We start from the raw sequence: 72,089 nt of genomic DNA on the forward strand, positions 1-72,089 counted from the left end.
GAGGGGGAAAAAAGTCCTATGAAAGAGTTTTCCACACCAGGGATGAAGATTAGCCTACAATTGCCCTGCCATAAAAATTGAGTTTTGGTGAAACATTTAAAAGATTCATTATGTTTGTGCTGATGAATCTCTAGAATTACTAGAGGATTATAATCCCATCTGTGTTTTTGTTCTAATGAAGTTGATCCCCCATTGTGAGTGGCAAGACTAGGGGTTATTCCATATGAAAGGCAATCCAAAAGGACTGGGTTCTAGTTGGCTTTGCTATCAGTTTACTGTGTGGCCCAAGATAACTCTTTTTGCTGGACCTCAGTTTTCTTTTCTATAAAATAATGGGCCAGATGTTCTCTAAGTGCCCTACCAGTTCTGACATTCTTTGAATCTGCCTCTAGTCTGGGAGCAGTCCAAAGCCAGAGCTCCCAAAAGGAAACAAAATGCTGTGAATTAAGATCTCTACTTCCAGTCCCACTCACCACACTGAAGTTGATCACTTTAGCAGACAACATCATTTAGTAATTCAAGTGGGATGAAGGCTTGAATTACCTGGAGTTTTTACTCCATTCCTCCATTTGAGCTGACTCAGCCATACCCTCTGTAAACCAATTTTTCCCTTAACTTACTAATTTCACATAAGCAGCTAGCATATAATTCGATCAACTACAGTGTCTCCCTATTGCCTGCAGGATCAAATATAAAACCCTCTGTTTAGTTTTTAAAGTCTTTCATAATCTGACCCGTTCCCACCCCTTCAGTCTTTCTCATACCTTTTACCACCCTCACCCATCCAAGTAAGCTATGATCCATTCCTTGTGCAAGAAAATCCATCTCCCAACTCAATGCATTTTCAGTGTTATCTCTATGCCTGAAACTCTCTCCCTCTTCATCTCTTCTTTCTAACTTCTCTGGCTTCCTTTAAGTGCCAGCTAAAATCCTACATTCTGCCTTGTCCCCCTTAATGTTGGTGCCTTCCCCTGCCTGATAGCTGTACAAAGTTCTTTGCATGTTGACCCCTTCGTTAGATTGTGAACTCCTTGAAGGCAGGAACTGTTTTGGGGTTTTTTTTTGCCTTTCTTTGTATCCCTAATGCTTAGCACAGTGCCTGGCACATAGTAGGCAATTAATATTTATTGACGTGACTAAGGTTATGATGATAGCTAAAATTTACATAATTCTTTGAAATGGTTCAAAGTGATGATGTACAATGCGTTAAACTCAGCAGAACATCACAACAGTTCTGCGAGATAGATACTCCATTTTACAGATGAAGAAACTGAGGCCCAGAAAAGTGACATGACTTGCTCACAGATACATAACTCTTAATATTCAGAGGCAAGATTTAAACTATAGTCTCTCCTGTTTCAAAGTCCAGAGCTTTCCAATGGCAATCCTCTGCCTGACTATCCTCGATACTCTGAAATAGCACTGAAGAAACAATGCTATAAACTCAAAGAATGCCTCTTGTGGGCAAGAATCGTTGTTTTCTCTACTATTTGTAACATAAGTTCTTATCTGGAGTGAGTATCCAAAAGATTAACGTTCAACATTCAGTAAATGAACATTTACTAAATGAATTACTGTGTTGCAAAGTACTAGGTTAGATGCTGAGAGAAAACATAAAGTTTCTATGAGACATTATATTCATGCCTTTACGGAGCATAGCACCTAGTGAGATAAACTCTTTGACACACCCAAAACAACGGGTTACTAGAGTTTTTGAATAAATAAACAACCAACATTGAATAAGACTGTAGGGAGTGGGGAGGGAGAAATAGAAAGTCCAGATAAGACATCCTTTTCTAAACTTCGAAGACTGAATCAACTAAAAACCATTTAACTGCTATGTGCCACATCCTGTACTAGGAGCTGGGGATGTAGATACAAAAGTGAAACTTCTCCTGCCCTAGGTAAGCTTCTATTCTACTAGAATGAGTAAGACGGGAGGAATGATACGTGCGTCTGTGGGTGTCTATATGTATAGACTAAGAGGCTAACTTGGTCTCCTTTCCTCAAACCTTGATAAACAGGGGCAATTTCTCCTAGCAGATTCAATCCGGTGGGTCGGAGGAGGGCAGACGGGTCGGAGTTCTGCGTCCTCTTCCCAATTCTGCCTGAGTGGTTTTCCAGTTCAGCACTGCGCTCCTCCGCTTCCCTCGAGATGTGCCCGCCCGCTTCGGTTTCCACAAGGACCTGAGCACGAGACCCAGAGTGACGCCAGAACTACATCTCGGGAGGCCCGGCCCTGCCCCGCTCAGCGTAGAACAGAGCGGCGGAGCCCGACGCCGTAGGCCTGGAGCAGGACAGAACCAGCACAGGAAAGGCCCAGGCCCTGGGCCCTCGGGTCCAAAGGCTCCTCCACAGAGCCCCGAGGTGCCCAGGACAGCGGGAGGGGGTGGAGCCCTAGAACGTGGTCCGCTGGCGGGGTGGGTGGGCCTCAAGGCTTTAAATGGAGAGGGGCGGGGCTTAGGGCCGCCCTTGGGGCGGGGTTTACTCACCACGTGGGTAAACAAGGCGCACGTGGAGAAGGCTGCCCCTGAGACTTCTTGGCCAGTTGGGAAAGGTCAGAGCCAAGGTCTTTGGACCTGGGCCGCTTGGAACAAAGCCCCCAAGGAGCAAGTGAGTGGGAAGGAATGGGTGGCAAGCGGAACTCATTCAACCTCCCATGTGACTCTTGTCCTTCTATTAGATTTCTGGTCTTCCTGGTGTTACCACAAAAAAAAAAGTCAACTAGGAAGAGAAACTGGATTCTGGTCCTGGATGAACCACGTGAATTGCCTAGGACACCTTGATCCAACCATTTTCCCTCCCCAGACCTCAGTTTTTCCATCCTTACTTGTATGAAATGATTTATCCTTTATGTATCAAATAATAGAGTTGAACTACGTGACAGGATGAACTCCTTGGTTCCCCAGATACTGTACTATCTCCCTGACTGTTCCTAATCTGTCTCTACTAGTCTCACCTCCTCACCCTTCATATAATTATTTCCCAAGGTTCTGTCCTTGCCTCTCTTTTCTCTATAAAACTTTCCTTGGTGAACTCATCTTCTAACAAAGCTTCAACTGTCATTTTTTTTTCTGCAAATGACTCCCAAATATGTATCTTCAGCCCTTACTGTTCAGACTTGTATTTCCAGCTGTCTACTGGGTGTCTGTAGTTGGCTATTCCCACCACACCTCAAACTTAAACACATCTAAAATCAAATTCATATTCTTTCTCTCAAATCAGTTTCTCCTCTTTTTTCAGTTTCTGTGGCACACCATTTCCTTAAGTGCCTGAGACTAAAAAAAACTCAGTCATTGTTGACTTTCTTCCCCTCCGTCAACACCCAGCTCTAGCCCTCAGTCATCACCAATTTCTGTGAATGATTTTGGCCTTGTCCTCCACCCTGCCCCTAGTAGACTGTGAACTCCTTAAAGGGCAGGGATCATTTTGTCTTCATCTTTGTATCTCCAGCATCTAGACCTGTGCTTTATGCATAGTTATCAATTAATAAATGTTTGTTGAAGTCTATTGTTGGTTGACTTATCATTTTACTCCTTTACCAAAAATTCTTCAAAAACTCTCTGGGTTCTCCACAATCGAGTGTCAACTTACATTTCCAGCCTCAACTCAGTCTATTTCCCTTCAGACTAACAGCTTTCTTCACAACTCCGACAAATTCTCTTGTTCTGCCTTGGTGCTTTTGCTCACAACATAGCTAATGCATAGATTGTTGTACCTCACCTCTCTGACAGCTGAAATCTTGCTCATTCTTCCAAAATTGGTTTGAATGCGATCTCCTTTCTGAAATACACACAGAAGGCCAAAAAATGATCTTGTCCTTATATTAGCTCTTAGCACTTCCCTCACCCCTCTCCTATTAATTGTCATGCTTTACCTCATCTTGCTGTTGGGTGCTTCATTCATTGTTTTATACTCCTTCAGGACATTGTTGCTTTTTGTATTTTCTTCAGTACCTAGCCCAGCATATCTCATATAGTTGGCACTCAACAGATGCCTATTGAATGAGGGAATGAATAAATGAGAGAATTGTCCTAGATGATTTCTAGAGTTCATTCCAACTCTAACTTTCTATTGTCATTTTAAATTCTACATAATAGAATCATAGAATTTTAGAGCTGGAAGGGAACTAGAGATTGCATCTCCATGTAGTATTCTTATTATACCAAATGCTTATATTATACGTAGTAGTGTCAATTGGAAAGACTCTCCTATTGTAACAATAGTACATATAATCAATGATGTACTAAGCCCATTATTACATTATGTGAGTCTTTAACACTTTTTTTTTTCAGACGAATTGTCACCACTTTCTCAGAGCTAACTTAGTACCCAAGTCTCATTTTTTCTAAACCCTGTCTGGCCCAGCCATCCTCTTCTTCATCCTCAAATTCAAATAGTTCTTTCATTAGAACCCACATGGCCCAGGGATCTGTTCGCCAGAGCAAATGTAACAGATGCAGTCTCTGCCCTCCAGATGTTACTGTCAGTTTATGCAAGATTTTCAGCCAAGCCAAGTTGTTTGGGTTTGATCCGGGGGCCTCCTGTTGGTATTTTGGTCACATGTGGGGAAAACAAAGAAACCCAAAGATTCATATTCCCACTGGTAATGCTGATGGCAACAGGTGGGTGCTTTTAGTGACATGGGAGAAATGACCGAACAGAAGCGTATTATGCAGATTCCAAGGATTATACCAACATCCAATGCTCAATTAGGACAGGAAACTACACGTTCCAAAGTGAGCACGTTTGGGGGCCTTTTCTCAGTCTGTGTTTCCAGTCCTCAATTTTGAAGGTTCTGCTTCTTGATAAAATGCCAAATTCATGCCAACCCAATCTGTCTCCATAATGCATATGCTTATGGGTAAGAACATTGTTCAGACACATATAGACCCTCCTCTCAGAAAATCCAGTCAACAAAAATTGAAATCTATAAAGCAAGTAGCCTGATCACTCAGACCTGTAAAGGACTTTTGAAATCATCTATTTCACAACCCTCCTATTTGACCAAGGAAGAAGCCCAGAGATGCTAAGTGATTGATGTAACTCACCACACAGTGAGTTAGGGGCAGGGCCAGGACCAAACTACAAATCTTGACTTCCAGTGTGGCACTTTTTTCCCTATACCTACAGTTATAGATTTCAAGCTGGATGCGATTTTAGAGATTATCTCACTCTCACTTCATTTTACAGAAGAGGAAACTGAAGCCCAGAGAGGCTGTAAGCAGTTCAGACCCAGATGGCTGCTGTTGTTGCTTCTCTGTACTTTAAGAGGACCAATGATATCACAATATTGGGGTCAAGGGACAATGTATTCAACTGTGACTGATCAGTCCAACTTGAACTCAGAAGGCTTTACCAAAAGTCAGGAATAAATAGTATGTATGGACGTCTGGGATGGAGATCTCTCTAGATTTGCACATCTTACCTTTCCTTTGTGCTGACATGATTCTGCTTTGCTCACAGAGTACAGAGCCTTCTTTGATTCAGGCACACCATGCTGGGTGGCCTCATACTCAATGTGCCATGTCTCACAATGGACACTAAAATTCTTCAGAAAGACCTGGAGAGTATCCTTGTACCACTTCTTTTGACCTCAGTGTGAACACCTGCCTTGTGTGAGTTCTCTGTAAAATAGTCTTTTAGGTAAATGTGTATTTGGCCTTTGGCCTACATGACTAGCCTACTGGAGTTGTACTCTCTGAAGTAGAGTTTGAATGCTTGGCAGTTCAGCTCGAGAGAGGACCTCAGTGTGTGGTACCTTATCTTGCCCAGGCAATCTTCAGAATCTTCCTGAGACAGTTCAAATGGAAGCGATTCAGTTTCCTGGCATGGCGCTGGTAGACTGTCCAAGTTCCACAAACATACAACAATGAAGTCAGCACAACGGCTCTGTAGACCTTCAGTTTGGTATGCAGCCTAATACCTCTTTTCTCCCACACTTTCTTTCAAAACCTCCCAAATGCTGAGCTACTTCTGGCAATACTCTAATTACAAATATAGCAATCTTTCCCCTATCCCATGGGGTGTTCTTTTTTTCTTTTCTTTCTTTTTTCTTCTTATTTTCTTGAGATTGGACCTCCTCCCTATCTTGCCTAGGCTAGAAATACAGCAGCCACTCCCAGGCGGATCCCAATATTTATCATCACTGAAGCTTTAACCTGCTCTGTTTTTCCAACCTAGACTGGTTTGCCCCTCCTTAGGCAGCTTGGTGGCCCTCCACTCCCAGAGGGTGATCATACTGCCCTCTTGCATTTCAGAATGCCCAAACTCAAGTGATCCACCAACCTCAGCCTTCCCAGGAGCAGGGACTACTACCACACCCCGCAAACCTTTGCTTTCCAAAGGATTTTTGAGTAAGGTCCCATGAGTTAACAAACAACTCTAGTGCATTTAAAATAAAATAAAATTTACAAAAATTGGAACACACTAACTCAGGAATGGAGTTAGTATGAGTATGCCAGTATCACTATTTAAGAACTAAACTTTCATAGGCTTGGCGGTAATTAACCATTTACATATCTGGCCTAGAGACTCTAGCTCAGAATTTCACTTTCCTACCTGGAGCCTCATCCCATCCTCCTCTGGGCAATGGGATGATATTCTCACTAAGTCTTTCTCTGATCATACTTCTTTCTTGCACAATAAGAACACCCACACCTGTTCTTACTAACCTAATGGAACCTTCTATGTCTTGTAATACAATTTAATTTCTTGTCAATGTCAGCATATTTATTCTATTAAGAAAAATTAATGTTTCCTACTAAGTTGATGGAGATGACAGACATGGGGTTGTCTCTGATTCCTAAAGAAAAAGCAGATTGAGGTTTGTGTGGGCCTGTTGAAGAATTATCTAGCTCAACACTTTTCTTTTCCTTTATTTGTTCAATCTAGGGGTGGGGTGGCTGAGGGGCATGTGTGGTAGAGGTAAAGGAGGAGAATTTATTTCTAGCACTATGGTAACCTTGCTTAGCTTCTGAGCCTCTGATCTGACTGTAAGGAAAGGGCCCACTGGGGACATAACAGGCAAAGATTTATTTCTGAAAGCAAAGCCTTGGCACCCAGTCAGGAAGGAAATGTGGGAGGACATGGGAGAACTCAAGTCCACCAGACAACTGGCCCCACCAGCAGGTCTTGGAGTGAGAACAGTATCTCCACTCTGGTTCATAGCAGCCCCACTTTCCAGTACCACTGGCTCCTTGAGAAGTCTCAGTCTGTTGGCTGAGTGTGAGTTGAACATTTCCAAGATGAGGCTAAGCAGGGGCGTAAGCTTGGATTCCAGGCCTCTGAGCTAAAATTTGGCAAAGCTGCCCTTTACCCCCACCCCCATCGCTTGACCTTTCTTTCTTCCCACTTTCCACCCCAGAAATGCTGGCTCCTTCACCACCCCCTGCCTGGACCAGACCTCCTGTAGGTCTCTGGTAGGCTACTCCACCCCTCCACCTGGTACAACAAGGGCACATGTGTTCTTTGGCAGCTATTTCTGCTTTCCCTCCTTGGGACCTTTCTAGCTTGTAGGGACTTCTCAGGAGAGGTTAGTTCCTCTGAACTGGGGTAAACTAGACTTGGTTTTGCTATTTTCTGGCTTTGATATCCTTCTCCGTGGGCCTCCCCCAACCTGGGGCTAGTTTCTGGTATCAGAATTGGGTCCATGGAGACAGAGTTGAAGCCTCAACTTGGGGACTCTACTGGGTTGGCACCTGTCTACTTATGCTTCTGCCTGTCTCATGTTTTATTTTTCCCTGTTTCTTCATCTCTTGTTTGCTAGAGAAGCAAGAGGACCTTTTTCCTAGCCCCAGAAGCTAGTCTCCCTTCTCTTCAACTTGATGAAAGAGCTCCTCTCTCAGCTACTGTCTTAACTGAGTTTTCATCCCTGAGTTCTTAATAGACAGGCTGATCCCAAATAAGAGAATTGTCCCAGTTAAGGTCCTGTCAATAGGAATCCTGATCTAAAGTGACCAATGACCAAAGTGGAACCCGCTCTGAAGTGTCACTATTGATCAGACCTCAGTTGAAGAGGTCCAGGGTCCATGTTTCTAGTACTGCTGGGGAACCTTTCACATTCCCCTTGTTTGGAAAGCTCAATCAATCAACAAATATTTATTAAGCACTCATGAGGGCAAGGCTCTGGGCTGCTTCTGTTGGAAAGATTAGAAAACATCTCTGCCCCTTATCTTTCCCTCTATCTCAAGGGGTCTTGCCCAGCCATTTCAAAGTGGGCTACAGAGATCCACTTCCCCTTTTGCCTAGTTTTTAAAGTTTATAAGTAACACTTTAACCCAACTTTGTAAATCAGTACAAACAACTTACTAGCCCCATACTTCAATCCCCCACACCCCCAGGCTTGTATTGCTGAGGTGAGATGCTATGGGGACAGTGGGGCAGTGTCAGAAGTTTTAATACTACTTTATCCCCAATATTCAGTAGCTGGGGGTCAGAAGGGAAAGTATTCAGCAGAAGTATCCCTCCTTATGTCCTCAGTCCCTTGAACCCAGAAAGCCTGACACCAAGCAATAACATATGGGCCAATGAGTATGACTTTGGGAAGGTCCCTTCTCCTAGTTTCATCATCTGTGAAGTGAGGGCCTTAAAAGAGCCTTCCAGTGATTCTTAACCCTTTTTGTGTCATGTCTCTCTTTGGCAGTTTGGTGAAACCTTTCTTAGAATATTTTTAAATGCATAAAATAACATACAGAGGAAACCAGTTCTCTTGCAATGTAGTTCTGGACCCCAGGTTAAGAACCTTAGGAGATGTTTTAAAGTTTCTTTTAGTTCTAGGAATCCATGATTCTGACCTAGACGTATTCTCAGAACTAGACAGGGTAGGCCCTTACTGTTGTTATTTAAGTGTTAAGGCTGCAAAAGCAGGGAGTTTTCTGTTGCTCCTTTAGCCAAGGAAGAAAAGAACTTCCTGACACAGTTTATGAGCTGCAGGTCATCCATTCTCTTGGACTTTTAGTGGTGTGGAGGAAAGAACCTTGGATGTAGAGTTGAGGAACTTCTGCCTTGAGTGCTGTATCACCAATTCCTTAGTTGTATAGTTTAGGGCTGTTTATTTCACCTCCCTGATGCTGTTTCCTCCTTGGTAAATTATGAATGATAATATTTGAACTACTTACTGGTCCGAATTGTTGTAACAAAAGTTCTTTGTAAATGTGAATTTTTATTATTGCTAATCATAGAATACGGGAACTTTTGAACCAGAAGGGAACCTTTTTGCTCATTGAGTAAACCCCTTCTGAGAAACATTATCCTTTGTGGTTTGGAGTGGTTATTTGCCCAAGAGGTAGAATAAGAGAAGAGGGAAGGAATTGTTAACTAAAACTATCTCTTCTACTGTCTTGTGGTGGTACTTGAAATTCCACCATTAGAAAGTAGTCTTGGGGTCAGTGCAGTAAATTAGTCTCCCTCAAATGCAAAGCCCTGGGAAGGAGCCCTATGCTAATCACCCACTAGGCTCTGAGTGCTAATGAACTCATCATATTCTTCTCCATTTGACAGCTATCAAGAGCATATTTTGTTTAGGAAGAGGGTAGGAGAGAGGTTAAGAGTAAAGGGGAGAGAAGACCAGGGTGCAGAGCCTGGGACTGCCATTAGGGAGGAGAGAATCTCCAAAGACAAACTTCACCAAGAACCAATATCCCACACTTCACACTCGGATCTATCCCCACACTAACTCTTATAGCATTGTCAAGTAATGATTCCCTATTTGGAAACCAAAACTGTTTAGTGGAAGATCACTAACAAACTTCCCTCCTGTGTCTGAATAGGAGTCTAATGCTCTATTTTCCCCTTTATAAAGAAAATCACCTCAGGGTGCTCTTTCCCCAGTAACTGCTATAGACAACCGGCCTTTCTTGGACTTACAGTGACATCTAAGCTTGAACTTCATCTTTTGTTTCTGCTAAACTGCTGATGTGAAAAGAGTGAAAGAACAAAGCTTGGGGACTCATGCACGTAGTACAGCCTGAATGGGAGAATATGATTCTAAAAAGGGAGATGTTTCTGCTAGGGTGAAGGCAATGTGCTTCTTTAAAATGTACAGCGAACACATCTGCACAGAGAAAAAAGAAGGGGAAAAATGCAAGCTTTGTTATTTTTACTCTTTGGTGGTTGGGGCCATCTGTGCAGGTTTAAGCTTGTCTGGAGAAAATTGGGATTTGTAGAAGAAATTCAAATTTATGATTACTTTCCATGCTGTCATTATGAAAAGAATTTTTACAGGATTTGGGGAGGCAATTCTGGTATTTTTACAGCACTTGTGCCAAATTCCAACAGCTGTTCTGGGTATGCATGGATGTGACGCCTTCTACCAGGGTAGCACCATGCACTGAATCGATATTCTTTCTCTCAGCACTTTGACTTCTGGGGTCTATTCACACCCGTTTTTTTGGGGAGGAGGTCTACATTGCCTGTACTTTCCATGAGTTACCCCTGCCTGTTAGGATCCTTAGGAACAAGGTAACCCTACCAGCTATTACAAATGATATGAGACAATATTATATACCTTTGCCCCATCTATGGAAGGGCGGGGGGCCATCTCCATTCTGGACCAAGAAGGTTCCAGAGAAGATAGTGAGGCTGGTGACTTTGCACATCTTCCTCACTTAAATCCAATTTACTTGCAAGCCACGGCATCACCTTCCTGATGTCATTGGTCTTCCTTGAGAGCAAGGAACAAACAGCAGCAATATGTGTAAGAAGTGTATTTGAGATGTTGAAATGCTGAGAGATTTGGACTCACAGAATTTTAGAGCTAAAAGTGACCTCAGGGGTCATTTAGTCCTGTAGATTAGGAAAGTGTGGATCATAACAGAAAAGTGATTTGCCCAAGGTCACGCACCAAGCAAAACCCATAAATAACTAGAACACAAACTCAGGTCTTTTCACTCTTCTTCCGCTATTCCTTCCACTGTAGTACATTGCCACATTGCTGAGACAGTGGGTGTGGGCTTCTATCAGTGTTATACTCAGGTAAAAAGGGTAAGAGAGCAAGAGAACTGGACTGTAGCACTGAGATTCTTTTATTCAGCAAACCTTAATTAAATACCCACTACAGTGCTCCAAGGAGATACAAGGATAAGTAAGGCAGAATCCACTTACAGTCCTTTATTAAGCACTAACTATGAATTGAACACTCTTCTAGGTGTATGGGATGCCAATACAAAGAATGAAACAGTCCATACTCAAAAATATCTTATATTCTAATGAGAGAGAAGAAATACATATGTGAATATATGCAGAATGGATACAAAGAGAATAAATACAAAATAAAGATGAACAGAGAGAGGGTGTCTTCACAATTGGGAGAGATCAGGAAAAGTTTCCCATAAAATGTAGTGCTTGAGCTTCATCATGAAGGAAGGAATTCTAGAAGGCAGAGAATTCTATGACAAGAAAATGCATTCCAGGTATGGAAACAGCCTGTGCAGAGAGGCAGATAGAGAGAAAGCATCCTGTATGAGTAATGGATGGAAGGCCAGGGTAACTAGATTACAGAGTGTAGGGGAGGTAATGATATACAACAAGAAGGAAGGGTGGGCCATGGTTTGGAAAGACTTTAAAGGACTTTGTATCTTATCCTAGAAGCAACAGGGAGCCACTGGAGTTGATTTGTATAGGGGAGAGACATGGTCAGAAAAGCTCTTAAGGAAAATTACTTTGGCAACTATGTGTAAGAGGGACTGCAGTGGTGAGAGACTTGAGGAAGAAACCAATAACCTGTTGCAGGCAATGGCTGATTTCAGTCCTACCTTATGAGTCATTATATTCAAAGGGGGCAGATCGGCCTTTTGTCTAAAAACAGCAACCCTTCTGCCTGTCATTTTGCTATTATAGCTTTGTTGTAGGATTGGGGTAGGGGAGAGGGTTTGAAGACTTTTTATTTCTCAGAGACCTCTGTGAAAATACAGATAGTCTTAGGAAAAAGTTCTACCTTAGGGCTGGAGTCCTTAACCTTTTTTTGTATCATGGATTCCTTTGGCATAGGGTGAGGTCTATGGACCCCTTCTTAGATAATGTTTTTAAATGCATAAAATTAAAATACAAAAAATTACAAAGAGAACCAATTATATTGAAATACAATTATCAAAATATTTTTTAAAAGAAAAAAACAAGTTCATGGACTATAGGTTAAGAACTCCTGCCTTAAGCTGATATTTTTATTATTAACTAAAGGCTTTAGCAGGATTCACAGCCGATTAAAAGGAAAAGTAGAACAAGAAGAGTAGAGCTAGACCAGAGGACTGGTGTCAATAATTCCTGGGGGAGAGAAAAGAAGGAGAGAAAGAAGGGATGGGAGAGAGGGAAGGAAGGCCCTGCAATAGACTTTGCTGACTTCACCATTTTGCTGAAGTTTGGCCCTTTCTCTGTCCCAACTGTATGTGAACCACTGAACATGATTTAATCACTATCTGCTGAGTATTCCCAGAGTAGATGAGTAAATCTTGGTCCCTTCCCATCCCTGAGCTCAACACTATATAGGTCATTCATTCCTTTTGGAGTCCAATGTTCCTTATTTCTACTTGCAAAAGCAGTGGGAAAACAAAGGACATCTTGCACTTTATCAAAATAAATTTCCCCCAACCTAGCTGAGTTTGGAATGGTTGGGTCCCAGCAGAATTTCTAGTGTTTGGCCTCCAGGGTACTATGAGGTTGGGAGAGGAAGCATCCCCATATTTTAATGTGGACTTAGTTTGGCTGTTGGGTTATGAAAGGGTGAAAGTTCATGGTGACCGCAGCATGGCCTTCCACCTGCAAGCTGGAGGCCCACTCGGCTGTTCAGGAAGAAGCCCAGGAATGATAGTCACTTGGGAGCTGAGGGCTGAGAGCCTGGGAAGGAGCTGACTTAGGACTAACCCTTGGCTAACATGTGGTCCAAGTAGAGGAGCAATCCAGATGGGAAGTTAAGCCAACAGAATAGGATGTGTTGGGTTTGGTTTTTCTCTTTCCTTCTTCCTTTGAGGAAACTTCTAACCGTCTGGCCTGTATTTGGTGTCACTGGAAAATATTTTCTCAAATTCTGTCAGATTGACGGAAAAAATTGAGAAATGAGAAGACAAATTGCAGCTGAATGAGATGTGTTTACAGATTTCAGAAAGCGATTTTCAGTACTTTTCATTTTAATGATGTCCAGAACAGCTGAAAAGAACGTGAAGACTGTAAGAGAAGATAGACATGGTCATCAATAAGGGAACACAAAAGGCAGGCTGGGTGGGTTTTATTAATTATTTTTCTTTTATTCATATAACAATGGCATGTCAGTAATTGACACAAAATATACTTAATTGATGCTAATAATTTTATCTTTTTGTTTCCTTTTTTTTTTTTTTTTTAAGAAACTGGTTTAGCTTCCTCAGGCCAATTTTGTCCAAGAAATTTAAACTAGACATGGTTGTGAAGCCACTAGTGCTTCGTGAATTTCTCCCAGTTCTTCCTCCCTCTCTCCCTCTTGCTAACAAAGCACAGTAAACAACCTTGCCTTCCAAATCCATTAGCATCCCTTCAATGTTGACATGCACCATTCCTGGGGGGAAGGGAATCACCAGTCTCCCCTGCTCCCCCCTCCCCATTTCCCACTCTCTCCCCAACCCCAGCTGCAATTTGCTGTCTTGTAGAATTGAGCTACCTAAAGCAAACCACCCCCTCACCAAGGAAGCTTGCTTTCTCAGCCTCAGGGGAAACATGATCCTTCTGTGACAGAACATGTTTCTTAAGGGAAAATTCCTGCCTCTCCCTTCTGTTCAGCATCATTGTCACTTATTGGCTGAGTATTTGGAGAACATTTTTCCCTTTGCCAACTCCCTCACCTCAAGTTCTTTGTTAGAACTCTATTTCTTTGGTGACAAGTAACAAAGTCCTTAGTTTACTACTTTAAAAAAATCCAAGGTACAAATGTCTGTAAGTGTCCACTATATGGACTCCATGAGACCATTCAATAAACGTAATTAAGTACCGTGTGTAGAACGTGCTAGGTAAAGGGGGAGGTATAAAGTTTAGATGAGACATGGGTTCCTCCCCTTGGGAGAACCTAGTGTTTGGTAGGAAGATAGGACAGAAACAAATAATGGAACCTGAAGGGACTTCAGAGGTCATTGAGTCCAACAATTATATTATACAGAATAATGTAACAAGTATATAAGAGAGTCCAAAACAAGGTGCTCTATGGACTTTGTGAGAAGAGGATAGAGCAACCAGAGCTCTGGTCAGTGGTGACTACATCTTAGGGTGTGGGCATTTACTTTTCAACCTGTCTTATAGCCTGCTTTTCTATCATCTTGCAACTGTCCTAGTACCTTAGCCTACTACCCATATCACCATGGTGTCCCTTTCCTAGTTTCTAACTCCCCTTTCTACCTCCTCCCTGGAATTTTGAAGTAAGTAGCCACAGGTCATGAAACATGAACTGAGGCTGGACTCTGTACTGAAGCAAACTTACCTACACTGCACCCCCAGCCCCATCCCAGCTGAATCTGCAAAGAAATTCCTAGTTTTATCTTTTGAGTACAATGCTGGGCACATAATGAGAACCCAACAAAAATACTGAATTGGAATCATAGAATTTGGGGTCAAATACAAGCTTCGCTGTTTTACTATTCATGTAACCATGAGTAAGTCACTTAACCTCAATGGATCTCAGTTTCCTCATCTTCAAAATAAGAATATTAGGTTAGAAGACTTCTAAGGTTCCCTCTAGTTCTAAATCTATGAATGAATAAAATGTTCCTTGGCCTATTCCATCATCCCTGATGACTTATGATATAGGCTTCAAAGTTTGATCATCTAAAGTTTCCCTGAATAATATACTATTCGAGACCAATATCACATGATCATTTTGAGCAACCTTCAAACGGTCCACTCTGGCTTTCCCTGTAGAAGTCCAATACAATGATGTTCAGAAGTTCAGAGTAAGACCTTTGGAAGACAGAGTTTGTTTTACTTCACTTACTGGTTGCTAAGGGCATTGTCTACAGAGGGTAACCGAAGAGCAAGTTCTGATGGTGAGTGGCCTGGAGACCCTTAGGGACTAAGTCCAGGTGTTCTAGCAAGCACTAAAAGTCAAGTGGAAGGAGTCAGGATCCCAAACCTTGGCAAATTATGAAGTCCTTAGAGCTTGTCATCAGCAAAGGAAGGCTTCCCTATGTTCCTTGCCCTGGATTTAGTTCCTTTCTCCCTTGGTTAATACTCTTATCACCTTACCTGAGGCAAGGTGAAAACTTAGGTTGGAACCAAACACAGTATGAAACTAATGAAAAACTGGAAAAATTCTGTCTTTTGTTTTTCAAGTTGACCCTCACTCCCATCACTGTTTCTGCCCCTTTCTTGTTCAGATTTCCTCCCCTATGGTTGTTTCTATAGCCCAGAAGCCTTCTCTCACCCCCCAAGAACAGCAGAGCAGTACTGGTTCTGGAGAAAATGAAAGAGGGGGAATTCACCTTTCTGGGTACCTAAATGCCATTATTTCAAACCACCAAGTATCTCTAATCTCTTCCTTGTCACTTGGGCTATTACGTGTCTAAGAAATCTTGCCATTGGAGTTTGAAGAGGAGGAGAAAGAACTCAACATGAATAGAAGTGCCTGTGCTAGGCTCCAACCTTTGCCTCCTTGTAGGAATTAGATTTTTTTTTCTAGAGCCTTTTCATATCCATTAGCTAACAAAACATGGAAGGCAGATTTTATCATCCCCACTGTCAAATAAGGAAATTGAGGATCACAGAATAAAATTGACTTGTCCATGGTCACATGACTAGTTTGTGATAGCTCTGGGACTCAACCCCTGGTATTCTGATACCAAGTCTAAGGTTTATCCCACCATACTACTACTAGGGAAAATTTTCCAGAATGACACTAGAATCCATTAGATTGGAGCTCCTTGAGGGCAGGTACTGTTTTTACGTATTTTTTTGTGTGTGTCCTTGGTGCTTAGCACAATGCCTAGCACATAATAGGATCTGAATAAATATTTGTTGACTAGCTAATTTGGTATTGGTAGTGAGATATAGACTCATTACCTGGGAGATACCTGGTGATTCCTCTGAGGTTTTGTTTTTTTTTTTAAGGAAGGATTATGGTTAGCTTTTTTTTTTTCTGGGCTTGTTCAGTGTAGCCCTAATTTCAGACAGGGGGGTGAATAAGATGACCAGGGTCAGACAGTTATTTCCAATGAGTGCCCATCTTGTTTTGGACTGTCTATGTAATGATGGATTTATGATAGAACCTTAGATTCATTTGCTCAGAGGCCAGTCCCACTCCTAGAGCATCCCTGGATAATGGAATTTAATGGCATGGGGACCCAGACTTATTTCCTTTGGAAGAGAACTAATACAGTGATAGGTACTTGTCCCATTCTTGCTAATAGATCAGTTTCCATCTCATGGTTTTAATCTCAGGTTTGCTTTTTCCCCCTCTCCTCTTGTTTCTAGGCTGAACCAACCCACAACCTCTCGTTGACTATGAGAAAGCCAGTAAGTTAATAAAGGTAGTTAGTTTTGCAAAAATCAATTGGCAGAGAAATAGTCTCTGACATAAAAAAAAATGTATTGTGTGTACAGGAGTTTTAAGTCACCAACAGCTGAAGGAATCAGCGTTCTGTGAGGTGTGCACCAGAATTGATGAAAGTGTGTGCAAAGGATGTTTGTTAAGTTGGCAGCTGCAGCAGCAGCAGATCTGTAGCCTGGTGTTTAGCCATGGCAGGGGGGCGTCCAGCTGGCCTGTTTCAGCTTTGGAATAAAGGAAATCATTGTCTTCTTTCTCAGCTAGTCTCCTTCACAAGTTAGTTAAAGAATTCACCATTAAGCAAAATTTACCAAAGGCACCCACGTGTTGAAATGTCAGTTCTCAGAGGGCTTTTCTCATTCCCCCCAAACTGTTACCTCTTATCAAAATCTTTTTCCATTTCCAGAGAATCAAAAGATTCTCTTCTGTTTTAGCACTGTCTGGGGATGGCAGGCTAACCCTAATTTATAATGATTCAGACCTTGCCTTGGGTTTGCCCAGCCCGGCAAATGCTACACAGTCTACCATACCCATTCCCTTGCAAAGCTAAGACAAGAAAGATTAGGGTCAAGAACTGAAAGCTACTTTAAGGAGTGATATAGATCAATATTACAGCACCAAGATGGCACAGTAGGTAGGGTGCCAGGCCTGGAGTCAAGAAAACTCATCTTCCTGAGTTCAAATCTGGCCTCAGACACTTATTAGCTGTGTGACTCTGAGCAAGTCACCTAAGCCTGTTTGCCTCAGTTTCCTCATCTGTAAAATGAGCTAGAGAATAAAATGACAAATCACTCCAGTATCGTTGCCAAGAAAACCCCAATGGAACCATAAAGAAACAACTGAACAACAATTGCAACAAAGATCAATATTAGTTCAATCCAAAAAGAACACGCACAGCTCTACTGTTCACCCTAGTCTTGGCCTACATCTTACAAGAGATATGACCCCAAATTGCAAGATGGGTCCCATAGACAAGACAGGTTCAAGGTACTTTATGGAATTCTATTCATTCAGAACCACAGTTCACAATACTAGTCAACCAGAGTACACAATTAAATAAATCAAAGGCACTTAATGATATACTGCAGTAAAAAGATTTGCAACAAAACACACATTCCCATAAATATGTATACCATTAATAGGTAGAATGGGCACTTATAGGGGCCCCACTCTAGGGGAACAAGTGTGTGTGGTCCTCTGAACACCAATGTTTTCCAGGGATGTTCTCACTGGACTCCCTTCTTGCTGATTGTGGCATCTCTGCTGGGCACGTTGCTCTCCTGACCCCCATAGTTCCTTCCTGCTGTGGAGGTGTGTGTGTGTATGTTTTTTCTACTAGCATGTTGCTATCTTGGTTCTACAGTCTCAGCTGAGTGTTCTCCCAAGAGCTGTATGGCATGTAGTCCTGCTTCTGTCTTTTGTGTTCATCTGCAGAGTCACCCAAACCATTTCAGCTTTACTCTGCTAGGGCATAGTAGTTAGATTCTCTCCCTTAGAAGAGGATACTGATGTTCTTTTGCCATTGCCATAATGCTGTGCTAAGAAGAACCAAGGAAAGTGACCCCCAGGCTAAAGTGAGACTTTTCCTTTTCAACCCCTTATTTCTAAATGGAGAGCAAAGCCCTCTCTTACAAATAACTTCCTAGTTCAGGGTTAGATACTCAGAATTTCCTCTCTGGTTGAGCATTCAAATGAATTTTAGCCAGAATTAAAAGGTCAAATAAGGAGGCATACCTCTCTACCCCGTTGCCCACATTCAAGACACATTCCTGTCTTTATTGTGTATATCTGTCAGCAGCAGAGCCTGATTGTTTTGATGCTATGTTGACCAGAGAGAACTGGAACCTCTCTGTGTAAGACATGTAGCAATAAAACATTTTCCCCATACAATTCACACATTTCCCATCAATTGCACATACTATCATTGAGAGAAATGGACAAAGGTTGAACACATTTGGGAAAAAAACATGTAATGCTGGGCTATGAAAATAGAGGATCAATCTATATCCTTGAAGCTGCAGAGCCACAGTTATATTCTGATGAAGTCATTGCCCTGCTCCTTCTGTACCTTCTCCCTGGTAGTCTCCTGTGTGTCATCTTTGCTGGAGATGTGGACTCTGATGCCCAGTAGTCTCCACTGGGCATTGCTTTGTTAGTCCCATGGTCAGTACTACGAAATGTTGCCAAGTCACTAAGCAACTAAAGTGGTAGAGTTTTTCCTCTGTTTCCACCTTCTGGCTTCAGTTCAGAGGTCTTGTCTGGCATGCTGTCTCTTCTTCACAGCAGAATAAGTGAGCTCTGCATTGCCTTTTTAGCTTAAAATTTATATGATTTTTCAAGGTATAGCTCCTTTGGGAAAGAGCAGAAATCTTAACATACCCAGTTATTGGACTAGAAGGGGGATTGAAAAAAAAATCAACAACACCTTTTTTGGTGAAAAAACCATCCTGCTGTTTTTTCTCCTCAAGAAAAATGGTTTGTTTCCTCAGAGATTTGGCTAGAAGGGAATTTTGCCTCTAAGAAACTCCTCACCTCATGGGACATACTGTAAGGAATACAGAGCATGGCTACTAACATCTAGCCAGTGTCCTCAGGCTTAATTCAATTTTTGGAACTCTTATTTCTTGGTGACTGAGCAATGAATCTCTCTTAAAGATGCCATTCCAGTTTAGGGCTAGAAAGTCTATGTGGCTTCCTATTTAGTTCTCCACTGGGGTACTGTGCCCTTAACTAATTTCAATAGATCATAGGATCATAGCTTTAGAGTGGGTTGGGGCTTCAGGGAATTTCTGCCACAGAAATCCCATAGTCTTGTGGGTCTAATTCTTTTGCAGTGTCTTTGGGGACCTACAATGTTTTGTGTCTGCTACCCTAATGGTTCTAAGCATGCTCCAAAGTTAAGTCCAGATGGCAAGGTCATTGTCCGCCTCTCGCCTAACTACTGTTTCTGGTCTTTCATGTATAGATGAGCTAGCAAAGCCTCTTCAGACTTTGAACCCACAGTACACAAGTAAGTCTCCCCATTTCTGGATCCCCGTTTTGCAATCTTGTAAGGATAATAAGGGTAATAACACTGCAATTCATAAGGAATAGAATAAAAGTGAGCATATATGGAAACATGAAAAAATTGTATGTGTTGGGGAGGTGGGGAAGTCAGGAAGATGAGAGATCATTTGGGGCTGGAGTCATAGCTTGGTGGGGTGCAGAGAGAGGAAGAATGAGGTACCAGTTGAATGTAAACTCCTTGAGGACAGGGACTGTTTTAATTTTGCCTTTTTAATCTCCAAGGTTTAGCATAACTACACATAAGAAGTATTGAATCAATGTTTGTGTGGTTGAATTGGATTATAGGTTGAACTGAAGGTATTCCAGGTAGGGTAAACAGGGGATAGCATCAGTAATGGAATCACAGGATGTTAGACCTGAAACGGATCTCAGAGGTCATCTAGCCCTTTTTCATTTTACAGAGGAAGACACTGAGACCAGATAAGGGAAGTGAGTTACCTAAGCTCATATAGCTAGTTAGGAACAAGTTGGTTGTTGTGTTCGTCCTTCGTTTTTGAAGAAGACCATGACATCAGAGAAATGGTGACATGACTTGCACTTGACTTTGTTTTGAGTGAAGGAGGGCTGTGCAGGTCATCAGCTTCATGTTCTGCTCCTGAGCCATCTGGATCCAGTGACTAGATATTCATAAGGATGACTGGAGATGGCCCAGGATGCAATGGGAGACCTTGGCCTTTTCAGGTACTCACTTAGAGGAAGGTAATGCCCATTGAGTGAATAAGCCTCTTTAAGAAGTAGTTAGGGAATGGCACTTTTAATGAGCAAAAGGAAAAAAAGCTCAATCACGCTGGAAGGGAAAGAGAAACTGTCACTATTGATAATCACTCTAAGCCAGCCATTAAGAGGAGCCTTGGGCAGGGATCTATTGTTGGCCTTCAGAGTGCACTGGATTTAAGGTTTTAGAATGAGAAGGAAGGAAGGAAGGAAGGAAGGAAGGAAGGAAGGAAGGAAGGAAGGAAGGAAGGAAGGAAGGAAGGAAGGAAGGAAGGAAGGAAGGGAGGGAGGGAGGGAAGGAGGGAGGGAGGGAGGGAGGAAAGAAAGAAGGAAGGACAAGTTAAGCACAGAGCTGTCACTTAAACTAGGTCTGATGTTCATTTTGGTATACTAAGGGTCAAAGGGAGGGGGAATAAATTGGGGAGTAGAGTAGACTGGGGGAGGTGAAGACACCAAATTACCTGGAATAGAGAACATTTTCAACATCAAACTCCAATACATTATAATTGTTTAGCTATTGGTACAGATTTTTTTTTAGCCCACAAAGACAATATGCCTTCTAAAATTGTGCACTGCAAAATAATATTTTTTCTGGTTTGCAGATTTTAAAATGGCAAAGAGCTGCAGACTGCTTTGGTCTTTGAATGCATATCTGTTTCTCCAAGTGTAAAAAAGCTTTCAGCTCCAAGACAGTGCCTATTCTGATCTCTTGAGAAAGAGGATGGAAACTGTGGGAGGCCAAAGGCCCCAGCAAACAAATTGGAAAGGAATGTCTGCTAACTGGGAAGGTGAGACAATGAAATAAAAATAAAATTAGTCCTGGTGAATCGAGCAATGACAATACATCAGACACCACAGTCTGCAGGGAAATACTGGTCAGCTCAGCCTGGATTAAGTTGAGGCCATAACTGCATTCTAAAGTTAAATTTGGAAATGGGATGAGGTGGGAAAAGCTGTACTTATTCAATGTGAAATGCAATTGTCTGTCAATTCAGAAACTGAAATACGTGTAGCAAATTGTATTTAAGGTTCTATTGTTGTAGGGAGATTATCTAATGCTGGATTTTTAAGCATAGGCTTCTAATGCCATTACTGCTGGTCAGCTTTCCCTGGCAGGTAACCTTGTAGAGCAAAGGACTGCAGAGCTTGAACAGCATATGTGATCAAACAGGACAATTCTTTTAAAAAATTGAGTTCTCTGTGGCAATTTGAGACCTGTAATCAGCAAATTAGATGATTACGGCAGGGATAAAAATAGTCCTCTCACAATGTCCAAGGTAGAAATGTGATTTGAATTTCAAAATGTTAAACGGCGCAGTAGGGAAATGTGAGGTTGGGTAAATATGATGAGACATGATCAGATTTGATTTCTTGCTCTCTCTCTGCCATAAGGTAGAGCCTAATTGTCTGTCTGCATAAACGCAAATAGCTTTGTTTAGAATCAGAGGTTGGAAGGGTATCATATACTGTCCTCCAAAGCCCCAAAACAAGGGGCTTCCAGTCCTTTGCTGCTTGCCTTTTCCCAAAATTCTCTATGAATGATTTATCTACTTTATGTAAAACCTGTCCCATTCTGTCTCCAGAAAAATGATGTGTGGAGATGGCAGATTCAAAGGGATTGTTCATAGAATCATTGAATCTGAGTTGGGGGACTTCAGAGCCCTGAACATGGATAGGAATCCCCTCTCCAGTATCCCTGACAAGGGGCCTTTGCTTGAAGACTTCCAGGGAAGGGGAACCCACAGTCCCTCAAGATGGCTTATCCCACTCCTGGACAGTTCTAATTGTTAAAGCATTCCTCTTTATGTTGAGACTAAATTTGTCTCTTCGCTGCTTCTACCCTCTGCTCCTCATTTTGACCTTCAAGACCAGGCAGAACAAGTGGAATCCCTCTTTGAGGTGACAACTCTTCAAATACTTGAAAACAACTATCATTGCCCTTTTTACATCTTTTCTTTTCCAGACTAAACATATCAAGCTTCTTCAGCCTACCTTCAAAAGATATTAAGAATCTGAAGATCCTTTACTAGTCAATAACTTTTCTAGAATGCAGTACCCAGAACTGATATGGTCTGAACAGGGCAGAATATAAGGGGCCCACCACCTTCATATACCTAGACACAACACCCACCTCTCTTAATGGCACCTAAAATCGCATTAGCATTTTTGATTGTTGTATCACACTATTGACTCACATTGAGCTTGTAAGATACTAAAACCTCTAGATTTTTTTTGGATAAATTTCCATCTGTCTAGCCATTCCTCCCACACCTTGTACTTGTGAAAATGAATTTTTGAGCCCAAGTTCAACACTTGAAATGTAATGGGATAAATGTATAATTTATAGATCTTTTTGAATCCTGTCATCCAAAGTGTTAGCTATCCCTCTTAGCATTTTGTCATTGATAAGCATATCACATATTGTTTTAACTAAGTGGTTGCTAGAGATGTTAAACAGCACACTGCCACCTCACATCCTTGGGTCACTCTCCTAGGGTCTTCCTTTGAAGTTGGCATTATACCATTAATGACAACTCTTTGAGTCCTACCATCCATCTAGTTCTGGTCTCACCTAACTCTCCCATCACCTAGTCCTCATCTCTCCAACTTGTCCCCAAGGATAGCATGAGAGACTTTGTCTCAACAGCTTTACTCAAATCCAAGCAAACTCTATCTATATCCTTGCCCTAGTGTACCAAGTCTCTATGTCACCACTTCCTTTTCTAGAGGTTCATTGGTCATCCTTTTAATGATATAGTCTAGAACTTTGCCAGTTATGAAAGTCAAATTCATGTATGTAGCTGAGGTAGAACAGAGTTCATGTAGTACATTCAATAGAATACAAGTTCATGTAGCTTGCTGATTATCTTCTCTTTCTTTTTTTTGAACATCAAGCCATTTTAATTTCTCCAGTCCTGTGGTAGGTCTCCTGTTCCTCCTGATCTTTTGAAGATTACTGACAGGCTTGGCAATCCCATTCACTAGTTCTTACAGAACTCTGGGAAATAATTCATTGACTGTTCTCCTTTGAAGTTCACTCTGTCTGAATTTATCACTGTATCCAGATCTTGCAGCTGTCAGATAATAATCTTTAGGATATGCTCTCCTTTTTCCAGGAGTTAAGTACCTGACCAGCAGTGTTCCTCTAGAGCAGGGCTCCTGCACAACTAAGGGAATTCAACATAAATATGATGCTTCCTCAAACATCTTAACTTCTTAGTTCTTCAGCCTACTCAATTCTCATGACCTACCTCAAGCACATGCAAGAAGGGTCATACCCTTGGTACTGCTATTACTCACAAGTGTTCAACTTCCACAGTCAAGAACTCTGATAATGCTTTAAATGATCATCATCTCCTATCACCTCATTTCTCCTTATGCCTTACTCCTCCTGGATGTGCCCTTCACTAACCTTGTGACTCCAATCTCTCCATCTTCTCAGTACTTTCCCAGGCCATCACACCTGGTCTAGCTGTACTTTCTTTCCAGTCCCAATCTCTTTATTAACTCGTTCAATTCTACATTATCCTTTACTCTTGAATCCCTTGCTCCCCTGTCCTAGTGCTATTCATGTCTTGCCAAACTCCAAGCCTCGATTACTGCTCTCATTTATCTCCTCTGCTCCTGCTCATGTGGAACAGAATTGGAAGAAGTCATGCCACTATTTTGACTGGATCAACCACATATGTAGACTATCTAATTTCAACTGGGCCCTCACTGAAGAAGACAACCCTTTTACTTCTCTTAAATTGATTCTCCCACTCGCCACAGATGACCTTCCAAACACTTTCATCTTTCTTTAAGCTTCCCAAATCACCTGCCCTACCTTCATCCTCTTAGCCACTGACCTCACTTCATACTATCCAGAGAAAATTAAAGTCATTTGTCACAAGTTCCCTCTTCTCTTTTCTATATCCCAAAATCCCTTAGTATTTTATATTTTTCCATTCTCTCCTCCTTTACTGCAATTGAGCAGGTGGCTCTTCTCCCCAAGGATCACCCTTCTCTATGGACCATTGATCTCTTCTCTTTCCATCTTCTCTAGCAGCTTACCCCCCATATCTATCAACTCGATATCTCTCATCTTCGACATCTGCCTTTATACTTGTTCCTTTCCTGAAACCTACAGAAATGCCCTTATCCTCATACTTAAAAAAAATCACCTCACTAGATTCTGTTATCCCTACAAACCATTGCCTTATACTTCTTCTTTCTTTTTTCAGCAAAATGCCTTGAAAAATCTGTCTGTACTCATTTGTCTTTACTTCTTCTGCCTTCATTTACTTCTCAATCCTTTACAATCTTGTCAACTTTATACTAAACAGAAAATTTCAAACTGAATGTACCATAGGCATCTCAAACCCAACATATCCAAAACAAAATCCACTATCTTTCCCCTTCCACTCCTAAATGCATCCCTTTTCTGAACTTTTCTACTTCAGTCCAGGGTTTAGCACAGTGCCTGGTACATAACAAGCACTTACAGAATGCTTGCCTTGACCTGATGAAGGCACTCCCATTCTTCCATTCGCCAGAGTAAACTTGTCCTTGACTTGTCATTTCCCTCACCCTTCTTTACAATCAGTTGTCATGTCTTGTATCTAGGAAGGCGAAGGGAATAACCATTTATATAGTGCCTACTATGTGTCAGATGCTGATCTAAGTGCTTTTTACAGTGTTGTCTCATTTAATCCTCACACCAATCCTGTGAAGTAGTTGCTGTTAAATCTATTTTACAGTTGAGGAAACTGAATGACTTGCATAGGGTTGCATAACCGAAACCAGATTTGAACTCAGATTTTCCTGACTCCAGGCCCACTGTGAAAGCAGCTGCCTCTGTCTAAATCTATAACATTCCTCATATTTATTCCCTTCTCTGCTCTAATGAAGCCAACACCCTAGTTTGGTCCCTCATCACCTCTCCCTTGGACTATTGCAATAGCCTCTTAATTGGTCTTCTTACCTAAAGTCTTTTCCTTCTCTAATTCATCCTCCACATGGCAAGCACAATGATTTTCCTAAAACCCAGGTCTGACCATGTCACTTCCCTACTCAATAAACTCCAATGGATCCCTATGACCTCTAAGAGCACCTATCAACATTTCTGGCTTTTAAAGCTCTTCGTAACAACCTGGCCCCAGACTAGCTCTTGAGACTTCTTATATATATATTATGCCCCTCTTCAGACTCCACTTGCTTTTCCTCACACACATAAAACTCAATCTCAAGTTTCTGTGTCTTGTCCCCCTTCCCTTGACTAAATATGTAGCTCCTCTCTCCTAAGAGGGCTGAACAGTCAATAAGCATTTATTAAGTGCCTTCTATCTACCAGGCACTGTGCTAAATACTGACAAAAAGGCAAAAGACAGTCCCTGCTCCCAAGGAACTCACAATCTAATGAGGGAGATAACATGAAAAAAGAAGTTACGTGCAAACAATATAATAAATAATGTGATTATATATAATAAATATAATATATATAATAAATTCTATGATTCTGCTTATATGAAGGTGGATGCAGTTTCTGATTAGCTAAGAAACCTCTGAGTCTATGACATGGCATATATGGTGTATAGAGGAAGATACAACTTCAGTTTTAGAGAGAAAGAAAGAAAGAAAAATGTGGAGCAGATTTTGACAGAGAAAGTGCAAACTTTTGAATGGTGGAAAGGAATCCCCAGGCGTGTGAGAAAAGCTGAACCCTCAACGTGTTCCTTCACTCCCTTTGCCTGCTTCTCCAGAGGCTACATGCAGATTTCCCCAATGAGATCATTCTCTTCTTGGTTGAGTTGAAATTTTACCTCACTTTGAGATGAAGAGCTTAATTACTCTTGTGTATTCTATCCTTCAGCATAACTTCCTTGATTTCTGTTTTATTGTTTACTTTGAGAAGCATTTTTTTTTTTGAGTGCTAATTGTGACTGCGTTTTGTGTACCAGGTGTTTGGTGAGAGAGAGCTAAATTGACCAAGATTAAGCTGGTATCCTCCCTTTTAAAGGAGAAATGTAGCATTGATCCTGAAATTCCAAAACAAAACTGTACCCTTACACTTCAAATATCTGATATGAACTAAAGAGAGAACTTCAAAACCCCTTTTGGAAATAGGAGAGTGAAGGAATGAACATTCAGTTACATCCCTCTTTCTACCCAAAGATAAAAATTGCAGTGGAGTAGGACATTTCAGATCTTATTAAGCAAGTATAACCCTGCAACTGGGGCTACCCCAGGTTCCTGTGGCCAGGGTTTAAACTTATTACATGAGCTGATAAATTAATTGCAAATGAATGATTGAAAAAGCAACTTATAAAGAGCTTACATTAAGTACATACCACGTACTGTGCTAAACTCTGGGGATATAAATACAAAAAGTAAGATGTTTGCTGCCCTCAAGGAGCTTAGATTCTAACAGGCAATAGCTATAGCTATATAGTACATATATGCATATATATGTATATATGTGTATATAACTCTATAACTCTGTGTGTGTATGCACACATATAAATAGAATGATAGCTAGGAATGGTAAATAGAGTAGCTGGACAATTGACTGCTGTGTCCTTCCCTTTTTAGCAATAGTAGTATGGATTTGATTACTGTTCCTGAGGAAGAAGTAGAAAGAAAGAGAGTGGGGAAAGAGGGAACATATGAGACTTCCTGCCTGACAGAAAGATGGCAGCCTTGTCACTAGTCAGAAGCAACAGGGGGTGAGAGTGACAGCTGGAGTACTGAATTTAAGCCTGATGAGGGTAAGGGGATGGCAGGAAGATGGCTGTAGTGCATCAGAATGTACCCCCTTTATATTTCAGTCCTGTAGAATCCCTGATCTCCTTCAAGACTCAGTTCAAGCCCCACTTTCTACAGGAGGCCTCCCTTAGTCAGGGCTATTATGTGCCTTCCTATTTAGCCTCTCCTACCTCAACCCTTTCTCTACTTCAATCCCATCTTTCACACAGCTGCCAAAATTATTTTCCTAAAGAACAGGTCTGATCATGTCAAATCTTTTCAGCAAACTCCAGTGGCTCCCTATTGCCTCAAGGATCAAATATAAATTCCTCTGTTTGACGTTTAAAGCTCTTCACAACCTGGCCCCTTCCTACCTTTCCAGTTTTCTTTTTCTTGACTGCCTTACTCCCTTTTCCCCTTAAACTCTTTGATCTAGCCATCCTGGCTTACTTTCTGTTCCACACTCGATGTCTGTTCCTTGCATGGGCTGCCCCTCATGCCTGGAATGCACCTCCTACCCCTCTATCCTCTACCCCCCAATACTTGCACTTTACCTCTGCCTCTCAGAAACCCTGGTTACCTTCAAGACTCAGCTGATGTGCTACCTTCTTCATGTGGCCTTTCCTGGTCCCTGTCCCCACCAACTGCTAGTACACCCCCTCCCAAAATTGCCTTGTATTTCTTTTGTATATATTTATTATGTGTACCAATTGTCAATCTTATTAAAATATAAATACCCGGAGGATAAGGACAGCTTCACTTCTTTCTCTATGTCCTCAGCTCTTAGTCCAATACCCACCCAACACACAGTAAATGCTTAATAAATGCTTCTTTGGTTGATGGAGTTGAACTCATCAATGAAAGCCAGTTACATGTTCTCTTACTATCTCAAGTCCATTGTACTATCCCAGGAACAAGTCAAGAATGTATTGGTTCCCAAGTGAAACAACTGAAAATATTTGTCAGTATCAGTTTGAGTGCATCTTCACGAAAAACAGTGAAACTGGCATCTAGATGATTCAGTGGCACAAGATGCCCTCCTAGAAGACAGCTTATAGTCAGTTACTGTTCTAAAAAGTTCTAAGATTGAAAAGATAGAGGCATTGGCCATCACCATCTCAACTCTTAGACTTCATTTAAAACTTCATTTAAACTTCATTTAAAAGGTGTTTTTCTTCCTGGGAAAAATATTCATTGGGGCTTGTTCCTATTCTGGTTTGAGTTCTTTTTTCATGCATAGGATTTTAAGGAAAGGCTACTGCTCCCAAAAAACCAATTTCTGGAGAAATGACTTTCTCCATAGCTAATTCTTTTCTTTCCTTCATTAGTTCTCCCTCTCTCCAAAAGTGTATCATTTGAAACAGACTTCACTGGTCTGCATTGTATTAGTACAGACTACTTTGTTCTAGGCCTCTGAATATGTTGTTCCTATGGCCAATGCTTCTAGAATTGCTTTTTTTAAAAACTTTTAAAATTTGGGATTCTGTTGTATCTGCTCCTCTTATGCTGTGGATGTAGTCTTTTAAAAAACATTTTACCAATACTATTTTTTACCCTATCACTGGCACTTCCCAATGCCTTGGTATGGTAGATGGAGAGTTTGTTTTAGATTCAAAAAGATCTGGGCTCAAATCCTGCTTCAGAAACTTACATTGTAACTCTGGGCTTAACCTTTCTATTCCTCAGTTTACTCATTTGTAAAATGAGGGAGCTGGGATCCATAACTTTTAGGCTCCCTTTCGGCTCTAAATGTATGAGCCTATTATCCTTCCCCTACTCCAACAAACCACTACCTCATAACAAAGAAATTTAGAAAAAGAAAATGAATCAATGCGTTGACCATATCTAGCAGGATATTCCTTACTGTGCAGCCAAAGCTTACCACCTGTATGGTGAGAGTCAGGTGGCACACTTTAACCTAAATTCTCAGAAGACATGGCTGGTCATTGCATTAATCAGAGTACTAAAGATGTTCAATCTTCTTTTACTTTATAGTATTGTGGTCACTGTGTAAACTGTCCTGGTTCTCTTTTGTTTACTTTACTTTATGCCATTTTGTACAAATCTTTTCAAGGTTCTCTAAAATTTTTGCATTCACTATTTCCTAGGTTTAAATGAAGTTAAATTATTTTACAGTAATATACCACAATTTTTTTAACCATTCCCCAGTCAATGGGCACCCACCCTTTTCCCCCCACTTCATTGTTGTTGTTATTCAGCCATTTAATTCATGTCCAACTCTTCGTGACCCATTTGGGGTTTTCTTGCAAAAATACTGGAGTGGTTCACCACTTCTTTCTCCACCTCTTTTTACAAATGAGGAAACTAAGGCAAACTTGACCCAGATTACCCAGCTAGTATTTGAGGCCAGATTTGATCTGGGAGAGATGAGTCTTTTTGATTCCAGGCTAAGCACTCTATCTGCTGTGACACCTTGCTTACCCTTCCAGCTCATTGGTTGTCACAAAAGGTGCTGTTATAAATATTTTTGTATATATGGGACATTTCCCTCTGTTTTTGACCTTGTTGGGGTATGTCTAGTGGTGGTCTTTCCAACTCATATCTATTTAGTGTTTTATTGGACATTTCCATCATTTTGTGATGACTTTATTTTGAATTTTTTTCTTGCTTTCTTAGGTCCTTCATTTCCTATCTTGTTAACACCCTGAAGACAATATAAGATCCCTAATATGCGCCATTTCTTAGGAACACATTTTTCACCCAAGATGATGCAGAAGTAGTTAGAAGACTGCTGATTATGCAGCCCTTTCTTCTTCCTTCAGTCTGTCACCCAAGGATTTTTGGCTTTGGATGACATAATGACACGATAATGAAGAACATCCAGTCCCCATGAAATCATAAACAAGTTGTCTCCCATATGGCTCTTAAGTTCCTCTTCTATAAAACCTAAAAGCAATCATCCAACCAGCATCTAAGTGACCTCTATTATGCCTTCCTGCTTGGATTCAGTGTACCCTATGAGAGAGCTGCAGGTGTAATTCCAACAGAATGATCGTTAAATATTTTCTTTTAGTAAACTAAATGAACAAAAACAAAACACACTCTTGTTTGTTGTTAGTGCTTTCTCTCTCTCCCCAAACTACATAGTAATAATTTTGTATATATTTTTCTATCCTTCCGTATGTACATGTTGTATCCCCCATTGGGACATGATGAGCTACCTCTGTGAGGGGAGAGACTGTTTCACGTATCTTTGTATATCCAGCACTTGCTATTGTGCCTGGCCCATGTGTGACCTAGCGTTTAATAAATGTTGGTTGATTGACTGATTCCTCATGTTCTTGCTTCTTCTAGTTTTTCTAACCTGTCTTTGGGCAGGATGTTGCTCTTTTCACCCTTTAAGGTGTTGGACAGAGTTCCAAAGGCACTAAATGAGTTCTTCCCAGACTCCATCAACTCTAGTTACCTTGAAATGAACTTTGGTAGTTATAGCAGTGTAGATGTCATTACAATTTAGTAACAGATTATATTTATATAATGTCTTACAGTTTGCAAAGCACTTTATATACATTACTGAAGTAGTGAGACTCTGTACTTATCCTCCCAACTGACATGTGCATTAGCAGGTTGGGTCCTCAGGGAACAGCTGGTTGTATCTCATCTAGAGGTGTATGAGATGTTCAGGGAGGACTAAAGTACCTCTGATGTGAGGGCTCCCACTTTTAGTGTCCTCTAACATTCAACTCTCATCTATGGCTCCAAGAAGCTGTAGCAACACCCCAGTAAAAGCGTCTCAGCTGGTAGGCTAAACCAGGTTGAGGGTAATTGATGGGGCCAAGGCCGTTGGTGAGTTATGGGGATGTCTATCATAAGTGTGTGAAGACTTACTCAGGAAGAATGGGTGGATGAGAACAATTTGTTTCAATAGCCATGAAGGCAGCTGAAGCTGAAACACTCTGGCTAGAAATTGAAGGCTTCAAGGTCATCCACTGCATCCTGGGCCATCACCAACTGCCCTGACTTTTGTCTTGTCACTGGACTTTGATGACTCTGGAAGATGTCATTGGTCCTCTTGAAAACAAAGGACCTCCCCCTCAGTATTCTAGGGTACCCCCAAGTGATAATGAGGTTCTTCAAATGCTATCTATCATCTTGAACTTCTATCAGAGGCTCCTACCAAGAATGTTCTCCAAATATTAATCTCCAGTGACTACTGCCCTATAATCAGTTGCCAGAACCTGTTAGTATCTCCCCAGTATCATTTAGCCGGTTGATATCTCCTTGATACCATCAATAAGTAATCAACAATTAATAAGCTTTTAAAAAGGAATGTTTACTGAGAAGTTAAAGCAGGAACAGGAGTCCAAACATACCACCCTTTAACCAGGAGCATACTCTCCCCTTTTCCACCTTGATTCCTGGGGAGAGAATTTTAGATTTAGAGTAGTTGTGACAGTCCTCTTCCCAAGGAGGTTACATTCAGGTGTGGTAGTTAAAGAATGAGTTACTCCCTTGCAAGTAGGACATAATGTCTTGGCAGCCAGGTGGATCCACTGCTAGATGAGGGTCTATCATCTTGCTCCTCTGGACTATTTCCTTCCCTGGCTTGGGATCTTAAGTGTTGGAGGACAGATTTAGAACTATAGATAACTGATTACTCTCCTTTCCCCTCAACCCCAAACATGTTTTCTTTCTTTCTTTCTTTCTTTCTTTCTTTCTTTCTTTCTTTCTTTCTTTCTTTCTTTCTTTCAGGAGAGGGGGTAATATTTCCTGTCCAATGAAACTTGTAACATTAACTTTGACCAATTTTCTTACACAAATGTTTTTTAAACAGTCAAAATCTCATTGATAATGCCTTACTTAACTTACTTAACTTAACTACTTTAAGATAACATAACCTTACTTAACTACATTAAGAACTCCAAGACCAGCAAGACCCCTACTCAAGTTATTTTTAGGCTTTGAAAAATCAGCCTCTTTTCTAGAATAATCTGAAGCAATGCTACTTTTTTTCATCTTTTAAATGAGTGATTTCAACTAGATGATTAAAAAACACTTCCAGCTCTATAAGTCTACATTTTTATTATTTCTATTTTTTTTTAAGACTAGGTCTCCACCTCTCAACTAGGTTGGAAGTACAAGCACTACGTCTAATAGCTAACATTTATACAGAACTCACATCTGCTAGGTACTGTGCCAGATACTGTACAATTATTATCTCATTTGATCCTCACAATAACCCTAGGAGGTAGCTGCTATTATTATTCTCATTTTACAAACAATAACAACAATAATAACTAACATTTATGGTTATATAGTTTAAATACATAGTAAGTGTTAACTTACTATGTGCCAGGAACTGTTCTAAATAATTTAGAATTATTATCTCATTTGTTCCCCACAACAACCTTCCGACACACATGCTATTTTAACCCCATTTTACAGATAACAATAATAAATAACATCTGTCTAATACTTTCTATGTACCAGGGACCAAGAGCTTTAAAATTATTGTCTCATTTAATTCTCTCAGCCACACTGGGAAGTAGGAGCTATTATCATTCCCATATTACAGATGAGGAAACTGAGGCAAAATAGGTTAAGTGACTAGCTCAGGCGCACATAACTACTAAGTGTCTGAGGCTGGATTTGAACTCAAGTCTTCCAGGATCCAAGCCTAGCACTATTGCTGTAGTGCCTATTACTCTTCCCAAGAGCTGTAAGCTGTTCGGTTTATGAGCTGGCTCATTTCTCTCATCTTTAGGCAACTAATTCCAGCTGGTTACCAAGGGGAAGGGCAGTTCATAAGCAATAGTACTATAACCCTTAGGGGAAAATTAGCTCCTCTCTGGGGATCTGACAGAACAATGTGAGTGGGACTTGAGGAAGTAACTCTCTGGAGGGAGAACAGAAAAGTCAAAAAAATAAGAACACAAGATACCCTTGATTCAGCACCAACTAAACCCTCAGGGGTCTCACTATATTGATGCCACATATAGTGTAAAGGTCCACACATATTATGGACCCTCTATTGGCAGAGTCCACTATGTCACTGAACTCCTCCCACCTCCCATCCCCATATCTAGGGATGATGGAAATGCACCTCCACACCTGGCTTTTGTGATTTATTTTGAAGCAAAAACACTCAATGAATTCGTCTCTTCAAGCCAGTGTCTCCCTCTGAGCTGCCTTTCTTATACTAGTCATCTGTGGAAGTGTCTTGCCTCAGTAGATTTCAGTTAAAGTCTGCAAGTTGAATAGAGTGAATGCCTTTTCAGGTTAGCTTTTTAAAAGACCAGTAGTATTGATACAGAAAAAAAACAAACCTGATCGTTTAGTGATTATAAGTAAATATATTTCCTCACTGTCAACTTTGCTCAAAGGAAGTGAAATATTGCTTTTGCTATTTGCTAGAAGCTTTTATAAAGTGGAGATTGAGATCCACAGAATCCCCAAACTTCCCTTTAATTACTTAGTTTTATCTATTCATGCATTGCATGTTCTTTACTATCTAAAAGGATGATTAAGATTTGGTCATAGTAAATTTCTGCCTTTTAAAAATCAGGATTCCTTGAGATAGAGAGATTTAGGAGAAGTAAAGTGGATACTATTGATTATATGACATTAAAAAGATTTTTAAAAAACAAAATCAATGCAGCTAAAATTAAAATAAAAGCAAGAAACAAAGGGGTGATGGAATCACTGCAGCAAGTTTCTCCAATAAAAGTCTCATTTCTAAAATATATAGGGATGTGAATCAAATTTTCAAGAATAAGAATCATTCCCCAATTATTAAAAATATGAATAGGCAGTTTTCAGAAGAAATTAAAACTATCAATAGTTATATTTAAAAAATGCTCCAAATCAGTAATAAGTTGAGAAATGCAAAAATTGAAACAACTCTGAAAGTACTTCCTTACACCATCACATTAGCTAATATGACAAAAAGAAAAAGGAAAATGACAAATGCTAGAAAGGATTTGGGGAAACAAGTGTACTATGTATTAAAAGTGGAACTATGAACTAGTTCAACCATTCTGAAAAGCAATTTTGAACTATGCCTAGACATAGAATGGACATTCCATTACATCAAAGAACTCCCAAACTCAAGAGATCCTTCTGACTCTTCCTTGATATTTTCTAATATAAAGCTTTGAAGTTTAAAAGTCCATTACACAGTACATAGCCTTTTACCCAGCAATAGGGATAGGACCCATATGCACAAAAACATTTATAGCTGCTTTTTGGTGGTGGTGGTGGTGGTGGTGATAAAGAATTAGAAAGTGAGGGATTGTCAATCAATTGGGGAATGAATGAATAAATTATGGTGTATGAATGTGATGGAATACTATTGTACTATAAAAAATGATAAAGGAGATGGTTTCATAAAAAGACTTATATGAACTAATGCAAAGTGATGTGAGAAGAACCAAGAAAACAATCTATACAGTAACATTGTAAAGGTGATCAGCTTTGAATAACTTAGTAACTGATCAACACAACCACCTTCCACAACTCAAAGGATTCACAATGAAACATGCTTGCAAACCTCCATAGAGAGAACTGAGGGACTCAGAGTACAAATTGAAACACAATTTTTTCCTTCCTTTTTCCTCTTATGCCCTTCCCCGACATGATTAATTTGGAAATTTTTTTTGCATGAATATACATATTTGTAATAGATTTTGTTTTTCCTGCCTGCTCATTGAGTGGAGGAGGAGAGAAGCAGAAGGGAAAGACTGTGGACTTGAAAAAAAAAATTTTTTAAGTCTCTGTGCTTAAAAAAAATACAGTCCAGGGTTCCTGGAATGAAGTATTATACAAATTAATATATATATATATATATATTTGCAATAAAATACTATCCAAGGAAAGTACTTTTGCTACTGTGAGCTATTATTTTAAATGAATATACTTAATCAATGTGGTGAAAAGTAAATTCAATAGCACACCCAGCTCTGCAGGGGATGGATGTGATCTGAGTCATCTGTAGCTGCACAATCATTGACTTTGCCTTCAGCATGCATCAACCAGGTGCTGTCCTACAAAAATCTTGACATTTTTCAATTAAATTTAAATATAAAGCTTTGAATTTAATTTTTCCCCAGTTTCTAACTTTGGATTACATAACGCCAAGAACAAATTTATCCACCTTAACTATTTTGTTGACAAATCACTTACCAACCAATACATACCCAATCATAATGGCACATTTTTGGTTACAATACAACTAAAAAAAAAGCTGCCCAAGAAGAGAACTGAGTGTTTCTCATCACAATCTTCAAGCAAAGGTTAAATGACCATCTGCTGGGGATATTGTAGAAGGAATTCTTGGTCAGGTGCTTGTTAGACTATATGACTTCAAGATCCCAAAGCTGAGATATTTTGATTTTTGTGTAATGCTGCCAAAAATGCATCAATATTTCAAAAAAAAAAAATTAGTGATTTCATAATCACTCTACTGTGTAGATTGCAACTCTTCACTACTCCCACTGACCCCTAATCAGGGATTTCATGAATTGCTGTGACTATTAACATTCATCACCTGTGGCCAGTCTTTTGGTGAAGAGATTATCTGTACTTAGCCAGGCTGGTATTCATATGAAAGTTCATCCTGGCACCCATATTCAAAGTGCTTCCTAGCTTACTAGGAACTGTTTCAGCTCATGCTCCCCTGGCATAGCTTATAAGAATAGTGGAGAGGAGAGAGGAATTACCTTAAAATCTCAACTCAGGAATGTGAAGTCCTTCTACTATAAGGACTAGCTCATCCCTTGACTCAGTGTTAAAATCCATATCTCCCACCTACCACTATTTAAAGCCCTCAGAGATGTGATTAGGTTGTTAGCCAGACACTTTGGTTCTCTTCTTAATTCATTCAAAGGGATCTGAACCTCATAAAAGGATCACCAAACTCTTTACATATATAAAACTCCACCCTTCTGTTAACTGAGGAGATTCTACACCTTTCTTTATTTGGGATGGGATTGGAATGCTCCACTCTTACATTTCTTTATATAAAAAAATGTAGATTTAGCTACACAAGTACCAAGTTCTGTGTCTGACCAACAATTTTATTTTGCCTATACAAGATATATTACCAAGCCTTATGATGTACTCATATGTTTAGAATACATGAACTAGTCTAGCTAAATTGATCACTAAGCTTTCAGTGAACTTTAGCATAATCAATCAACCTATAATCAGAAAATATTTATTAAGTACTTACTATGTTAGGTACTACACTAAGTGCTAGGGATACAAAGACAAAACAAAAAACATTCCCTGCCCTCCAGGAACTTACTGTCTTGTGGGGGAAGACAACATTAAATCAGTATATATAAATACAGAGTAGATGGAAGGTAACTTTAGAGGAGAAAACACTAGCAGCTGTGGAATGCAGAAAAGGTTTTGTGGAGGAGGTAGTGCTTGAGTGGAGTCTTGAAAGAAGTCAGGGATTCTAAGACTTCAAAGTTAGAAGGAAGTGTATTCTAGGGGAACTGGTAGAGCAAAGGCTTGGAGATGGGAAATCTGGTGTGTCATGTGTGAGTAGCAACAAATAGCCCAGCATAACTGGTCCATAGTGTGTGGAGAATAATGTATTAAAAGACTACAAAGATAAAAAGGGGCCAGGTTGTAAAGAAATGCCAAATAGAGGACTTGATGTTTGATCCTAGAGATAATATCAACTTTTTGGAGTTTACTGATTAGGACTATGACATAGTCTGACCTGAACTTTACGAAAATCACTGGCAATAGGTGGAAGATGAAGCAGAGGGATGTGAGACTTGACGTAGAGCAATTAGCAAGCCATTGCAATTGTCCAAGGGAGAATATGAGGACCTGAATTGGGGTGGTCACTGTGAATGGAGAGAAGGGGGCATATGTAAGAAATGTAGAGAAATCACAAGATTTTGCAATTTGCAATTGATTTGGATAAATTGAGTAAATGAGAGGAGTCAAGAATGACCAAAGTGGCAAACCTGTAGAGTGGAAGAATCATGGTGCCCTTCAAAGTAATAAAGAAATTTGGAAGATGGGTGCCTTTGGGATAGGGGAAGTAAGTACTGCTTTGGACACGTTGAATATGAGATGTTCAATAAGCAGATAATGATGTGGAACTAGAAAAAGATTAAGATTAGATAAGCAGTTCTGACAACCATATAACAATTGAATTTATTGAAGCAAGTCAGATCACCAAGTGAGAGATTACAGTTGTAAAACAGAAAGCCTAGAATAGTGTCTTGGGGACAGTGAAGATCTAGCACAGTAGACTAAGAAGGAGTGGCCAAACAAGAAGAAAATGATAAAGAAAGTCACAGAAGCCCAGAAAGAAGAAAATCTTCATGAGGAGGATGTTAATGTTCAAGTGTCAAATGTTGCAGAGAGATGAAGGAGAAAGATCTGAGCATTGGCTATTAGATTTGGCAATGAAAAAATCATTGGTACTTTTGGAGATAACAGTGTCAGGCAAATGGTGAGGTCAGAAGTCAAAATGCATAGGGTTTAGTGAGAGGAGAGGAAATAGAGGCATAGAGTAAAAAAGATAGTTGGCTTTTTCAAGGAGTTTAGTTAAAGAGAGGAGAGATAGGAAATAATATCTACTAAGTCACAAAAACGTTATGATACAGACTAGGAGAGTATCCACATTGATAAAAATATAAAACATCAAAATATTAAATGTACAGTATAGCATGTGTTTCAGACCAATGTTATGTAGTTATCTTAAGATATGAGTTTACCATGTGATGTTTGGCCTAGGCTTACTAATGCCTTTAAGGCTATTTTTTCCAGCTTAAACATTAAAATTCATAGCAAGAAGGGTGCTATTAATAATAATAAATATTGGTTAATTTTTAGCCAGTTTAGAAATCTAAAATCTGAGAACTGAAAGGAAAGAACCTCAAGAGACCATGTTATACAACTTCCTGCCTTCAACCAGGCAAATCCTAGTACTACAGGATTTTAGAGGTCAAAGAGATTAACCAATCAATGGGCACTTATTAAGCACTTACAAAATGCCCACAACTTTTGAGGCAGTGGAGATACAAAAATAAAAGTGAAATTATCCTTGCTTTCAAGGAACTTACATCTTTTCACGGGAAACGCATGTCATATATAAGTATATATAGAATATAGTAAATATAAAGTAATTTCAGATTGAGGCAGAGAATCATAAAGGTCTCATGTGGGAGGTAGTGTTTGAGTTGGGGAAGTTAGGATTTTAGGAGGAAATGATGGAATGTTATAGAAATGGGAAGATGGCATGGGAACAGGAGACTGTGCGACTGGGGAATAATGAGGACAATATGACTGTAGAGTACATGAAAGAGAATAACATATAATAACTCTAAAAATGTAGGTGGGAGAGAAGTTGAGAAGAGAAATACCTAACTGTAGGGTTAGACTTGATTCTGAGGGTAGCAGGAAGCCTCTTGAATTTATTGAATAGAGCAATGGAAGGCTTCTGCTTTAGGAATATCACTTTGGCATCTGTGTGGAGAATGGATTGGAGAAAGGAAAGACTTGAGGTATGCGAGGCTAGTAGGCTATTGTAACAATGCAAACCAGAGGTGATGAGGAACTGACCTAGGGTGATGATTAGAGAGAAGGGCATAGGTGAGAGATGTAGTGGAGATCAGTGACGAGATTTAGCAACTGCTTGGATATGTAGGGTGAGAGAGGGGGAGGAAGTACTGCAATTCTGAAGCAGGGTAACTTGAAGGAGAGTGGTGTCCTCCAGAGAAATGGAGAAGTTTGGAAGGTGATAGTGAGCTCTATTTTGTACGTTAGGTTTGAGATGTTTATAGGACATTAGGTTTAAAATACCCTATAGGAAATTAGCAATCTGTTCAGGGTTGAACAGAGAGCAGGAGAGAGAGAGAGTGAGAGAGAGACAAAAAGAGAGAGAAAAGAAGAAGGAGGAGGAGGAGAAGAAGAAAGAGGAGAAGGAAGAAGAGGAGAAGAAGTCAACAATGTCAAAGGATGCAGAGGTCAGTAAGGAGAATTGAGAAAAGGGCATCAGATTTACCAATCAAGAGATAACTTTTGAAAGAGCAGTTTCAGTAAATTGCAAGTGGTTGAGAGGTGAGTAGGAAGTAGAAGGAATAAATATGACAATTTTTAAAAAAGATTTTGAATCTAAAAGGAAAATAGGATAATAATTTGAGGTAGAGACAACAGTTTTTGAAGGATGGGAGACCTGGTGCCATTGTAGGCAGTAGAAGTATAGATAGGGAGACATGGAAGATTCGATGGTGGGAAGTCTACTAGAGGAGGTAGAAGAATGTGGAATCAAGCACGTATAAGTAGAACAGTTGGCCTTGGCGGGGAGAAGGACCAGTTCTTCATCAGCTTCTTCCAGAACTGGTATCAAGGAAGAAAAAAATGAGGATTATATTAAAGGGTTTTGAGATGTATAATAAGGGAAGAAGGTTACCGCAAATGACTTGCTTTTCTTTTTTAAAGTATGAAAGAATCTCAAAAATAACTAACTCCCTAATTTTACAGAGCAAGAAACTGGAGCCCAAAAAAGAGATATGAGTTTCCCAAGATGGTACAAGGAAAAGGCAGCTGAGCCAAAATTCAAATCCAGGGCTCTTACCACTGTACTATGGCTATTCCTGTTTGGTTACTGTAAGGAAGGAACTCTAAGGAAGTCAAACCTTTTTTGATCCACTAGTCAAGTGATTTCTCCTGCCTATAAACTTAGAGGTTCTTTTTCCATACCTCTCATGACTTTGTTTTACTTGGCATTAATTTGTGGTTTTATCTTTTCTCCTCATCCTGATTGGGAGCTTCTTGAAGATGGACCACATCTTACTCATTTTTGAGATTCCCACAGCACCCACACACAGGGCAATAAAGTGGGTGTGTTTTTTTGGTCTTCTGAAAAATGTTGTTGAATGACATGCCCATGATTGTATAGCTAAAGGTATAATGGGGACTAGAAATTTCTGTTCCGTTTCCCACCTCCACTCCCTGGCACAGTGATCTGAGAGGGTGTTAACAGACAAGGATCTTAGGAGCATCCTTCACTGGCACTAGAATTTTTTGATATACCATCTTGTTGAAATGGAGAGGAAACAGTAATTCAACAACCTGTTGGTCACCACTAAGTATAGTTCTCTGGAAGATAAAGACAGACTACCAAGTAAGGGCAACAAAGTTTACCTTCAACTCCAATTAATTAGACAAAGTTCCGAAAAACCTGCTGCCTTTGAGACAGTAACTTTATTGAATTGAAATAGAGATATAGCAGCAATTTACATAGTGAAAGGGTTAAAAAGGAAAGCAAATTAATATTGCGGGAAAGACAAGCTACCCTCCACAGCTAGTGGCAACTACTGCACTATAATGTTAGTAATTAGGTATTCATGCACTAAATGTGATTAATAACCCTAGGGTACCAAAGCAGAGGCCAGAAAGAGTTATACTTAATTTCAAGGCTTTTTTATTGTATGAATGGTCGACCAAGTATCACCCTCCTAGCAGCATCTGGAGCACTCGTTGGTGTTCTATAGGTGGCTGGTGTACTTGACCCCCTTTTTAAAAAAAAAACGTGTGTTCCATAAAAACACTACTTCCGCCCCAGTCCCATCTAAGAAGCTTCTGTTAAGGAAAAGAAATGCATGTTTCCATCTAAAAATCTGTAAAAGCTAACAAATCCCCCAGGCAGCAGTCAACGGAGCAGAGCTTAGAGCAGGCACTTCAGCAAATTCATTTCTGATGAGAAGTGTTAGAAAATTCACTCCTGCTCTTTGCTATGTTTCTTATCACTCTGTGGTGGTGTGAGGACTCCAGTGGGAGCAGACACTCTCTCATCAGCCAGCATAGCTTGCTTTTCATAAGCTCTGTCCTAAAATAAGACCAAAGGAGAGAAATGACAATGGTTTAAAAAAAGGGTAGGTTTTTGACTTAAACTTATTTACTAACTGCTGAAGAGAAGGCATGCTACAACACTTAAATCCTACTATACTTTCAAAACTGTCTCTTATATTAAGGTGGTTGAGTAAATCAATAAAATGAATCCAACTCAGAAGTGATAATCTAGGGATAAGGATGGGCTGATATTAAAAAGGGGAAAGGAACAATTTCCTACCGATATAATTAGGTATATCTAAAACCAGATTCAGTCCCATAGTATATTTTTTCACCAACTGACTTCCTAAAATATACATTAAATTTATGAAATAAAGTCACAAAACTATAAAGCGATCTTTTGGTTTACCTAAACCTACAAGTAGAATCTCCTTCCATAATTTTTTTTAAATAATTAAGTGGGTGGATATCTTTCTGGATTATTTATATGTAATCTTATCTGGGGCAAAGAACCACATGGACTGGGTATGGACACTTCTAGAAAGATATCCTATTTTACCATCCTTAAACCAAGGCATGAGAATATATAAAAGTTATCACTGACCAGCAAATTTATGGTGTTCACATGAGTCTGAATGTTATGCATGTCTTCACTAGGAACACCCTTGAAATATTTGAGTCTGGCTCCTCCTACTTCCTTTACAGCCATAGCAAATGGAACCATCCACTTCACGCATTCCTCTACTTCTGGCCAATCAAAGCCTGGAAAATAAAGTGAAAACTATGCTCAATCTAAAGCTTAAAATGAGGATACGTCGTTTATGCACACTTCAAATTTACCTGAAATTCAACTTACCTGAAACTTTTTTCATTATCTCAGTAGAAGAGAAATGATATAAGGCAGATGCAGCCAGCACTCCATAAGTAAAATCAAAGCAGCCCATATCCAGGATGCACACATCTAAAAGCTACAGAGGGGGCGGGGAAAGTATGATAGGAAAGAAGTCAGTTGATCAATAAAGACGCCCCCAAGACATGTACTTAAGAAGGAAGGGATGCCACACAAAACTGGCTAGGTCATAGTGCTGGTACTTACCTCGGCAACCTGCACAAAGATTTGCTGAGGATACTGCGGCATGAGCACTTCCTCGTACAGGTCATTGAGATAAGCAACCTGCATGTATACATTTAGCCAGGACACTAGTGTCATAGGACTTAAACGCCACTTAAGGGCCTATAAAATGGAGGGAAGAAAGGAGAATGTAATTTAGAGATCTCCAGCTAAGCCAAGAATAATGGAGCACCCCGCCATGCAGTGGTAGATTGCCATACAAATAATCAACCATCTTCAGAGTTACAATATGTCCGCACAGAGTCAAGACTTAGAAGGTCATTACTTAATTTAGAGAATATGATAATTAGGTACACACTTGAAGATGAATCAGATTCAAATAGGCAATTGCTTTCTTTCATCCTTGAAGAAATTCTGCATGAAAATTGAGCAGAAAATGTTTTATAAATCATTACTAACTTACCTTCATAATGATTAATTCCATGGTAAGAATCTCTTCCTCTGTACAAGCTCCATCTGTCACATAGGCAAACTGGTACAGCTTTGGTGGATAGATTTCCTGAAAGAAAAATAAATTAATAAAATCATCATGATCACCAAAGCCAAACATTAGCATCTCCATGCCATAGCATCCATCCAAATATCCCATTATCTGATTTTACTGAACCAAGTTTGACTGATGAAGATACAAAAACACAAAGATTCCACCTCTGATTTATGTATTTTGAATTCTAGCATCTTTAAATGGTTAATTCATAGCAATATATTCATGGGAAAATAAAAGAGCCCACCAATTGTCAAGATGCCTGTGAAATCTGAAAAAAATTAATGAATTGTATTTGCTATCATATACCAGTAGGGCAAGTTTTTGGCCCCCTCAATGTTCTTAGCTTCACGTTTAAAAGTCAGGCCCTAACTCAGTACAAGTTGCCAAGATTAGGGTTGTTTCCTCCATGTAAACCATATTCATAGCCCAAAAGTAAGGTACTTTCCATACCATAAAAATAAAATAGTCTGTATTCTAAACACGAACAGATTTCCTACTCTCGCTGAAGCTAACATATAATACTAACATAAAAACTTGAACCAGTTTTACCTCAAGTTTGGCAGCTATAAATAATGAGGTAATCCCAATAAGCTGCAAAAGTGTTTTTGTAATATTTCTCTGTGTTGCCATATATCGATCAAAGAAGTCTTGTGCCAAGTAATACGTCTCCCTGTGAAGTTTATAGACTTCAGACACCTGAAAAAATATTTAATAAGTTTTAGTACATTTACCTGAAAGAATGTTTATTATGAGCTTTCAATGTTTTGCTTTTAGACAAAACAGCAAAAACAAAAGTGCTGACAAGTTTACTTTTCTCCATTCTAACCTCTAAGTGTACTTACATAGAGAACTTGAGGCTTACTTAATATGGTCCAACTCTTCTAAGTTTCATATGTAGGTTCAGTACTTTAGAGAATTAAACAATTGTTTTCAAGAGAAACCCCCTTAATAAAATCCCATAAAAAAATTGTCAACCTTTAAAAATTTAATCTGAAAAACTTTATGACTTGGACATCCCATACAATATACCACTAGATGGTTAAAAGAGAAGAAAAGTTTAATGAATATCAATATACAGAGATTAAAAGACAGGCACAAAGTCAGGCTTCAAAGGCATCACAGTATGGTAGAAATATCAAGGGATCAAGGAGGAGACCCTGACTCTAGTCCCATCTCTGTCTCTTATTAAGGGAATGTGTCTGTCTCATTTGTAAAATAGGGAAAACTCCCCAACCCAACTGGTTGTTGTGAGGAACATACGAGAACTCTAAGAAGGTGCTTTGTAAATGATAAATTGCTATATAAGTGGCAGGTACCACAGAAAACTAATAAAAAACACTGAGTCTGTCTAGGAGTAGGATATGCCAACAATAAAACATGTTAATGTTTGATAATTTGTCTATGTTAGAATCTAAATTTTATATAAGTAAAGGGTGCGTGTATTTTTTTGGAGGTGGAGGGGAATAATTGAAAGAATAAGGAGACAGTAATTAGTGTAAGTAAAGTAAGTTTACGAAGTGTGCCAAATGCTATTTCTAATGATTAGGGTTAATATCGTTGGCTAGCATTCAAGCTTTAACATTAGGTTTTAGAATAGAACTCTAAAGTGGAATTCTTTTTGTTGTTTGTAAGACGAACTTTCAAAGATCCTTCACCAAACCCAAAATTTAGCACCTGCTATTAACAGTATGGGCACCCTTTTCATATGCAAAAAAAAAAAAAAAATCACAGTTGTAATAGGTATTAGGTTTCTTAACTTATCTGACTTTTTAACTGTTACTCATCATGAAAAACCCAGAAATAGCAGAATTTGGTAACATAGTTAAGAGCTTCAGTAAGCCTAATTTAAGAAAAAGAAAAAAAGCCACTCATCAAAAGTTATATATGATGAAGCACCTCTCATAGAAGATTGGATATGACAGACAAGATGAATTTACCTATCAGAGTCACAAAATAGGGAACAACTTTACGTCATGTCTGCCACAGATTTTAAACAATAGAACTGTTTGTTCCGGGGCCAAATTAGAAAAGAAAAACAGAATTACTTTGATTTCCATGTTTTGGAAATGAGAAAGGCAATGAATCCTCCATGGATTCAGAAAAAACAACCAGAATACCAATTCAAAGAATTCTTTGTGAATAAGCAAAATATGATCACATACTTGTTTATACCATACTGTCAGAGTTTAATGCCAACAGTCAAACTTACCTCCATCATCCAATCCAGAAGGATGGATCGCATTCTTGGCTGTAGAGAAGGGTGTCTCTCCATAAAGTTCTTATCCCTCAGGTAAACCTGTTCTTTGCTTAACATGATTTTCCAAACCTCATCTCTATTTGCCCAGCTATAAAAAATGAAACACTTATTAAAAGTGCCTAAAAGTTAGAAGGAAAGCTGTAGTGCAGAGCTACAGATATGTAAGGGAGTGTGGCTGATTAATTACTTACCCCAATAAGGGTAATGGTGTAGCTCTATGTTGGGAGAAGTTGTGGGTTGGCATATTAGCATTAAGTAATGATGGCTCATCTCCTCCTTTATCAGGTGTGAGAATCACTGACCATGGATTTCTGAGAAAAGCCTGTACAAGGAAAACATCTTTTTAAGTGATGGGTTTCTTGAAATCAGTCTCAGTACAGAGGATATAAATGATTCTTTATATCAGACAGCATTTATTCATAAAAAGAAGTACTTTCACATGATAGAAAAAATGTTAGTGTCATTATCTTAATTAAAACAGAATCCTACATTCTTTGAGATAAAGGAAAATGAAGACAAGACTATATTAGAGATTTTTAACTCTTGGCAATCAGGTAAAGACTATAGACTCCTCAGAGTTTTGTTTTTTAGTGCATTTAACAAAATACATGGAATTACAAAAGAAATCAATTATATTGAAACATGCTTATTCAAATATTAAAACAACACAAATTCATGAACCCAAAGAAATGAATTCAAAGACACCAGATTAAGAACCCCATGTCTAGACAGATGAAATTCATATAACCTCAAACATTCATTTTAGCCATTAGCTTTGTCTCTTATCTAGCAAGCACCTCCTATTTACAATTTACTTCCTAGAAGCATTTTTCACATCCTTTTGTGCCATTTTATATAGATTTCTGGGCTTTTGCTACTTCATCTACTTAGACCTTATCTAAAATTGCAGACTACTTTACAAATATATTACCATTTTAGGTACAGAACAAAAAGAGAGAAAATAAATATATTCTCCAGCAAAATATTTGCTTTAAACTGGCTGTTCATACTCAAAAGTATAAAACTTGGATTGCCCAAATTCAGCTGCCTTGGTGACTTTTGCAGTAGCAAGTCTGAAATTAAAATACATCAGTTGCTGCACCTTTCAGATTCAGGATAGAGGGAACTAGCAAGCCTTTTCATACAGCTACTGAGTGCAGCTCCCTTAAATTGAAAGTCTGTTTCTGAACAGGTTATATGAACAATGTATTGGTTCTATCTTCATATGGTACTAGAAAGTATGGAGATACAGCACAGAAGATTTTTAAGCCCCTTGAAAGAGAATCAAAATGTTCGACACATTTAAAGTATTATATTTTTAAGAAAAATAAGCAATAAATTCAGCATTGTGAGAACTAAAATTTATGCCTTCTATAAAAACCATAAAAACAGAAAATCAAAACATTTAAGACCACCTTTGCAGACCAAATGTATCCCAAATGTTATAGTGGTCTCTGTTGAAGTTTTGGAATACTTGATTTCTATTCAAATAGAATGTTTTGGCAAAGTTGAGTTGCATTAAGACATTTTAAGTTACCATATTTAATTTCTGGCTCTATAAACAATTTTAGACTCAATTTTCAGAACCCTTTTCCCCCAACTCTCCCCATTCCACTTTTTAAAACAATGCAGCCATCTTGCTGAAAATGTCAGTCAGGTACGCCTGCATGGAAAACCTGTGGAAAAGTCTGAATCTATTTGCATTTCCACTTTTAATAAGGAGGAAGACTATTAAGTTTTAATACAAACTGAAAAAATTGTAAATGAATAATCTACTTTCTGGCTCAAAAGTAGTGTTGATTAGGCAATAGTAGGTCCTTTCTCAACACATTTTATATACCGTTCATGTATTACTCAGGAGTTGCCTCTGTACTTTTCAAGCTACTATGAGTATCTAAGTTGGAATCAAAGTTCTCTCCCTCCCCGTCTAAAATATAAGGTCTTTCCTCACTCTAGTCGGAATGGATAAGCAAAATTTCTCATCAGAGCTAAAGGGGTAATTTGTGGGAGGAAGGAAACCTCCTCCAATTAGTCTACAACATAGTGCTGGGAGCATCTCTGTGATTCAGTAAGAAACAGGTTAAGAGTGCTTTAAGTTAATTTCACTCTTCTCTCAGTAGGCTTAAAAGTTTTGTTTTGAGGGCACAATCATCTCTGACCACACGATTGGCAAAGCTAAGAACAGGTCTTTGTAGATACGTTGGCAGGCATTTTTAATCTACAAGTCAGAGAAGAGTTACAAGAGACCTAAGAACTGACTAATTTTTCCCTAGAGGAAGCATCTTACAGAAGAAATAGCAAGCAAAATAACACTGCATTACTCCATTGAGTACATTTTGAAGAGGTACTTAGCTTTAAAAGATTAGACCAAACTAAAGAGGAGGGTTATAGACAGAAATGGTATAAACTGAAAGTTCAAGGTCATATTCCAATGAAAAAATTGGGACTCATATTAGGGAGACAAATTTCCTAAAGGAACAAGATGGATATACTATAGCAGTCTTAGAATTTAATAAAATTGCCACTAATATTTAATAGCAGACCTGAAGATCAATATTATCCTAGGTCTAGATATGGTCTTGATGAGGTAGTTATTCGAAGACAGCATTACTAATGATATTTAAAGACAGTTCACAGTAGTAACCCATCTATTGTCCTTCTAATGCATATGCACTTCCTTCAGCAGGTCAATAATTATGAACTGTTTAATAGAATGACTTTATTCACAAGTCAACCAAAAGATTTCTATTGTACTTCCAAATTCTAGCTTCACAAATAACATCAACGATATTTTTCCCTTTGTAGACTGATAAACTGTGTAGAAAATTACAAGAAACCCTTAAAATATCCATGGCTGGAAACCGATACTGAGTAAACTCAGTATGACTATTCATATACCATGGCTACGTGACCAGTTGAATTCAGATAGGGCAATTAGATTATCTCACATAAAATGTTATTATTAAGTATTTTGTAATTGGAAAGGGCTATATGGAGGCAAGCTATTATCACATTCTATTAATATGTCAAAGACCAAGGGATCTCCTTAGTCTACTCCTTATTTGAGAATTGGAAACACTTTTACGTGTTTAAATTTTAAGATAAGCTTAACTAACTCAATATCCATGCTTGTTGCTTTCTCTAAGAAATGAAGATGCACATAGTAGGTACTTAAAGATTTGTAAGTGACAGAGAGAAGAAAAAATAAATTTGTTTTCTAATCAGGGTACACCTAATAACATATTTTGTATTTTTCAAATGGGGTTACAATACCCACATAATCCTAATTACTGGGTCTGAGTAAAGGATTGGCTTAGAGAGGATGAGGAGATAAGGAAAAAGGAATAACAATTCTTTTTGCTAAACTGAAATACTTCTTTTTTTCCAATTTAGGAGAAAGTCACCAATTTCACTTTTCAATGTTCAGAGAATTCTGCTTAGGAAGGACTGAATGTCTTTTATATTAAACTATGACTACCATTACAAACAATGATGCCCATCTGCCATAATGCACTTTACTCTTTAAGGTTCCAGCTGCTAGATGTCACATTGTTCATCATTCTATGAAATGATATACTGCCCACCCCTAAATTTGTCATAGACACTTAACTCAGCTTAAATAAACATTTCCATCTTGTTTTTTATATGATATTACAAGATACGACTGGGGGTGGGGTTGGGAAAGTGAGAGATACCTTGTCTAAATTCAAACCATGACTATGGTCTCCAGTCATTTCTGGAGGTAAAGATAGCATAGGTTCTTTTCATAATGAGCATCAGATATCACAATGTATAATTTTAGTGGCTTGTCCTTAAGGGAAAGGTAAGACAAATAGTCAAATGCAATTCTATAATGAAACATATATTAATATACAATACCTTCTACAAATACTTATACCTATTAAAGTCAGTTCAAAACCAAGTTGGTAGCAACACTTTTAGTTAAATGTTAAATATACATAACGATCACTGGCCAGAGGTGGTGAGGCAGTGTCATCAAGACACAAACTAAGTCATTTTATTTAATGTTACCACATGTTCTGTGCAGAAGGAATTCAAGAATTTCAAAGGTGTAAAGGGACTTTCCAAATAAAGAGATGTCTTCATTTAGAGACTTACTCTTTCAGAGACCACCATTAATCCACTTACCCTGAGCTGTTTGTCCTTCTTCAGGAGGTGATTAAGATATGTATTTCCCCTTTGGATCATATGTGAGCTTGTACACTGGACTAAAATTGAAGACCCTGGTTTTAGGTCTGTCTGGCAATAATTAGCTTTGTTACCTTAGGCAAATCATTTTTCCTCTCTAGGGCTCAGTTTCTTCCCCAGTAAAGGGAAATACTTGAAACAGATGACTGCAAGGCTCTTTTCCAGCTATTATGTGAGATCTAAAATCTAAGTGTCCAGAGTTTTCCTAATAGAGGGAGGAGGAATCACAGTCCTCAGCTTCTTTAGAGCCAAGAGTACATAATTAGGCAAGGATTACCTTTAATTGCAATGAATGTGGAAGAACAAAAGAATAAAGTAGAAGCATGACTGTAGTAGTAAGGAGAGAGGAAACGAGAAAGTCTAAAAATCATCTTTATCAGTATCTGGAAATAACAATAATCATGCTTGCATACTATGAAGCTCACCGGTATCCTGACCGCAGTTCTTCCAATTGTTTCCCTTTTGGCCAATACTTCATCCGGATCCAGCAAAAACTAGATTCAAAAAACACATCCAACAAGAGAAAATAATGTAAAACTGTGACCATAAAGTCTGACCCAGAACTGTCTCCCAAATCCAGTTCTTTCTCCCACAATACCTAAGGATCCCTATAGTCTCAGGATACTTGGAATCTATGATAGGGAAGGAGTTCCCCATATTTTTACCTCCCTTGTACTCACCACAGCTACATCTGCCTTTCTTTTCCTGGAGCGAGAGGATTCTGTTGAGCCGCTACCACTTTGCTCTCTTCCAGGCTCATTCCCCCTCTTCTTGTTTTCTTCCTCTTTCCCATTCCACTGATCTTCCTTCCCATCAGGGCTTCTTTCCTCCTTCCCTTCAGCATGCTCACTGGGACTTTGATTTTTCTTCCCATCAAAGAGCTCCCCAGCACTTGGATCTTGCCTGCCATCAGGATTGGGGTCTTCCCTGCCATCAGGTCTTGGATCTTCCCTACCATCGGGGCTTCGATTTTCCCTTCCATTTGGTCTTGGTTCATCCCTCCCATCAAAAAGCTCATGGAGACTTGGATCTTGCTCCCCACAGATAAGCTCATGGAAGCTTGGATCTTCTTCCTCACAGATGAGATCAATAGGATTTGGGTCTTCCTCCTCACATATAAGATCTTCATCATCTGGGTGGGGGATTTCCTCCTCACAGATAAGGTCCTCAGGGTTTGGGGCTTCTTCTTCACAGATAAGATCATCTGAGTTTGGGTCTCCTTCCTCACAGATAAGCTCATCTGCGTTGGGATCTTCCTCATCACAGATCAGTTCCTCTGAATTGGCACCATCCTCATCAATGGCATCTTCCTCATCACACATAAGCTCATCGGGGCTGGGATCTATCTCTTCACAGATCAGCTCATCAGCATGGGGGTCTTCTTCGTCACAGACAAGTTCATCTAAGCTTGCACCTTCCTCCTCACAGACAAGTTCATTGGGGTTTGGGTCTTCCTCCTCATAGATAATTTCATCAAAGCTTGGATCATCATCCCCATAGACAAGCTCATCAATACTTGGATCTTCCTCCCCATCAAAGAGCTCATCTGGGCTTGGTTCATGTGTCCCATTCATCAGCACATCATGGCTCCGCTCATGCGTACCATTCATAAGTTCATCATGGCTTGGCTCTTCCTTCCCATTCACAAGCTCATCGGGGTTTGGCTCTTCCTTCTCATCAACATGATCTTCCTTCACATCGTGGGTAAATTCCTCCTTCCCCTGACATTCCTCAGAACCACTGCAAAAATAAAGCCAATGGGGATTGTTGGGAGGGGCTTTGTCCCTAAACCACTTTCTCCCTTTCCCTGCCACAGAAATACTCACCTTTCTCTGGACATTGTGACAGAGCAAGGGCTAAGACCTCAGTTCTAAAGGAACAGAAAGAGGAGAGTTATTAAAAGGGCCGCCTTTGCCGAGCAGTAGCAGTCTACCCTGTGGCCATCTAATTCCCAAGAGGACCCGTCCCTTTCCCTCCCACCTCCTTCTCTCCCCAGGGTGGGGGGAGCAAAATCATCCCAAGTACCCTGGGGAAAAGAGCAGTTTGGAAAGGGAGAAGGGCCACAGATCCTCAAGATCAATCCCGAGCGACGACCCACCCACTCATTGCAATGAGACTCTCTGACCTCCGTTTAGCTCTCAGAGAACAGCGGTTTGCGGGGTGCACTGATTTTTCAAACTCACGTGCAACCCGGGGCACCAGACCTGCCTCTGTGGATTTAGATGCAAAGAACTGGGGGTGGGGTGGGGGAAGGTCACCTCCACACTCGCTCGCCATGTCTCTCGTCAAACCATCAAACTGGAAAAAATGAGCCAGATCTACCTCCAACGAACCCCTACCCTGAGGTGACAGCGGCGGCGGCCAAAGTAGCGGCTATGGCGCGTTTACAGGGTAATCCTGGGGTCCGCAGGACTCCGCTTCACCTGCTCTTGCATCTCGTTCACCTCCCTTCCCCTCCCCTTACCTCCGCCGTTGCTCTGGCAGGCGGCCACGCGGCGGGAATCCAGCTGGCAGAGGTAATGACCAAGCAAGGTAGGAGTCTTGCCAGGGGTAGCCTCGCCAACCCACTGGGTGACGGGCAGCGTGTGCTGCGGACCCTCCTGGTCAAGGCAGCGAGTGAGCGCGCTAACAGGCTAACAGCGTGCACTCCTCTCCCTCTATCTCCCCAGCCCGCCTGCGCCCATCTCCCGCCTGCTCCCTGCCCGCTCTGCTGGCTCACTTGCTCGGGCTAGCTGGCTGGCTGGTGGAGCTGGCCCGCCCGCCCTCGGGGGCGGTGTTTGCGGCTCCCACTCCCCGCCCTCCTCCAGCCATCTCCCGCCTCCGCTCGCAGCTCCTCCCGCCACACTACAGCGAGCCGAGCGTGGCCCTCGCCGGCTCTGCCGGTTGGTCTTGCCTGGTGGCGGCCGAAGGACGCAGAGCTGCTCCGCCGCCGCTGGCACCAGCCACCATGCACTGGGCTGCAAGGACGAAGATGCGAGGACCCGGCTGCAAGGACCCGGCTGCGAGGACCCGGCTGCAAGATAGGCTGCAGGGTCTTGGCTGCAGGGACTTGGCCGCAGGGATTTGGCTGTGGCGGCGGAGACTTGGCTGCTGGCACTGGGCTGGTATCGGAACTCGGCGGAGCTCTCCAGCTGTGGCGCCTGGATGCGCACCGTGCCCGCCTCCCTCCTCCTCCCGCCTCCCTCCGGAGCCCCAGGTGCATCCTTACCCGCAGCGGGCGGCGGCTGGTGGCAGCGGCGGGCGCGGGCTGCGGCGGCGGCGGCGGCGGCTGTGGCAGCGGAGCCGGGGGAGGCGGCGGGGGCGGCGGCGGCGGCAGCGGCTGGGGCGGCGGCGGGGGCGGGGGCGGCAGCGGCGGTGGAGCCGGGGGCTGCTGGTGGATGCCCGCGGGCGGCAGCTGGTGATCGGGGTTGGCCGAGGGAGGCAGGGTGAAGAGGAGGAGAGGCAAAGGCCAGAGGCGAAGAAGGAGGAGGCCGGAGGAGACGAAGCTCGGAGCTCCTGGGCAGCTCTGGTGGGATGTGCAGGGCGCAGCTACCTTCCTTTATACCCTGACTGCCCGCGCCCCCCTCCAGCGGGACATTAAAAAAATATCTAAGGCGCGCAGCGGCCCCCCCACCCCACCCCCTCATTTCTCTCCCTCCCCTCCGCAGCCTCCCCACCCCCACTCCCAACACCCCCTCCCCCCAGGGCCGGTCAGTCGCGGCCTCAATGCCTGGGCCGGGCTGGGGCCAGCTCTCCCTGCCTGGGCGTCGAGTTCTGAGGGTAGGGGGCACGGGGCCAGCAGCTCCGGATGAGCAGCTGCCCCCCCTCTTTAATTCGCAGGGAGCATGCGCACTGAGGTGCAGCTGCTGAGGGGGGGAGGTGGGGCCTCCCGGTGCTCAGAGAGAGGCGAGGGAGGCGGGGCTGGCCCGGCACCGCTGTCCTTTCGGAGCTGCAGGAAGCAGCGTGGTGGCTGCAGATCCGCGTCAACCAGGGGGCGATGATGAGAGCTCTTTGGGGGGGGGGAGAAAATGAGTCTGGGGCCCCAGCCTCAGACTTGGGGAATTGTGCCCTGAGGTGGGGCGAACTTGGAAGGGGGGGGGTCATTACTGCCCCTGGCCTCTGCCATCGCGCTGTCGGCTCTGCTTGGTGTCTTTCTCCAGGGTGTGGGTATGGAGAGGAGGTGGGGGGAGGGTCTTCACCGCTTCTCTTGATTTTCGAGGCCACGATGCCAGTCCCGACGCTCTCTCTTCTCCCCATACCTGTTGTAATATACCCCGAGTAGGATAACACCAGAATTACCTAACTCAGCAGAAGCCCGTGTGATTTTCCCCTCTGCCTTTCATTCATGCACAACCCGTGCTTCCCAGTCTTGGGGGACCTCCCCAACCCAGGCTGAGCTCTCTAGACTTGAGGCCCCGTCACTCTTACTGGCCCTACCAGATATTCTGGCCCCTGGTTTTATTCAGCTTAGCCCTTGGTTGCACATGGCCTTGTGGTGATATCTGGCATGACCGTCAATCGGGGTTCCTCCAAAAGCTCAAGAGAGTCATGATTTATAAATGGTCCTCTTCCTGGGACCCTCAACAATATGCCACAGCCATATTTTCTGAACCGAAAGTTGGAAAGTGTAATCTGACAAAGCATGTTCTTTGGGAAAGCATCCTTAGGTAAAAGTACACTTTCTTTTCTTAAAGTGGAGACAGCTCTGAAAAATCCCAAAGATAGAATCTCTACGCTCAAACCCAACTCTAGGAGGTGTAGTAGGTACTTGATTGTATTTGTGGAATAAGTGAGAATGAATGAGTAAATGAATAAAGACATAGTTGTTTCAGTGGAAAGAGTAATAGATTTGGAGTCAGAAGTCCTGGATTTATTATCAAGCTCTTCAGCTTATTGCTAGTGTGACCTTTGGCAAATCACATAATCTCTATGCCTCAGTTTCCTTATCTATGGATCACAGATGTTCTAACTGACATTCAGTCCTTCAAATGAATAAGGATGTCAGGATACTATGAATGAATGGATGAGGATCAAAGCCTTCTGCTAATTCTTGAATAAAGATGATGGTCTCCATGGTGCCTAGGATGAGGAGTGCAATAGGCTCCAAGTGTGTTTAATGGAAAGGGAGGCAGGGAGGAACCTGAGATAAGTTGAGCATGCATTTGAACTGCACTGTTATTTAAGAGAATAGACTTTTAACCCAAATCTTCCTCTTACTGACTCTGATTTGTTAGCAAGTCCTTTAACCTCTTTGGGTCTAAGTATCTGATCTATAAAGTGGAAATTGAATAGCAGTGGACTAGATGATTCAAGGTCCCTTCCAACTCAATATTTGGTAATTCTAAGTTCATCCTACAAAGCAAGGATTCAGCTTAATTAAACAAACGTATACTTATTTGTTTATTTGTGAACACCCACTATGTGCAATCGTCTGCTAGGGGGATACAAGATAAAATAAGATACGTCCACTGGCCTCAGAAAACTTATAGTTTACTGCCCATTTGGGAAAACCAAATCTTCCTTAATCCCTTGGTTTTCTGTTCCCCACCCCCCCCATCATTTCTTAGATCATTCTACAATGAAGTTTAGGGAATAACATAATAGGAATTCTAGGGAATGATGCTGGCTTAGACTAGAGGAACAAGATTAGACACAGCCATGAGAAATGAGAGGAGAAGACAAGTAAGGGCCAAATCTGAAGAGGGCCATGTACCATTTTGTCCCCAGGGGAGAGGGGCCTCTCTGCCCTTGGAGGAGGATCTCCCTGGGAAAGAGACAGCCTTCCCAGAGCATACCACACCTAATCCTCCCTTACAGATACACCAATTCTTTCTCTTGGGAGACATGGAAGTAATGAGACAAGGCAAGCATTTTGAGGGGTTGCTTTATCTCTGATAGTCCGTGAAGTTTGGGCAGCTGTGTGCACAACTGGACTCGGCTGTCACTGAGGCAGCCTCTGTCTGTCTGCAGTTGGTATTAATTGCACTCCAAGGAAGTGAGCTCTCCTTTATCCTTGGAGCTCAGTTTTCAGTTTAGGGATTATCTAGGCCCAGGGCTTCTCCTTCCTGCCAGACATTTGGGTGTTTCAAGGCTCCCTTGTTAGTACCTAACTCATATTTGTCGAATGAATGAATTGGCCATTTGTTAACTGGTTTGGGGGAGCAGGGATGGTCGTAAAGCAGATTGAAATTATTGCCAGAGCCAAGACTGGGTAACCTGTATCACTGTTACCAGTGAGTGTAGCCTGAGACAACTTCTGTGGGTGACAGGTCTATTCCAACTACATTCTCTCTTCCTTTCAAAACTCAATCCAAGTGGTCCCTCTTCATATGGTGAAGGGTTCCAAGATACCAGTTTTGAAAGTTTCAGAACCATCCCTCAGGCAAAAGAATGAAGTAGTGGAAATCATCTTCAGCATCCTTACTTGGGATTCTTACCATAGGCACATACCCTTACAAACTAGGCTAGATCCCTCTTTCTACCTTTCTCTTCTTCTCTTAAAACCAACATACTTTTGTGTTCTGCCTTAAAGGGCCTTGTTCTCTATTCATTGTCCAACTTACTGATTCCACTTGATATTTGAGAAGTCTTCTTCTCATCTGGTTCTTTGAAAAGTTTAGTTCTCTTCTGGTTCTAGAATTGCAGAACTGTAGAATGTTGGACCAAGCAGGGAGAGTACTCATTTTCTGAGGAGGAAACAGGATCCCACAGAAAGAGAATGATTTGCCCAAAGAGCAATTTTTCCTCCCCAAAAAATTTACTTTGTAAAGTAAGGTTCATCTTCCTGTGACTCTCTTCTCCCAGTATTTTTTAAAAAATAATGTGGACTCAAACCAAACTTGCCATATATTCTTTTGTACTTCCATTTTCAGAGTTAAGTTCAATTATGTTCAGATTTTTAATATTTTAATATATAACCTTTTCATTTAACACATTACCTCTTAATTGTTTAATAGTCTTGATTGAAAGAAGTGAATCTCTCTGGGGGAGGGGGGTGGAAGGACATTTATATAACACTATGTACCCTAGGTCAGCCTAGAATATCTTTAGAGAACCAGTATAACTCCCCCAGTTTCCTATTTGATTATATGAGATGTAACTATTAACAATGGGACTGATTTTTAAACAGACTCGTGAACTTTATACATCCAAAGAGTGTTGCCTCTGATCCTGTGAGCCTTTCTCCCATCTGTCCCCTTCAGTCAATCAACAAATATTTATTGATGCCTATTCTATGTCTCCCTCCCTGCAGTTCTAAATGTCAAAATGCTATCCATTCTTCAAAACCCAGCACATGTCCTACCTCTTATGTGAAGCTTTGCCAGCCCGCAGGCATTTGTCCTTTTCTGAAATCCTGTAGCATTTGCTGTGCACCATGTAAAGAAACACAGACTCTCAGGGTTTAGACCAGGGGGTTCATAACTGAGTCCATGAACTTCTCTTTTAAATACATATATGTATATAAATAGATTACTTATTCCAATAGAATTGGTTTCAGTTGCAATCCTATGTATTTTAAGTATTTAAGCATATTATCCTGAGATGGGGTCTAGACTTTACCAGATTGCCAGAAGAGTCCATGACACAAAAAAGATGAATGAACCCTAAGTTTCAACGGAACTCAAAGGCTCTTGAACCAGCAGCTGAATAAGAATTACCTCAAAAACAGAGCCAGCAAATGGTCAAGACTTTGCTTGAAAGACCTTTGCTGAGAGAGAAGATGCTCCCTCCTTTGCCCTCCCCTCATCCCCAGCATCCCATTCCACTTTGGGATAGTTCTCATTGTTGAGAAGCTTTTCCTTACATCAAACCTAAATCTGCTTCTCTGTTAACTTCCAGTCATTCTTCCTAAGTCTGCCCTTTGGTGCCAGGCAGAACAAGCCTAATCCCCTCTGCCACATGACAGCCCTTCAAATACTTGAAGATGGCTATCATGTTCCCCTTAAGTCCCCCTTCTGTCCTCTAAACTCAGCATCAGCAGTTCCTTCAATAGATCCTCACATGACAAGATCTCATGGCCCCTGTGAGGCCATCCCTGTCATTCACTGGGCACTTATCATGTTTGGTCTTGTACTTAGATTTGTCCATACATCATAGCACTTTTAAAGTTTACAAAGCACTTACAAAGCACCAGGTTATCTCATTTGATGTTCATAGCAACTTCAGGAGGTAGGTGATATAATTCTCTATTTTACAGAAAAGGAAACTAAGTCTGAGAAAAGTTGAGTGACTTGCCCTTGGTAGCAAAGCTACTAAGTATCTAAGATTCTCCTACTATAAAGTAAACTTGAGATGAAGATTATTCATCTTTCTTTCCCTGAAGGTGCTTAGCACACTAAAGTGCTGGTCTTGGAGTCTGGAAGCCTTGTGTTCAAATCCCGTATCATTTTTGACAATTGGCGGGTCACTTGGTCTCTTTCAACCTCTGTGTCCTCATCTAGAAAATGGGAATGATGATATCTGTAGAACCTTTCACCTCAGGCTTTATGCAAGATGCAAATTAAATAGTGGATAGAAAGTACTTTGAAAACCTTAAAGCATTATATAAATGCCAGTTATTTAGACCTTATGCACAATGGATATTAAATTTAAAAAAAAACTTATTGAGTACAGAAAAGTATAATACATGATACCTGACCTCAAGGAGCTCTCCACAGTCACACTTCTCTGTCTCTCTCCCCAACCCCCAACCAAAAGTCCTTATAGCCAAGTATTGGCTCCCTTTCTCACAACTTGATCAACCTGTTTCCATTGTTGGGAATTCCCTCCCTTTCCTCTTCACTTTGCTAATCCATGGCTACCAATCACCTCTTTCAAGGTCTAGTTCAAACAACACTGGTTATTACCTATTTATATCTATGGTCCTTCATCTTCTCCAGGCTGGTAATTCCAACCTCTCCCAGTCTTTTTCCACCATGTCTTAATTTCCCAGTTTACCTGTGTTACTCTTCTTCACAAAAAGTCAAGCTGATATGATAAAGCCAACCTTTAGTAAGTCTGAAGAATAAATATGGACCCTGAGTAAGTTTTCCATTGTCTTTAACTGTCCATCTTCATAGTCATAAAGAAGCTGGGAACTTCTTAGTTGATGTTTATTTCAATCACCCCTACCTCATTTGGACTGAAGAACAAATTAGTCAAGGGCCAGGGGGATCCATGTCTAGCTCTTTCTGCTTTTCCTTTAACCTTCCCCACCCCAGTGCTTAGAACAGAACTTTGTTCAGCGTTAAACAGACAGAAGAGAGAGGGAAGGAGAAATTGAGGACATGATGGTATTAATAAATGAAATACAAACAGTCCCATTTTAAATCAGGTAGAGTTACTTACCTATCCCTAAGCCCTTTCAGTGTGAGGAAGGACCACTGGCAGACTAACTCAGGTCAACTAAGCATAAATCAGTCTTAAAGTCTTTACTGAGCCCCTGTATACTTTCCTAATCCTATGCTTAGCTATACAGTGTGGGAAATAGAAGGAAAAGACAAGTCCTATCCTTCAGGCACTTGTACAGTCTGAATGAGAGACATGCAAACATTCAATTCAACCAACACCTACTTAGAGACAGGACAGTATACCAGATGTAGCATCACTGATTCTTTTCACAAACAGCCCAGATTTTACACACCCAAATGAATACTGTCCCCTTCAAAGTAGACCTCTGGGGAGGCAACATGTTTATTCCAACAATGTCACCATTGCTCAGGTGTGTCTGGAAATCCTCTTGGGAACTGGCCGTCTGAGCCAGTCTTCAGGTCACACAAGAAATTCAGTTCAATTACTTTACAGTCACACCTCATTTTGGACTCAAAACCATATTACTCAGCCTGATTCCCAACCCCCCTTATTCTCCAAGTTTGGCTTCTAATTGCTTTTTATACTTTCAGAAAGCAGAGTGGGTCCCTAGTATGATGGATAGAGCAGCAAGGGGCCAAGATTCCTACATCCTGGTCTTGACTCTGCAACTAACCCACTGACCATGGAACTTGGGGCAAGTCCCACTCATGACTTCTGTGGCTATGAATTTCTTCATCTATAAAATGGGAATAATGATAACTTTGCCATCTATCTCACAGGGTTGTTGTGAGGATAAAGTGAGATAATATACATGAAAATGCTTTGTAAACTCTAAGGTATTCATACAAATAACAAGAGGTTGAGCTGTGGCCCAGTTGGATGGACGCTCAACATGTCCAAGACAGAACTCCTCACTTTCTCCCTGAAACCTGACCTTTCAGGAGCTGACATTGTCTCTGTTACTCAGATCTGAAACTTGGTATTTCTCTTTTATTCTTCCTTCTCCCACATCAACTCCATCCACTTAGTCACTAAGTTCAGACCTTTGTTACTGATCATGTGCCCTATTGTACTAAGTTCCTAGAAGGTCTCCCAGCCTCTAGTCTCTTCCTGATTCAGTACATTCTCCACACAATTGCCAAAATAATGTTACATCTGTCATGTCATCCCCCCTGCTTAAAAACCTTCAGTGGTTCCCTACTGCTTATAAGAGAAACTGGGTTTTATCCTACATGAAGTCCTTTTGCTCCAGTCCTTTCCAATTTCATTTCTCATTACATTCCTTTACTCACTCTATGTTCCATCCAAACTGCACAATTGCCTGTGTCCAATCTCGTCCTGCCCACCTGCATTTGCATTGGTTGTTGTATCCAGTGCTTATAATACATTGTCTCTACATCTTTGACTGTTGAAATCATCCATTCCCTTTAAGGTGCCAGTCATTTTCCATGAAACTTTGTCTGATTTCCTACTCCATCTCCATCCAGATAAGTGATCTCTTACATCTCAAATTTTTTTTCCCTAGCACTTGATATCTCTGCCTTTATTTTACCCTGCTTCATGGCATAGTTATTTGATTACATGTTTAACTACCCTCCTACCTATCCTGAGTATATTGTAAGTCCCTTGAGAGTAAGGACTGCTAGTTGGTTATTTTTTTCTTTCAATTTGTATATCCCCAGGACCTGACATAATGTCTTGCACTTAGTAGATTCTTAGAAAGTGATTGTTGAGCCAAATGAAAATGAATTATGTCCTGTAGGTAACTAGAGCAGACAAGATGTTGGTACTAGAGATTTGACTTTGAGATATAGGGTGATGAATTGTGGCAGAAGATTAGAGAGCTAAGAACTGAGCCATGATGGATACCTTTAAAAAATGGAATAAGAAGACTCATTAAGGAAGACAGAAAAATAATCTTGGAGAGGTAAGGAAAGGATCAGGAAGATAAAGCATCACAAAGGCTGGGGGAGAAAAAAATTCTCAAGAAGGAAAAGGTAGTCATGAGGTCAGAGGATGAAGAGTATAAGGATAAAAAAAGGTCATATTGTTTATAAACTCTTCTTTATCTTCATCTAAAAACCTGTACATCTATTGATGCTCACATAAACCTGGTTCCCTGGTGATCCCTAATGATCACTCTCTACAGTACTGGGTGCTTCTTAATTCATGCCTCCTCTCTACTTCTGATACACTGGACTGGGAAAAGGTGTAATAGTCTTGCTCTGCATTGCCCCTTCTAGACTGTCACCACTGAACAACCTCTTCTTTGAGATGACTCCATCCATCTCTCTATATCATCCTCTGCAGATTCTTAATGTAGCCATTTGCTGGTGTCCTAGAGAGCCTCCCTCCTTTGTAGTACCTGGCTCACAATTGTCCTCTTTACCCTGACTCCTACCTTTGTACTTGAGGACTTCAATACATATATGCTAATATCTCTTTGAAAACTACCATTCATTGGATCACAGAATGAAGGAGACCATTTTCTCTTGTATTACGTTTTGTTTTGTTTTATGGTTTCTCCCATTCATTTTAATTCTTTTATGCAACATGACTAAGGTGAAAATGTATTTAGTAATAATGTATTTGTAGAACCTATAATATTGCACACCCTCTCAGGGAGGGAGCGGGGAGGGGGAGGGAAAAAATCTGAGATATATGGAAATGATTGTACAACACTGAAAACAAATATAATTTTTTTAAAAAAGAAAACTACTATTCATAGGGATGGTGATATCTTATAGTTTACCATTTACTACCTGTAGCTTTTCTACTTTCATGATATTAAATCAGAAATTCCTCTTCTGATCTTAATCTCCACATTATTTCATCTTTTTATTTTGTTTTCTCCTTTCTAAATCTATTCTTTCTCCTCACCAAAGTCCCTCTACCTCTGCCCGTTCTCTCAGTCTATTATGTCTGCTTTGGCCTTACTTTCCTCCCTTCACAATCTTAAATCTAGGGCTAAGTAGTTCAACTCTACTCATTCTTTCCCCTTAAATGTCTTTCTCTCTTGTCTTGTTCCTGCTCATACCTTGCCAGACACCAACCCTTGGTTATGCTCACCATTTGCCATCTCTGCCTCTATTCAAGAGCTACCAGAGAATTAGGCAACCATGGTGATTTGGTCCATTATGGTTGTATGTTATTTAATCTCAGCTGGACCCTCAGCGTTGAATGGAAATTCTTTTTTTCTTTCTTGATTGATACTATCATGTTCCTTAAAGTGGTTATAATTAACCTTTTTTCGTTAAGCTCCCTTATTCTATCCCCTTTCCCTCCCTCAGCAGATGACCTCATCTTCTGCTTTGCTAAGAAAATAAGAGACATCTGCTGGGAGCCCTCTTTTCCCCCTATTCTATACCTCAGCAATCTTCTACGCTGTCTCCTATTGTTATCTCTTTTTTCAAGGAGGACTGTCTGCTTGTACCCTTGGTCTCATTCTCTTCCATCTGCTCTGAATGTCTGCCCTCTGGAGCATATCCTCTTTGCTGTCTTTCCTACTGTCTGAAAACATACCTGAGTTTTCTCAGTTCTCAAAAACCTCAACTTCAAGCCATCATCCTTACAAATTCTATCATCCTACATCTCTTCTTTCTTTCATAGTCATGCTCTTAGAGCTATCAGTACTTATTGCCTCCATTTCCTCTATTTCCACTTCTCAGCGTCTTTCAGTCTGGCCTTTAATGTTCTAATTGGGACAGCTAGGTAGCACTGTAGATAGAGCACCAATGCAGGAGTCAGGAGGATCTGAGTTCAAATCTCACCTCAGACACTTGACACTCACTAACTGTGTGACCTTGGGCAAGTCACTTAACCCCAGTTGCCTCATCCTGGGTCATCTCTAGTCATTCTGATGAATATCTGGTCACTGGATTCAGATGGCTCTGGAAGAGAAGTGAGGCTGGTGACCTGCACAGCCCTTCTTCACTCAAAACAAAGTCAAATGCAAGTCATGTCATTATTTCTCTGATGGCATGGTCTTCTTAGACAACGAAGGACAAACACACACCTAATGTTCTAATGAAAGTATTCTCCTCCAGGTTACCAATCATCTTTTAACCATCAAATTCAATTTTCTTGTTGACCCTCCTCCTACTTAACTTCTCTGCACTTTTTGGAACTGTTGACCACCCCCTCCTCCTAGATGCTCTCTCTTTTGGTTTCGTTGACTGTTTTCTTTTGGGTTCACTCCCTACTGCTCTTCCTCAGTTCCCTTTGCTGGATCATCATCCATCTCCTGCCCGCTAAATAAAAATGTGCCTAAGACTCGGTCCTAAGCGCTCTCTTTCCTCTTCTCTTTTTTTCTCTATTTTCCTACTGTTCATGATCTCATCCATTTCATTGGATTCAATTATCATCTCCCTACAGATCACTTCACAATCCAGATATCCAAACTGTTCTCTTTTCTGAATGCTGGTCCTGTTTCAGTCATTGACTGCTGGACATCTCCATGTCGATATCCAATCAACAGTTCAAACTCAGTTTGATTAAAATGAGATTAATATTTTGTCTTAAAAATCACCCTTCTTTCAAACTTCTCTATTTCTGATTAGGACAAGATCACAGTTATCTTTGACTCCTTCTTTACTTCTGTGTCTAATCAGTAACCAAGCCTTGTCTATTCAATATTCACAAGATCTCTTCCATTCTTTCAATTCTCATGACCACTAACTTAGTTCAAGCTCTCATCACTCCTTGCTTAAAGTATTTCAGTAGTCTTTTCATTGATCCCTCTGCTTCCAGTCTCCCCTTCTCTAATCCCATCTTCCTCATAGCTGCCAAATTGATATTTCTATGACACAGGTATGACCATATCACCCATTCCTTACACCTCCCAGCTCAAAAACCTACAGAGGTACCCTTTTACCTCCAGGAGAAAAATCTAAACTCTCACTGCCCTTTAAATTATTCCACAATTTGACTTAATCCTAACTTTTCACAATTACTTTATATTATTCCATATTTTATATTCCAACCCAACTGGTCTACTATCTATTCTCCAAACTCATCGTTACACTTTTGTTGCCATCTTTTCCAATGCCTGGCATACAGTCCTTCCTAACTTATGCCCCTGAGAGACCTTAGCTTCCTTTAAGGCTGATCTCAAGGGACACTTCCCATAGGTAGTCTTTCTTCATGTCCTCCACTCTCATCTCCCCTTTATAGTAGTCCCTTAATAAGTCTTTCTTGTATTGATAGAGGGAGGTTATTGTTCACTACGTAGAAAGTCTCACCAGTGGAATGGTGAGACATTGTAAAAGCTTAAAGAAGGAACAACTAGGCATGAAATAAATTGAACAAATATAGACTAACCACTGAGAAAGCCCATTTGTGAAGGATAAAAGAGAGATAGGGTGGTAGCTGAAGTAAAGAAACCCCAGGGCTCAATGAAGATCTTTCAATATCTTGGAGACCCGTGCATGTTTTTACTGCTATGCGACAATCCTGTCCTCAGGGAAGAGGTGAGCCAAACCTGTTTCACCACTATGGATGGGGGAGTTCCTTGTAAGGCTAGGAGCCAAGACAAGATAAAGCAAGGATAGGACCATAAACCTGTGGAGGCTTCCAGAGAGTATGCTTTAGTCCCCCTTTTTGAGATCCTAAAAGTGTGGGAAAAGGCCAGAGCTGCCTGCTTTTCTCTCCCGTTGCCAAACAGTATCTGCCTGAACAAGTTGTCTAGACACACCCATAGCTTCAATCATCCTAAGTTTAGAGATACCAGGTTGCATGGGATTTGGTTGTTGCCATACAAGATGCATATGTTCCATGCACATATGAATGCCTGATGAAGCAAGGAAGAATAATTAGCAGATTGATTAGTTATCCTTTTTGCAATCCAAACAAGGTAATTGTATAGCAGCTGTGCTTTAGTTACAGTCCAGAAGTGGCCATTAATAAGCGAAACTGTGTTTGCATTTCATAAGCATGTTTGAATTTCTCAAGTTTTGGATTTCATGTGAGGGAGCTAAGCTCAGGGCACACTTTAATGTACAAACCCAACTTAATTTTAACTTTGGAATTTTGAGTACAAAGAGAATCGATTTATCAGGAAATATTTAATGAGCTCTTTGCACACTTACCATATTCAGGACCCTATAAGAGCTATAGAATTATTACTTTTTCTAATTATTCTTCCCTCCTATAGATAATAACCAGCATTCCTTCTTCACCATGACTGTACACTTGTTTTTCAGCCGTGACAAATATGCCATAGCCCTTCTCTGGTGAGCAAGACAGACTTTAACCTCTTTGTATGTATCAGTCATAGCCCTGGGGGAACCCACTTGCTGTGGGAGAAAGGCTTGTCTCCAGCTGTCTTTATCTTCTTATATTCCATGGATGCTCATATCCCAGTTGTTGGATAGAACTGGAAAAAGTATCCATTGTTTGTTGCCAGAACCCCAATGAAACAAACAGCTTGACCATGGGCCAAGATGGGGCTCAACACCTGCTAGAAAATGCCCCCACATTCATCATTCTCAGGAAAAAAAAACAACAGACCACCTTTCATATGTGTGAGGACAATGAGTTACTCTTTACCCCTCTTTAAATTATTGTACTTCTTTTATCTCTTTTTTTAGGGAATGGTTTAAAATGGGATGAGTTATCAGACATGATTGGGATATCGTCTCTGTTCTGGGTAGACTTCCAGGATACCCCACTTACACCTCTTTGCTTCTTGACAGAGTTAATGCACAAAGATCTTAGAATATATTTAGAGTCAACTCCAAAGCAGTGGTATTGGACATTGTACTGGATGCAAAAGTAAAAGGGTGGAAATAAGCAATAGATTGTGTGTGTGTGTGTGTGTGTAAGAGGGGAGGGGATGAAGTGTGTCATGGGTGTAGTGGTAGAGATAGGGTGGGAATATGGGGTAAGGGAGACAGAAAGGAGCCAGACTTCTCTGGAGATGACTATACAGGTTGAGAATAAGGTTGGATAATTAGAGTGAGGCCAAATGTGAACCTGTGTCTTCTCTTGGTACAGTTTCTCATCTGTGTCATTGACACACTTGTCTGAAAGTTCTTTTTGTCTATCATGTCAGTGTTGAATTTATCCTTTGGTCAGTTGGTCATTGAGCAAACATTTCCTGAGTGCCTACTATGTACAAGATTCTGTGCTGTGTGGAGAGGGCGGGTTGTTGTTAGGACCGTCCCCTATTGGGGGCCAGGGGTAGGGTGTGTATGTGGGGCGGTGCGTCTCAGCAAATTGTGTATACTGGTCTTGCTTTCCCCTTTACAGTTGGCCTGAGGGGAAGACATAAAACGCCCAGGCTGGCAGGCCTTTGCCACTCTAGTAATTCACTTTCTTGGGACCGCAGAGGCTTGGAGGGGCTGTAGCTTTCTGCCTGTCCAGCTCTTTGCAGAGTTTGCAAGGATTTCATTTCTCGTAAATTAGCATTTTGGGGGGGTGGGGAAGGGGAAGGGGAGCTGAGGAGTACAAACGCTCCTCACTCTTCCCTCAAAACCACATTCCAGCGTTTATTTTCCTGTACTGGCAGAGGCTGAACAGTAAACATTTACCAAGGGGGAATTTGCCTTCTGCCTGCTCCATGAATGTGTGAGATTAAGTATTACCAACTCTCTATTTTGGATCGACTTTTCCATGCCATCAGACAGGCATCTCAAAGTAACACCTGAGTGGAATTGGAAGCACTGAAAGAACGTGTTCTGAAGGCAGGAAGGCTGTTTCCCAGGGGTCCGGTAAAGAGCTGTTGAAGCTGGAGGGCTGATCTTACCCAGAATCCAAAGAAGGGCCTACTTACTTGATATGATTTAAGGGGCACCAGGAAGACCCCTTTCTTAAAAAGTTCTCCCCAAATTAATGCCTGAAATCTCACTATAACAAATACATACCTTCCTTCCCTTGGGTTAATAACATTGTCCTTTTCAGGTGTCAAAGGACTTGATACTTAAGTAACCTTTTTATATACTTTTCTGCTATAGGAGTCCACTTGCTGTTAACCATATATACTTTATATACCTTTATAAAACCAAACAGCGTTTGCAGCTCCTGACCAGTGGAGCCTGAAATCATGTTCCTTAGAGACCTCCCTTCCTCACAGCTGGTAGAAATTGAGTAGAATATAAGCTCCTAGAAGAGCAGGCCTGGATTGTTGGCATTTTTGTTGTTGTGTAAGTAGGTTTTTGACAAATGATTATTGAATTGAGTTGAAAGCCTTTGTGATTTTTGAGAGCCTTGGGCAAGGATTCAGAAGACCTAGTTTCTAGTCCCAGCTCTATGGCCTTGGGAGAGTTACTTCCCCTTTCCTGGCCTCAGAGATTTCTTCATCTATCCGGAAAAAATGGTTAACACAACCCTTCCTACTTATCTTAACAAGGTTGTTGTAAGGACACATTGAGATAATGTGTACAAAATGAGTTGAAGACCACAAAAACTACAAATTTCTCAGAGGGAGTAGAGAATTTTTATTATTATTTGCATTAAATCCTTAATACCATAGAGTGCAATGGGTTTATCAGATACTTTTTCTCCCTCCCCAGTGGGGACTAGAGGTAGAAAGCCCAAGGAGACAACCTGAAATACAGTTGATGAAAAAAGGGAATGAGTGTAGAAAGGAAAAGAATGTGTGTATGTGTGTAAACTAATACACATTTTGCTGACTTCACAATCTACCCGTAGCTGGCCCTGTCCTCACCTTTCCTAGCTTTGTGGTCTTGATGTGGCTTGCTCTTGTGGGCCAGGGAATTCCTAGAATGGAAGGCACGTGAGTGAATGGTCTGTCCAAGGCTTTCCCAACAATGGCTTCCTTCCTAAAACCTCCCAGTTTGGAATTCAGCTTGCCAGAGTCTGGGTGATCTGATTTATGGGCCATGGTTTGAGGATCCTCAAGGCAGCCAGATTCCTTTTGTTTTGCCCTCTTTTTCTTTGGATAGTCAATATTATTTACAATAACTAATACCTGATTTAGCCCATGTTCTACTTGAACTCTGAAAGAAATGGAATTTGTTACTTCTTTACTCTTAAAGAGAGAGTTGGGGGCATCCTAGGGAAACAATCAGAGCAAAGAGGGAGACCCCAAAAAGTCTTATCCAGGGGATATTCTGGAGTTGTTACAGCGCAGGACTCAGTATATAGTAGATGCCCCCCAAATACTTGTTGATTGAATCCTTATTCAACCCAGTTTCATCTACCTCCAAACCTGAGCAATGGTCATAGCTATTCAGAATATTGACCTTGAGGTCCTGCAAGACCGTCAGTCATGAAAAGAAGTTTTCACTGTGTTCACTTGACTGGGCTTTACTGAAGCGGGAAAGTAGACTCAGACTTTTACCAAAGATTTTTTAACAAAAAGGGTTTTCAGGTTCACACTGAGTTACCAAGAAAATTCAATTAACCAGAACCCCTGTTTCCCCCACAAACATTAGTTTCTTGAGGTTTTCATTTGAATTTCCAAAAAACCTAATGCCTCCCCTTTGGAGCAGCACAGTCTGCTTCACCTCCTCTCCAATTGGGCCCCCCCCCCCCCCCCCCGGGCCTCCCGCTTCAACACACGTTTTCATCAGTGGGTGTAGGGCCTCCCGGGTGTGTGGCAGCCAATTCAGAAATGTACACATGTGCTCTGGAACGAAAAAGGTTGGAAAGCTGTGGTCTAATCCATCCAGGACAGAGGGCTGCCTCATCAGTCCTGTGTATGCTTTCCACTCCACCTCCTTAAAATCCCGGAGGTTCCAGCTGTCAAATTCCTCTGCTAGCCTGGATCCGGAGTTAGGGGGTGGGTAGGGGGAGGACTCTCTCAGGGCTGTAGTTTGCACAAAGGAGTGAATTTCAAACCTACTTGTAGTGCAAAGCTAACTTTAAAAATTAGATTTTATTCTAAAAAGTCCTTGAGGAAGCATACAAGTCAATGACTATTTTGTAAGCATATCCTATAGCTACCCTGCCTTCAACGAGGGGTATAAGAAAAGATGGGGGACAAGAAAAAGACATCCTCAAGCCTCAGTTTAAATCATCCCTTCCCTGTGAAACCTCTGAGCATCCCAACACACCATTATCTCTCCCTTCAAATTCTGGTGGTACTTATCCTCAGCATGTTTTATTTGTCTTTTAATTTATCTTTACATAGGTACATGCCCTAATCTCATCTGATAGAGTACAAACTCCTTGAGTGCAGGAGTGGTCCTTGTATTTCCCTCTCCTCCACATAGTGCTTAGCACAGGTTTATGAACAGAAGAGATTTTAGTCTGGCACTTATCCACCCTCCATGAGGTACTTACTAAGTGTCAGCACTGCAGCAAGAAGAGTCCTTGCCTTCAAGGATCCCTGTACCTCAGTCCTATAGTCCCACCTTCTGCAAGAAGCCTTTCCCAGTCATCCTTAACCTTAGTGCCTTCCTCCTGATATTATTTCTGCTTTATCCAGTACTTATCTTCTTTGTATATAGTTGTTTGCATGTTGTCTCCTCCACGAGACTGTGAGCTTCTTGAGAGCAGGGACTATTTTTTGTCTTTCTGGGAATCTTCAGTGCTTAGCATATTGTAGGTGGTTAATAAGTGCTTGTTGGCTGATTATATTAACCAGAATTGAATACTCTAAAGTGGTTCCCCTGTAACTCTGCCTACTTCCTATCTGCTGTGGATTAGGAGACTGCCTCCTAAGCCATGAACTCAAATGGACTCCATGAGATGTCTCCAGGTTGGACATGTGGCTTGACTGATTCTTGAAGGATGAATAAGGAGGAAAGGATAAGGTTCTTTGTCACTGAAGTCTTTGAGCACACTCTGAATGACCACTTGTTAGTGTTGTAGATGGCATGCTTGTTCATATATGGTCAGATCAGAAGATCTATGAGGTTTCTTCCAACTCTGAGATTCTATGATTCTGTGGCTACCATTCCTCCATCTAGTCTCTTTCTTTCCTCTCAATAATATTTCTATTGGATAATCATTTTATTCTTTTAGGTCTCACCCATTCCTATCATCTGAAGAAATTCCCTGAATAGTTTAGGGAAATGATGTGTGCCTCTGAGGAGAGGGCAGGCAGCATCCTGAAATGAGGCAGATATACCTCCAACCATTGGCCCTCCCTGTGGCAAGGTCAACCATTGTCTTCTGTGGGTGGTGATCAGCTTGCATCTTTTTAACCAGTTTAGACCTGGTTAGTTAATTTGCTTTGGGAAATTATATCTTGTGTTCTTCTTGTAATGGGGAGCCCAGCTAACCTGCCTTTCTTTTTTCCTCTAAAAGGGGGAAATCTTCTCTTTGAGCAGCTTTGACATCTCTTCCTTTCTGTGAGTCCTTTAGAACTGAAGTCTTTGGTCCTAGACTATCTGTTCACTTTCTTCCTGGGGATCAGTGCTGAATTCCCTAAAAATCCAGGATTCCTCTTTTGACAGTTGAAGAGGATCTAGTTATCCCTGACAGCATGAAAAATGAGCAACATGCTTACAAACAGCCTTATCTTCCCTCAGACCCATTATATATCTCTGTTCCTAACTTGATCATAGAATCGCTGGATTTAGAGATAGAAGAGACCTTAAGAAAACATCCAATCCAACCTCCTCATTTTACAGAGGAAGAAGCTGACCCAGCAGAGGAGACATGGTTTGTGCACTATGACATATCTAGTAAGTAGCAGAGTTGGGATTCAGATAAACCCGTAAATGGTGGTGGAAAAACTACTTCTCTGGGAGCCAGAATTGCTGGGTTCTGGTCCCAGTTTTGTCCCTGACTCCCCATGTGTCCTTGGGCAAATCCTGTTCTCTGTTCCTTGGCTTTCAAAGGGGATAATAATCCCCAACTCACTTCACAGAGTTGTTGTGAGAATAAAAATAATGTATCTCATTTTAGAAAGTTGAAAGCACTTTACAAATGTGGGAGATTATTATATTTTCAGTCTGTGCTGCTTCTCAGGGTAACGAGTTCCATAAGTTTACTCCCTGCTGGGTGAAGGAGGACGGCCTGTTATTTGTCCTTAAAACTGCTCCTTTCAAGCTTCAGGGGGTTAGGGCTTTGTGGGGGAGGGGACGCCAGTTCTAGGATTAGGGGACTTGGTGAAAAGTCCCACATTTCTTCTCTCCACTCCCTTAATAAGCCTGGAAAATAGAGAAGAATTGGGAAAGTTCCCATGTGACAGCACATAGCCTAGCTTTAAGCTTTGCACGCAGTAGGTACTCTATAAATGTCTGTTGAATTAATGCATATATAGATATATATATCTATAGATATATAGATATATATCTCCATATTTCCCATGAGGCTAGGTATAAGGCCAAAGCAGATGCAGTCATGTAATTGTAGATTTTCATACCAATAGCTCATGTTCCAAGAACTTTAATTTGCCGTAACTGTTTTCTTTCCACCGTCCTTCCTCCCCCGTCTCCCGCTATGGTCTGGTTTATAACACTAGAGTCTGTTTTACATACATATAGATAGATATTCAGTAAACATAAAAATATGCAGTAAATAATGTTGCATTTTTTTATTATTAACACACAAAAGCAAGAAAGCTCCGAGTTAGAGCAGCTGCAATTCAGCCCAGTGTGTGGCAAACCATATGGTCTAAAAAATTAAACAGAAGACAACACATGAGTGCAACATACAGGCCTTTATCTGACAGTGCCAAGAACAACCCTTCCCCTTGGAAAAAGCCATTCTCAGCATGGGGTCGTGGGTGGATTTTCTCAGTTATTTGTAATCATGAACAATAATGAGACCTTGCAGTCTCATCAGCTTTTACTCGCAAGTATTCTCACATCTATTATCTCATTTTATCTTTATAACAAACCTATGAGTTACATAAAGCAAATATTTCCCTCTATGAGTGGTTAGTAGATACAGAGGGCCTGTCCCCATCTAAGGTGGCACATAGACAGAATCATTTGTCATCTACTCGACACCCCTTTTCACTTGACTACTCTGCCCTGCCCAATACAGCCTCAGTTTCTCTTTCTAGCTTTATCTCTCCCTGCTTCTCTCTTATATTTTATATTCCAATTCTTCCTCATTTGCTTAACCTCATTACTCCCTGCCTTGTATTATTTTTGTATAGGTTGTATTCCTCAAAAACCCCTCTTAACCACCAGCAGAATGTAAGTTTCTTGAGGACAGGCATTATTTTATTTTATTTTTTTATCTTTTTATCCCAGATACCTAGCTCCATTCTTGCATGTAATAAAGACTTAACAAATATTGGATAAATTGTTGATGGCTAAACTGTACTACAAAGGAAATTTGTTTTCTATGCTTCCACTGTGACTTCAAGGTGGAATACTCTTCTCGCTACTCCTTTCTCAATGTAGTTCCATAAAACCTTCTTTGATTCTCTCCCTTCTATCCCCAGCCAATTAAGATCTCTTTCTTCACTGAACCTCCACAGCAATGGTCTCCTACCATATGGTCCTTATCAAGATCTCCCATGTCTTGTAGTTGTGTGTGAATATCAGTATCTCTCTCAACCACTAGATTGTGAGCTACTTGTTGGGTTGGATTGGATTACGATCAGGGACAATTGTCTAATCTTTATGTCAACTCCCCCTACCTCCAATCTAGCAAATAGTAGGCTCTCAGTGGATGTTTGTTGAATTGAATTGCTTCTTAGTGTTTAGTTAGTCCTTTTCTAATCCTAGAGCTCTAGTCGACACAACTCCCATTTTATAGGCCAGGAATTGGAGACAGGGGTATGTGTATGCCACTCTTTTCATTTACTTGCACCAATAAGCATTTTCACATTTATAATATGAAAGCCTCTATGCTTTTTGCTACCTTTTATACATAGTGTACCTGGTCTGAAATGTTGATAATTTAGAGAGCAGCTAGTTTAAAATTTACCTTTACATTTTCTAGGAAGAAAAGACTTGCCTTGACAAACTATCATTCCTTTCCTGACAGCTCCCACTGAGTACAGATTTACTGTACACAGGAGAAACGGAATTTGACAAAACACAATAGTGTATACTAGCTTATAAATGGAAGGAGATTGAATTTA

At 40.8% G+C, this 72,089-nt stretch overlaps 1 protein-coding gene and 1 long non-coding RNA gene across 3 annotated transcripts; one reads left to right on the forward strand and one right to left on the reverse strand.

Annotated features, from left to right (window-relative positions):
* The first annotated feature begins 16,332 nt into the window (after nt 1-16,332).
* Nucleotides 16,333-30,385, forward strand: LOC140526791 (uncharacterized). Its single transcript, XR_011974527.1, has 4 exons — nt 16,333-16,464; nt 19,461-19,505; nt 20,878-21,063; nt 29,636-30,385. It is a non-coding gene; the product is annotated as an uncharacterized lncRNA (long non-coding RNA).
* A 9,773-nt stretch (nt 30,386-40,158) lies between these two features.
* Nucleotides 40,159-52,135, reverse strand: CCNE1 (cyclin E1). 2 transcript variants are annotated; one of them, XM_072632104.1, is made up of 12 exons: nt 52,074-52,135; nt 50,692-50,735; nt 49,546-50,605; nt 49,291-49,359; nt 44,848-44,978; nt 44,609-44,744; nt 42,949-43,095; nt 42,316-42,411; nt 41,877-42,014; nt 41,637-41,748; nt 41,385-41,542; nt 40,159-40,817 (listed from the first exon to the last, which is right to left on the reverse strand). In XM_072632104.1, the coding sequence occupies exons 2-12, from the start codon at nt 50,703-50,705 to the stop codon at nt 40,707-40,709; spliced, it is 2,172 nt and encodes a 723-aa protein (XP_072488205.1). In that variant the 5' UTR covers nt 50,706-50,735; nt 52,074-52,135; the 3' UTR covers nt 40,159-40,706. The 2 variants fall into 2 exon arrangements, with proteins under 2 accessions (XP_072488205.1, XP_072488204.1); XM_072632103.1 differs by lacking the exon at nt 52,074-52,135 and adding an exon at nt 51,330-51,415 and having other exon boundaries at nt 40,396-40,817.
* Between the last annotated feature and the right edge of the window lie 19,954 nt (nt 52,136-72,089).

Source organism: Notamacropus eugenii, chromosome 1 (assembly GCF_028372415.1).
Source record: "Notamacropus eugenii isolate mMacEug1 chromosome 1, mMacEug1.pri_v2, whole genome shotgun sequence".
NCBI classification, from domain to species: Eukaryota; Metazoa; Chordata; class Mammalia; order Diprotodontia; family Macropodidae; genus Notamacropus; species Notamacropus eugenii.

What these genes read in the sequence shown, in the direction of transcription:
- CCNE1 (XM_072632104.1), bottom strand. An exon ending in GAACTGCGGTCAGGATACCG is followed by an intron (nt 44,979 to 49,290) that starts GTGAGCTTCATA and finishes TTCCTTGTACAG; the next exon opens with GCTTTTCTCAGAAATCCATG. An exon ending in TTCTGGATTGGATGATGGAG is followed by an intron (nt 43,096 to 44,608) that starts GTAAGTTTGACT and finishes ATATTTTTTCAG; the next exon opens with GTGTCTGAAGTCTATAAACT.